At 39.3% G+C, this 72,089-nt stretch overlaps 2 protein-coding genes across 2 annotated transcripts; both read right to left on the bottom strand.

Moving 5' to 3' along the window:
• Positions 1-12,804: 12,804 nt before the first annotated feature.
• Positions 12,805-53,622, bottom strand: COPB1 (COPI coat complex subunit beta 1). The gene is made up of 22 exons (XM_059407946.1): positions 53,512-53,622; positions 52,615-52,764; positions 47,717-47,946; positions 47,143-47,312; positions 44,654-44,768; positions 43,537-43,629; positions 41,139-41,276; positions 38,898-39,017; positions 36,872-36,979; positions 36,641-36,787; positions 35,306-35,451; positions 34,006-34,102; positions 33,133-33,293; positions 31,740-31,860; positions 24,800-25,027; positions 24,463-24,642; positions 21,467-21,611; positions 19,477-19,596; positions 16,062-16,207; positions 15,396-15,485; positions 13,873-14,028; positions 12,805-13,195 (listed from the first exon to the last, which is right to left on the bottom strand). Exons 2-22 carry the CDS (start codon positions 52,703-52,705, stop codon positions 13,136-13,138), a joined length of 2,862 nt encoding a protein of 953 aa, XP_059263929.1. The 5' UTR covers positions 52,706-52,764; positions 53,512-53,622; the 3' UTR covers positions 12,805-13,135.
• Positions 53,623-59,957: 6,335 nt separating this feature from the next.
• PSMA1 (proteasome 20S subunit alpha 1) lies at positions 59,958-71,945 on the bottom strand. Its single transcript, XM_059407926.1, has 10 exons — positions 71,837-71,945; positions 70,299-70,343; positions 69,635-69,736; positions 69,414-69,517; positions 67,923-68,011; positions 67,247-67,317; positions 66,790-66,919; positions 65,318-65,397; positions 61,675-61,785; positions 59,958-60,324 (listed from the first exon to the last, which is right to left on the bottom strand). The coding sequence occupies exons 1-10, from the start codon at positions 71,837-71,839 to the stop codon at positions 60,268-60,270; spliced, it is 792 nt and encodes a 263-aa protein (XP_059263909.1). The 5' UTR covers positions 71,840-71,945; the 3' UTR covers positions 59,958-60,267.
• Between the last annotated feature and the right edge of the window lie 144 nt (positions 71,946-72,089).

The raw sequence follows: 72,089 nt of genomic DNA, 5'->3' as shown, positions 1-72,089 counted from the left end.
TCACAGAGACTCTTTCCTCCACCTCAAAAGCCCTTCCCTTTCCACTCCCACTGCTCTCACTTAGCTAATCTGAACCCTTTCTGTAAGCCTGAAACTAAGAGTCAGTGTCTCAGAGGGGGGACCTTCTCTGACCCAGCAGACGAGCACTTATGTGCAGTTACTGTACTTGGGATTATTCCCTTTGCAGTGCTCTTCCCAAGTGTGAGTCCATGTTCATACACAGTAGACAAGGTCTCTTTCCTCCCTGAAGGCAGGCACTGTGTCCACGGACTGGTTTCATCTGCTGTAATGTATTTAACGTGTAGCACATAGCCTGGCATATAACAGTTCATGAATATTGTCCAGTGAATGGAGGGCTGAATCAGTTTTGTTAGTCAATGAATTCGTATCTCTTGTACAAATTCATTGACTAACAAAACTGATTCAGCCCTCCATTCACTGGACAATATTTATTGTGAAGACATGGCCGAGATTGCAATACCTGTGAGGGTCCAGTCAAGGATGACCACAGAATTGCTCTAAGAGCCAGTCTGAGTGGTTGTGTTCAGCCCCGGTGTAGGGGTGGAGAAGGCAGAGGTTGGACTGATAACAAAGTTTAAACATTTCAGAATGGGTGTGGCAGAAAGAGGACGATGCTGGTTTTCATGCTGCCCTACAGGGCTAGGTTAATAGGGAAGGAAGAAAAATAGTAAGGGGAGTGATGGACTTGGAAGAAAACAGTGAGGCCAAAGGCCTGGTGCTAACCAGGGTGTCCAGGAGCAGGTCCGGCAGAGTTTTAGAGTGAGAGAGCTGCCAGCCAGAGGATGAGGTCAGAGATGCCGTGCACCAGACGTCCAGACCTCTCGAGTGGAGTGGTTCCAGGTCCTGAGAAGGTTCCAGGTATAACAGCGGCTGGGAGGTCGTGGATATTGCTGCTGCTGACATTAAGGAGCAAGGAGACAAGGCTGGTAACTAAGGACTCCTGGGTGATGGCAGGACTTGACGTGGAGAAGACCCTGGGGCCCGAGGCGATCAAACAACCCCTGCAGAGATAGTGTGGAAGGTGGCATATGCCTCAAGGACAGGTGCACTCATCAATCTCTCCCTTCTTGGGTCACTCATTCAAGAGTCAAGGCCCCAGGACAAGGGTCTGATGGGTTGAGCTGGACAGCAATTTACATATGGTAGAAGAGTTGGGGTAGGTTAGCATCCACAGGGCATGGCAGGATGGACAGTGAGGGCCCCAGTGGAATATGTGAGCATAGGCAACTTCTAATGACGAGGCTGGAAGAGAACAGAGAGGAGACGTGACCTTGAGGTACAGCCGAGTTTCCATGAAGTAGGAAGTGAAGGCAGTTATCTGCCATGAACTTAAAGTTTATAATGGAGAGGTTTCTGTTTGCTTGTTTTCTAATGGATCAAGGATGTTCCAGCAGCAGAAGTAGCAACATGGAATACAGAAAGGACATGCTCTGAGTCAGAGGTCAGAGTTTCATTTCTGGCCCTCTCACTCACTTGCTGAGCAACCTTACCCAATGACTTCACCTCTCTGAGCTCAGTTTTCCCATCTGTGAAATGATGAAATGGTAAACTGGCTCTGTGTGAAGGTCAAATAGATAATGGTTGCAGAACTGCATCATAAACCCCAAGGTGTTGTGCACGTGTGAATTCTTATTATCATTACTGCACAGGGAGTGAATGGGAGCATTTGGACAAAAGTCACTAATGCTTGACTCCCTGTTTAGAACCGGTCCTGGGACAAAGGCAGGCCAACGTGATCTTCACTTTACAGGTTCATTTATTCAAGAAACCTTACTGCGTGCTAACCCCACGTCAGTCACTGAGCTGGGCGAGGGGGTGATAGTAAGATGAGTCAGACACAGTCCCTAACTCTGGAGTTCATAGTCTGACGGAGGAGACTGACATGGTCATGTGCTAAGCTGTGCTATGTGGTATCTTAGCGGAATAGAGAGTGTTGTGTGAGCACAGAAAAAGGAACAGTTAGGGAGAGCCCGAGTGAGCTTGTGAGCCGGGCCTTGAAGATGAAAGTCCAAGAAAGGAGAGATATTCTACTCCCAGGGAGTGATTGGTGGAGACCCAACTAGGTAGAACTCAGGGCCACAGACATGGAATTACGTGCCACTTCCCCAGTGCTCTTTGGAAAAAAGAAAAAGAAGGCTCTTTGGTCCCACATAGAAGCTTATTCTCTGTGCTTCTATTAAAGCCTGGCTGCCATGGGAACAACACTTGTTTAGTCTCCTTGCTTGCTGTCAGCAACTTACTGTCAGGGTGCAAAAGCACAGCTCAGATACCCTAGATATGAGGCATCCTGCTTCAGCCTCTGCCTCCTAGCCTTTTCCCAACTGTCTGATGATGTCCGTTATTGGCTGACTGCCCTGCCTTATGTGGGAACCAATGGCAGCTCAGTGGGTCAATGTGTGAGCAGCTTTCCCAGGAAACCAGTAGGGCTTTAAAGGAATCATTACTTGTCACACACCCCATAATTATGTCACATCTAAAAGAAGTTGCTGGAGGGATCCCCTTCCCTTCTCCTTCCCCCCATCACTATTTCCTACTATTTCAATAATAGTAAGGAAAACCTGATCCTAGCTGGTTCCCTTCTTTCTCAGTCCCCTAGGTTCCCAAGCACAGACAGTTCCTTTCTCTCTTTTTTCCACCTCATTGCTGGAAACTTGGCCACCCAGGGCTGGGCTTTACTCCTATTTAATAGCCAACAATAATAAAAATCATAGTATACCCATCTTATAGAAGAACCTCAGAGAAGGTAAGAGATGAGGGGCTTGAGGTGGGGGAGCCACCGTGGAGAGGCAGAAGAATATGAGAGTGGACTGTAGCCTGATGCAAGAGAATAAAGACTATCAACTTTGGCTGTCCAGCACACACATCTCCCTTCCTAATAGCATCCTGATTACTGTACGTGCTACATACAGTCTTGGGTGTGGACATCCAGCTGCTTTTCTCCTCTTGGGATCACTGAAGGCTACACGGTTCTGAGCTGTGAGGTTTGAGGGAATACGAGAAGTTATCTCTGTGTGGAAGCTCACACTAACCATGGCCCACAGTATACGTAGCAAATGTCTTTTCTGCTTCAGCACTGTTACTTATTGTGGTAGGCAAGTCACTTAGCTATTCTTTACCTCAGGAAGGATGTAAAATCACCAGTGTTCTTAACACGCATTAGCTGTTATGGTTGTCATAATTGTTACTTGATTAGTCTTCAAAACAGTGAATGGGTTGAATCAATTGTGGTATATCATAGGCAATGACAAAGTGTTCAAAGTAACAAGGAAGCAGACATTGACTTGTTGATATAGAAGTTTATATCATTGAATAAGAAGGTCATATTATGATATTTTGACCTAAAAGTTTGTATATATAAATGGCATATACCAAAATGATAACCAGTATTTACCTGTATTTATCTTTGGGTGGTTTGTGGATAATTTTTAAATTTTGCCTTATTTCATTTTCTATCTTCATGAGAAGACATTACTGAGTACTAATTAAATTTTCAGTGAAAGAAGGCCGTACTTACGAGAGAACCAAGGACTCTGACTTTTTCAGTCAGGGGCAAGCATGAGGGGTAGGGCAATGCAGCCAGGCTCCATGCGATGGGCTCGGAAGAGCAGTCACAGAATGCTTCTGGAAGGCACTTACCAGGGTTCAAGGAAGGTCCGAGGCCTGGCTGTCTGCAGAAGCCAACTCTCCAGGGAAGCTGGAGGTCAAAACTCAGAGAGTAATGTTTATCTGCTCCCTCTCTACCTTTCTTACTGCATCTTCCTACAACTCACCTTATCCCTCTGTCGCAAAAAAGGATAAAGAATCCCAACCATTCTGTTCCTCAAATATGCCAGACTCATTTTCACCTCAGGGCCTTGTTCCTGTCTTACTTCCCTGTCAACCCTGTTACCCTCTATCTACCAGCCACTATCTATCCCATTAGCCTATTTAGTTCCTACACAGCACCTATCCACTCTGAAAATATTTGATTGTTGTCTCAAAAATGTAAGCTCAAGAGCGCAAAGATTTTGTCTGTCTTCTTCACCATAGACATGCTGGGACAAGAATGGTGCTTGCACAGAGTAGAAGCTCAATAAGAAAAAAAAAATCTGAGTAATGCGTAGTCCAAACTCCTCATAAGGGGAAACGTTCAGTAGGGAAACTGAGGCAGAAATCCAGTTGTGCTATCCGGACCCAGAGTGTGGACAGTCAGCAATTGTGACTTCACCTTTTGGGCTACATTCAGAGTCATAAATATAATGAAATAAATACTACTACAGTTTTTTTTTTTTCTTTTGTAAAAAGCAGTTATCACATTAAAAAAAAAAAAAAGGTGGTGACACTACCAGGGGAGTATGACACAGTCTGTATGGATGAGTTTATTGGAAAGGCTAAATGAGTAACTTCCTGAATGATGTGGAAAGTGATGAGGCTTGTGGCATTCCGGAAAAACTTGACACAAATTGTGCACTAAAGCAGTTCCATGGAATCAAGTTTGATAGTTTAAATGGTCACTAGTTTCAAAGGTTTGGGCATGAAGTTATTATGACAGCTGAACATTTCTGACGCACCAAAATCCCCGGTATGCAGCTCTTAACTCGGCTTTTCTGGGCCACAAGTAAGCCGATAACTAGGGTTCTATGCCAAGCCTTCTGTGAACAAGTAGGGAAAATGAGAAGGGGGTGGGGGGAGGCTTGGTAGAGACTAACTTTTATTCATCACTTTGCGCATATCACACACTCATGAGGCATGACTCCTCTTGTTTAGTAACACTGCAAGGCAAGCATTATTTCTATTTTCCAGATGGGAAAAATAAAGTAAGGCTAAAACAGACCAACTCGTCCAAGATCACTGTTCATCAATTGCAGAGAAAAATCGGATTCTGGGTTTGACTCCAAAGCCTGCACACTTGATACTCTTGCCTCCCCAGAATTCCTGGAAATCCCCTTGATGAAATGCATTGCTCATCTTAAAAAAGAGGGGGCGGTGGGGTGGCAATGATATGGCCAAAAAGGAGGCAGGAAATAACAGGGAAAAAGTCACAAACTATTAAGTTGAATCATATGAAATTTCTGATACTTGATTTTTGGGGGAGGGAGACCATAAAAGAGGCAATTTCATATCATCCCACATCATGGTATTTGTTCTGTGCATGAAAATCATTATAACAAACTATTAAATACAGATTATGTTTCATGCCATTTCAGTAACCTTTTAAGACGGGAAGGGTAAGGATAACTGTTTCCATTTTCCGCATGAGGAAAAAGCTGACCCCGCAACCCTGCCCACTTGTCAGAGCACCATCTGGCCTTGGGACACCTCTAATGACGTTTTTGGTTGTGTTTTTTTTTTTAAAGGCTTCTACCTGTCCTACACTTTCTGCCTCCTACCATGTCCCACCCTCCGTATCACCTCTTGTCACAAAGTAACTCTGACTTCTGTAACACCTTCCTGTTTTCCCACACCCTCAATCTATTCTCCCAACTGGTGGCCGTTGGGACATCCGCCACCCCTCTGGTGGTTTCACTCATCTGCTTAAAATCCTTAGTAGTTCCTCACCACTACAAGATAAAGTTCAAATGCCTCAGCCTCATGAAGTGACCCTTGTCTACCATCTCTGGCCTCACCATCTGCCACTGCCCCCAACATGCCCCATGCCGAGTAAACACGTCTGTCTTGTACCATGCCCTCTGTTCTGTGACTGGACCAGCTTTGTCACCCCTTCTCTACCACCTTCATCTGACATTCAGCAGGCAAATTTCTGATTTTTCAAGACTGAGTTCTGATGTCACCTCTTGGTGAAACCATGCCTGACTTTCTTCTGTTATCAGTGTCCTGTACTCTCTCAGCAGCTGGTACATTTTCTTAAGTAAGACTTACTAAAACCAGTGCCCTGAGGAGGTATTTACGTGCTGTCATTAAAACATGCACCAAAGTGTACCTTAACCGTAGTGACTTCAGGACATGCCATGGCACTAGACATATAACAGGTATTCTCAATCAGAACACAAGGGGCCTAGAAAGTCCCCATCCTGTGCCTTAGGTTAGGGAATAAGGGAAAAGTCTGATAGTGCCAAAAACCACAGCACATTCTTCTAGGGCTTTTCCAGAATCTTTACATTGAAGGCATAAGCCAGGGACTACCTGAATGTGGACTTGTACTTCCATTAGCAAGGCTTATTTTCATTAAGGTAAGTGGTTCCTAGGAGAATATGATCCATACGACTCACGTAAGAACACTTGGATTTTTGGGGGCACCTGGATGGCTCAGTGGGTTAAAGCCTCTGCCCTTCGGCTCAGGTCATGATCCCAGGGTTCTGGGATCGAGCCTCACATCGGACTCTCTGCTCAGCAGGGAGCCTGCTTCCTCCTCTCTCTCTGCCTGCTTGTGATCTCTGTCTGTCAAATAAATAAAATCTTAAAAAAAAAAAAAGAACATTTAGATTTTCTTTTTCTTTTTTTTTTTTTTAAAGATTTTATTTATTTATTTGACAGAGAGAAATTACAAGTACACTGAGAGGCAGGCAGAGAGAGAGAGGAAGGGAAGCAGGCTCCCTGCTGAGCAGAGAGCCCGACGCGGGACTCGATCCCAGGACCCTGAGATCATGACCTGAGCCGAAGGCAGCGGCTTAACCCACTGAGCCACCCAGGCGCCCACATTTAGATTTTCTATTTCAAACACACACCAAGGCCAGTAGTGGAGCACCTAGAGATCAAGTTACCCTTTCCTGACCCCATGACAGTAACACATTTAATTCAGTTTGATGAACAAGGAGCAGCTTACTAGCAGAAAATATATGTATACAATATAAAACCACCAGGGGAACAAGTAGCCACAAAGACAAGCTATTAGACCAAGAACATTCAGCTAGCCAAATAATCCCATAATGCTTCTTTATTACTCTTTAAATTAGGCAGCAGGTATTAACGTGTTAAAAACATCCATGGAGAAAAAAAGTAACATTGACAAGATTCTTTCTACCAACTTCTCTTGGACCTAAGAAAAAGACCAACATTATTTGAATATAGCTGTGGGCACACACTGGTCTAGCTTGTGGAATCCTAGTATACTAGCAAAGACAGTTTGAAAACCATGTTCTCAACAGTCATACCTTCAATCAAAGCACGAGTAACAGTCATACTTTACTCAAAGCACAGAGTCACTGAAAAAAAAGGTCTGACCTTAGGCAACTTCGTAGAGAAATTTTTGATTATGATTAATTAGATTTACTTTTTAATGTTGTTGGGCTTTAAGAAATGGTTTACATAGCTTAGCAGAGTTCAGTAATTTTCCAGATAGGCGTTCCCCGCCACGCCAGCCCCCCCCAACCCAGGTCCTGGCTGGTGAAGTCCTGGTACGGTGATTCAGTCCCCCACCCTCTTAGAAGAGAATGCAGTGCTTACTTACAAGGGGATGCCAGCTCCTGGGTGGGCCCAGAAAAAGCTGAGCTTTCAGCCACTTAGAAGCCCAAGAGATCAAGATCAAAGATCTAAAAATCCACAAGAGTTGGACTCAGGGACTCCAGGCAATGAAGTATCTTAGCCACACCCAGTGTCCTGAGGGGTTAGAGAGCATGTATTTTCAAGATGTATTAGTGATAGGACAGATGTGATTTTGGTTTTCTATTCACTTGAGAAACAGGCAATGTATCTATAACATAACCTGATTCATCTGAATGCAGAAAACATTCTTACAGACCAGTATCTTTTTTTCCCAGCTAACATTATTTCACAGACATGTCAATGGTATGATTTAATCCACACCCTGTTATCTTGATAGCTACATGCCTCATTCATTCGGTCACTCAGTAAGAAGTCATTGAGCATCTACTATCTAGTGAGGGTTCTGATATACACTGTATATAATTTACACCATTTGCTCACTAAAACTCATTTTGGGGTGTCCCAGTTGTTTTCATTTTTCATTATTGAAAATACCATTATTAAAATCCTTGGACTTCTTTTTCTCAGGTAGCTCTCTCAAAACACTATTACCAGGGAAGAGTCTGAATAGGTCAAGGAATTGTACCGCTACTGTTGTATATGGTCAAGATTAAAATGGAGGCTTTAATTTTAGAGTTGTATGTAAAAATTTATGCTTAGGCCACTGTAGTAGACCAAAGATGACAAGAATCTAAATTGGGGCAATGGTGGTAGGAGTAGGAAAAAAAGATGAGAAAAGGAATGAGGAAGAAAGAATATGGGACTTGGTGCCTCATGAGATATAGGGGGTAAGGGAAGAGGTTAAGGTGACCACTAGGATTCAAGCATAAGTGACCAGACAGAACACAGCAGAGGAACAAGTTTGAGGGGCAAGAGATGTTCATTTTATGATATTAATTTTAAGTTGACTGTGGGTAATATCTAGGAGATATCCCAGTTGCTTATAAAACTTGTTGATGAGATAGCTGTAAAAACACAAGGCTAATTTTTAGTATGAATTTTTCAGCTGGGAACCCTGAAGATCAGCTAACTGAATTATTTCATTTTACAGTTAAGGAGCTAGGCCACACAGATATGTCTAGTTTCAGAAAATTACATAGAGAATTGAGGTTAGATTTAAAAAGACTCATGCAGGGCTATCTCAGGTCACCATGCTGCATTCCATTGGTAAATCTTGTTGGTTTTACAATTATTCAAAAAGACATACAGAGTTTTCTCAGAATCCCAGAATTAAGCACAGAACCACAGTAAGAGGCACAAATCCCACTTGCATTCTTTTGTCACTGCATAACTGACTTCTTAATCAAAGAGGTCCTGCCATAGCTAGGTGGAGAAAACAAAGAGAAGATAGTCAGACTGCCAGAAATGGCTTGATCAGTGAGGGACTCTAGATACCATGTGGTTACTATAACCTGGCTGCACATAGGTCTGTGCTCAATTTTTAAAAAACTAGTCATTTGTCATTCTGAAAGCAAATAAAACCAGCGTGTTCACCACAGACCATTTATCATATGAGGTATATGGGTGTGACAGTCACATTAGCTGTGATAACAATGGCTGCTAAGCAGAAGTGCCAAGAGCTAATTAAAAAATTGACACGACCAAAAACGTCATGAAGTTGAGAGCCAATGATACTTCAATTAAAGAATTCTTGAGAACTGAAGATTCTTTTTAAGTTATTAGTGTTAAAAAAAAAAAAAGCATTCAAGGAGAGTATAGAATTAGGATCTAAATTCACAGGGAGGTATGGGGAGAGTGAGAGCAGGCTGCCATTCTCTCTGCAGTGTTAGGAAGGAAGGAGAGTGGGGAAAGAAATGAGATTAACCCTTACTGATGAGCAACTGCTCTGTGTGAAATAGTCACAACTGACATTATATAATTTCATCCTCCACCAACTCTGTGACACAGACATTATAAGCACATTCCAAGTATGGAAACTGAGGCACAAAGAGAGCAGCAGTGTATGACTAGCTATAAGGACTTACTGTCTGATACCCTGGCTTTATATCTGGGGTCAAGTCTTCCTATTAGGCCTTTATTCATAGTAAGTAACCTACCCTCTCCTAAGGCTGTAATCACCTATAAATGATGATATTCACTGTATTTCTTCAGAGTCACTGGGAGGATTCTGAAGGTCATGGAGAAAGCACTATTATGCCCAGCACCAACACTCAGCAAACCAGCAATTTATCATTGCCTAAGGCCACCCAGCAAGTAAGAACACAAGATTCCACATTTCTCTGATTTTAAGCTGAACTCAACTCAACTCAACTCAACTGTACTGTACTCACCTGGTTACATCTTAAGGCTCCTGAGATCCTGGTGGTGGAAAGCGGAGCTCAGGGGTGGGAATAGGGAACATTACTGGTGTGCGGAGATTATGAGTGAGGGCAGTTAAGGCACACAGCTGATAGGCCTGCCCTACTTTGAGAACAGTATTTAGAATTGTTAAAAAAAAAAAAAAAAAACAAAGTATAATTTTAAACTACATCTTGATTTAATTAAGGGAAAGGCTATAAATTATTAGCTAATAACATTTACCAATGTGGAAGGAAAAAGTTACCAGTAAAACTACTTACTTTACCCAATATATAGCAGTTATTTCACTTCCAATACTACTTAGTTTCTTTTAAATTATTTTTAAAGATTTGACTTATTTGTCAGAGAGTGAGAGCAAGCAGGGGGAGCGGCAGGCAGAGGGAGAAGCAGGCTCTCCACTGAGCAAGGAGCCTGATGTGGGACTTCAATCCCTGGACCTGGGGATCATGACCCGAGCTGAAGGCAGATGCTTGACTGACTGAGCCACCCAGGCATCCCGATACTATAACAGTTTCTAAAACTGCGTGGCTCTCTTGCCTTTTTAGATATTATGAAATGAGTTTTGTCACCTATTTATAAATCCTGTAGAAAAGTTTCTCACAGGGCACCTGGGTGGCTCAGTGGGTTAGGCCGCTGCCTTCGGCTCAAGTCATGATCCCAGGGTCCTGGGATCGAGTCCCGCATCGGGCTCTCTGCTTGGCGGGGAGCCTGCTTCCTCCTCTCTCTCTCTGCCTGCCTCTGTGCCTCTATGCCTACTTGTGATCTCTGTCAAATAAATAAATAAAATCTTTAAAAAAAAAAAAAAGTTTCTCACAGATAGCAGAATGGCACTAGTATCAATCTCCTGGCTAAAAGAAAAAAACTACCCTATTTCCCTACTTATAAAAACAACTTTAGGGACGTCTGGGTGGCCTAGTCAGTTAAGCGTCTACCCTCAGCTCAGGTCATGATCCTCGGGTCCTGGGACTGAGTCCCAATCGGGCTCCTTGCTCAACAGGGAGCCTACTTCTCCCTCTGCCTGCTGCTTTCACTACTTGTGCTCTCTCTGACAAATTTTTTAAAAAATCTTAAAAAACAAAACAAAACAACCCTTCCAAAACAACTTTAAATTATAATTACTTCTAATCCCAAAATGAAAGTAACGTCCTTCCTAAGAGTGCTAAGGGAGTGCTGAGAGCTCCCTCTAGTGTCGTGATAGCTAAATATAAGTGCCATTTAAGTCTCGAGATTTACAGGTTTATTCATTCAATACCTTCACCGTATAAAGCCCTTACTTGGTGTCAGATACTATGTTTATTCTCTTACCACACACCATGGTCCCAATTATATGATCTTTTAATACGAGCAACCACAACCTTTAAATGTATATTATAACCTAATTAAAAGAGCACAGTATGAATAGCCCCTGTAAGCTATCCAATTCAGTTTACATTTATTAAGGCACAAAGCTAAGAAAATGTTAATGAAGTGAATGGCTTAATGTAGTATAGATATCTGACATCTGTGTTAACTTCTTTCTCTCTGTTCTCCTTATTTATGAATTTAAGAAAATGGCAACGTAAGCCAATCTGATCCCACCAACAACAGCTGAAATATGTTAGGCAATTTCCTGAGAGTATCAAGAGACATATTCTAGATGTAGAAGTTGAGGCATAACTTCTTGAGACTTTAAATACAATACTGTTTGCTTGTGCATATAAAACCACAACCTTTAACATGCTAAGTCACTTTTCCTGTCCTACCATCTATGGGTATTCTATGAAAATGGATTCCCAGGACAAGTAACATGAAGATACAGTGGGTTAAACCCAACAAATCTGCTTCTTGACTGAAGGACCTCTCAGAATTTCTAGTATGCATTTCCGGTGTAGGACAGTATGAAGCTGTTCCAAACTTACTGGACTATGGAATCCTTTATCTCCCAGAATATCTAATGATATCAAGGAAGCTAATGTTCAGGGGAACAGTTTGGGAAATGATCTAATCCAAAGTTTCATCAGTTCCTCTGCTTTCATCATAAATCTCCAGCACTTGATTTAATGCACCAAACTGACCCTTTCCTGCATTCCTAGTATTTTCCCCAGTGGGAGCCACTGACTTGGCTTTGAGATCTCAGTGCTGTGGTATCTCACATGTAATCCTTGTAATCCTCTGGTTCTTTCTGAGTAAAAAAGCCTGTGGCTTCAAAGTCTATGACATCACACAAGGTATCAATCTCCTTTACACTCCAAACAAATCATTTCACTGACTCCAGCGCTGAAATAGGAGATGCTGCTTTCACTCTTTCACAGACCTTATCTGCGGACATATCCTGACTGTAGCCTGAAGCCTCGCTGAAGGACAAAGCATAATAGCTCGGTGTTCAGACTTACCTAAAAGATCAGACCACCTCAATCATCCCCAAGGCAGGCAAGGGCCAAAAGGACAGCACAATCAGACCTTAGGGGACTCAGCACAGAAAGCCACATGGAAGCATACTGAGTGGCAAGGGTGGCCAAGCGGCAGTGTGAAGGAAGGAAAGGGGAGGCTGAGTTAAGGCTCCGAGGAGACACTGGCTCAGCACAGCTTTTTGAAGCCCCTGGAGTGGGATCCTCCCAGTGCAGTCTCAGTAACTGGCTGCAGCCAACATAATTCCACAAACATAAAAAAGACTCTGAGCTAAATGTGAATGATTAAAATATCTACTTCGGATTATTACTTTTCATTATGATTCAGGATAATTAAGAAGAGCATGTTTACTTAAATCAGGTTCACAGTAGTCTTTTAAACTGAAGATGGATCTGTTTTCTCAAGTTATTTGATACTTTCCTCCTAGAGCTCAATTCCCAAAAAAAGCTCTTTGAACACAGTAAGACATTTTTAGAGATACAGATGTTGAAATAATAAATAAGTAAAAGTCAATCAAGTAAATCAAGGTCTGTCTCATTTCAGATCACCAAATTTGTAAATTCTCTTAACAAAGTTTGTATGCAAAACTCAAAGTGATTTAAATTTGTCATAGAAACCTATAACCCAACTAAAAGAAATCCATTGCTACATAACTAAAATTAGGTAATTATATATTTATTTATAAAATAACAAAAGATTTAGGAATAGATCTGTTTATTGTACTGTGAAAACGGTCTTGGTACATGTGAGAAACATTATATACTTTGAGGACAGCATTCAGAACTGTTAAGACAAAAGACAAAACTATAATTTTAAACTCAATCTTGATTTAAGGGAAAGGCTATAAATTATTGGCTGGAATGCATTCAGCATGAACTCAGATTCTATATAACATAAAGCATGAAAGAGTACAAAAGATGTTGGGAGTCCAATAAGCCCATACCTAAATTTTAACTGTAAAGCTGCAAGGACTTTTTGTTTATTCTTATATACTAGTTTTCTTCTGAGACAAGTTGATTTTATCTCCAAGACTTAAGGCCATTCCCTGTAAGGAAGAATGAAAATGTTCAGAATTATTAAATCTATATAAAACCAGTATGTTTTAGTATTTTTTTTTTAAAGATTTTTATTTATTTATTTGACAGACATCACAAGTAGGCAGAGAGGCAGGCAGAAAGAGAGAGGAGGAAGCAGGCTCCCCACTGAGCAGAGAGCCCAATGCGGGGCTCGATCCCAGGATCCTGGGATCATGACCTGAGCCAAAGGCAGAGGCTTTAACCCACTGAGCCACCCAGGCGCCCCTGTTTTGGTATCTTAACCAAGCCCCCATCAGTGATACATCAATAATGAAACCAAGGATATACAAAACAGACTCACCAAAACATTACTTTGTTAAGTACTTTTAGTACTTAACAAGTCACTAGATTTGTAGTTTGGACTTCAAAAAACTCTAAAGAACCCATTTCACAAACACCCTACGGGAATTAATCTTGGTTTAGGCAAATAATCCAGAGTGATAGGTCCAAAAAGTGGGCCATCTTAATGAACCAAAAGTTTATTTCTATTCAGAGAATATTATTATTATATATAATGCATCTAATATATAAAACATTAGTACAACAGAAAATACTACATATAGAAATAATAAAGAAATAAATTCTTCCTTTTTGTTCAGTTCAGAGACAACCTCAAAAAGAAAAAAACAAAACACCCAGTTGTTACCTGACTCTTTGCACGAATTCTTATGTGGCCAGTAACAGGGGCCTCTGGTCCCTGTTGAATTGGCTTTTCAATGCTGACATTTGCAAGTGCATCTTCTCCAAATATGGACCGAGCATACAGGTTGGCTGCCATAAAGCCACAGTAACCAGAAAGAGCCTGGAAGAAATATATGATATATTCAGTACTTCACTAGAGAACGAATGACACATAAGCAAAGACCCGCAGCATATATAAATTATCATTTAAAATAGGATTTATTATGTGGTGGTGGTAACATGACTACATAAATGTGAAAACTCATAGAAACATATATATGAAAAGTGTGAATGTTACTGTGTCTATGTCATACCTCAATAAACGGGACTTTAAAGAAACAGCACTTATACCTGTTTGCATATATACATTCCCCATTTACTTACAGAGTTGTCTGACTACACCAGACCTTAAGCTCCATGAAGGAGACGGAGAGACAATTTTTATTTTGCTCTCTCTCTTTTTTTTTAAGATTTTATTTATTTATTTGACACAGAGAGAGAGAGATCACAAGCAGGAAGAGAGGCAGACAGAAGAGAGAAGGAAAGCAGACTCCCTGCTGAGCAGAGAGCCTGATGTTGGGCTCAATCCCAGGACCCTGAGAATATGACCTGAGCCGAACGCAGAGGCTTAACCCACTGAGCCACCCACCCACCCACCCCTATTTTGTTCATTTCTGTATAAAAGTAGCTCACAGAGTACTGGGCATATGATATTTGTGCACCTGCTAGAGTATTTGTTGAATAAACTAATATATGAATTAAAACCCATTTGTCTGGCAGAACTTTGCTGATAAAATTAGTTTTATAACATTAGCAAGAATTCTACAAAGAAAAAAAATTTCTTAAAGCTTCAACTTCATTTTTATTTCTGTTCTTTTTTCATATATACAGAACTTAGCAGAAAATTCCGTATTTGAAGAGATATATTCTGACCCACAATCAGAGCCAAAAGAAGAGGTCACGGATATTTTTAATCCAGTATCAAAACCTATTTTGGAATGAGCCTTTATGGGTCATGATCTCAGGGTCCTGGGATTGAGCCCCGCATCGGGCTCTCTGCTCAGCAGGGAGCCTGCTTCCTCCCTTCTCTCTCTCTGTCTGCCTCTCTGCCTACTTGTGATCTCTGTCTGTCAAATAAATGAATAAAATCTTTTAAAATAAATAAATAAATAAAGGCCATCACAAGTGTCTTTAAAAAAAAAAAAGGGGGAATGAGCCTTTAGCTGAAAGGGAGAAGACTGAAAAGAAAAATAAGTCTGACTATTCAGTTTGATCACTGCACTAGAAACAAGCAGGTTGGTATATTCCAGCAGAAAGAGATAAGCAGACTGATGCATTCAACGAGATAACTTCTTTCAGCTAGTCCAGAATGTCACTGCTTTTCTCATGTTGAACAATAACAAAAATACACTGAAGGAAATACAAGTAAGCCAGGAATCGGCCATACTACTCTCTATCAGATTTAAGAAGTTCTTGGTCAAATCTTACCTTCTCTGGAGTGAGGCATTTCATGTTAGTTGACTTTAATATATGCTGTAAGTAGTCATTTAAATCAATTATATTTGTGTTAACCGTCACCTGTACAGAGGGGAAAAAAAGGAGATCATAAACCTTACAATGAGAGAGTTGCATATTTCTGATCTTAGGGTTGAGAAAACAGACTCACATATCATATGGAACCCCTTTCATGTATTTAGTGGGGCAGGTGGGCAAAAAAAAAAGGAAAATAACACCTACAAACTCCAACAAACTGCAAGGTGATATCAGAACTTGCATATACAGATAATGTCATAGAAGATCAAAATGCTGCCTATAAAATATTTTTAATAAATATCAAGGCCACTGACTTTGTAAAACTTCTTCTAGATACTAGATTCAACGGTAAATTATTATTCATACATCCAAGGGATGGGGTATTATCTTTAATGTCTTGATCAATTAGACTAATCATACAACTGCTACCCTCATCAGTTTATAACAACTTACCACGCTACTTGCATAGTTTCTGGTTAAGGCTAATTTGCAAGAATAGCTATTGAGAGACTGCTTCTTACGTCTGACACTTTTTTTAGTGGGACTACTCTTATCAGAGAATTCCTCAACACTAGCCAGAAAGGAAGATAAGGAGTTCAAGGAAATCTCCCAAGGACTAACTTTGTTTTCCCATTCGAATTCAGCCCACATCTGACGGAATTCAGCATCAGTGCACGTGGCAGGCTGGATATAGTCCATGATGTCGATGTGAATATCACTGAGGACTACACAATTTCTGTCACTTGCTGCTCCAGAGACATCATAAACTGCAATGTACACACACAAAAAAGCCCTGCGTCACCAGAGGCAAATTTTAATTTAAAAAGCTTTAATATTTCCTAATAATAATTATGATATTAGCCAACTATTTATATAATGCTTAGTCTATCCTGGGCCATATTTTAAATGCTTCACAAAGATTTACCTTTTAAATAGTCCCTTCAATATTATGTTTGGGTATTATCATTGTCCATGTTATGGATGAGGAAACAGAGAAGTCACGTAAGTTGCTCAAGGTCACAGATCTGATTAAGTGGCAGGGCCAGGATTAAAACTCAGTCAGTATGTATGTAGCAGGTAAACAGTAGTATTCCCTCAGAGGTGCCTACCTAATATTTCTGAATGAATATTGAGGAGCCACAGTACTTAATAATACAAGATTATTTACTTCTTTGACTACCTTATATACAGCAGAAAGTTGTCATCTGATTGGAGCCTATGTTTCCTCCTCCAAGCCTCCTCTCTTGACATTCCTCTACTCTATCTACTTTCAGTGAAAACTGAGGTCACTGAAAATAAGTTTAATTTCTAGCCCCACATCTAAAAACAAATTTCTCTCTCTGAATCCACACTCACTTCCCTACTCTTCTTATCAGGGAAGTGCTGTCTCTTCTCTTCTAGATTCGTATTTTCTGCTATCTGTGATCCCTGCTCTGGTTCAGGACATCACTCCAGCAATCATTACCCACCTTACTCTTAAGTTTTTACCTTCATATACTGGCTCTTCCCTTAGTCTATAAACATATTCACCTTAAAGAAAATTCTCCTTCACCCCCCTTCTTCCATCTTCTGCCCTCTCTCATTCTTATCAAAACCACAGTTCTACACTCAGAACAGTCTACACGTACTGTCCTTATTTCTCCAAGTCTTCAACCCACCACCACTGCCTAAGATATACCACAAACAATATTTAATTTCACTGATCATCAAAGCCTAAGGACTCTTCTTTTAGACTTCCTGTTACTTGACCTTTTGCAACTCCGGATACTTCTGGAAGATTTTTCCTTACTTCTCTATCACATTTCAGGTAGCTTTGTAGGATTCTCCTCATTTGACCAAGTTTTCAATATTGCTGTTCTCTTAGATTCAGTTTTCAAATCTCCCCTCTTCTCACTTGATGCCCTTAGTGATTTCTTCCATTTCTATGGTTTTTTTTTTTTTTTAAAGATTTTATTTATTTATTTGACAGAGAGAAATTACAAGTACACTGAGAGGCAGGCAGAGAGAGAGAGAGAAGGAAGCAGGCTCCCTGCTGAGCAGAGAGCCCGATGCGGGACTCGATCCCAGGACCCTGAGATCATGACCTGAGCCGAAGGCAGTGGCTTAACCCACTGAGCCACCCAGGCGCCCCATTTCTATGGTTTTCAAACAAGTACTTATCTCTAGTTTAGACCTCCTATTCAAGTGCCACACTCTTATCAAATTGCCCTTAGACATCTTTAGATATCCAAACTTGAGATATTACTCAAGCTGCTCAAGACTTACCTTAGTTTCGCTCTCAAATTTGTTCCTCTCCTATATTCCATTTTGGTGATTGCCAAAAATATCAACACAATAAACCCAATAAAAAAATTTAAGGATTACTCTAGTCACTCCCTCTTTAATCAGTCCACGTCCTGGGCATTCTCTTTCCTTAATATTGATAATATTCAGCCCTTCTCTCCAACCCAACCACTACTGCACTAGTTTGAGCTCTGTCATCTCTCACCTGTTCTACTATAACAGTTAGTTGTACTAGTTAGTAGTTTCCGCCTCTTCTAACTGGTTGGGGGGGTGCCTGGGTGGGTTGTACTAGTTAGTAGTTTCTGCCTCTTCTAACTGGTTTTCTACAGTGCTATCACAGAAGTGTTTAATAACGGGCATGCCTGGGTGGCTCAGCTGATTAAGCATCCTTGACTCTTGATTTCAGTTCAGGTCATGACCTTAGGATCCTGAGGTTGAGCCCCACATCAGTCTCTGTGCTGAGTGTGAAGCCTGCTTAAGATTTTCTCTCTCCCTCTCGCTCTGCCTGCCCCCTCCCCCTGCCACCCAGCTCATGTGCATGCACTCTCTCTCTTAGAAAGAAAGAAAGAAAGAAAGAAGAAAAGAAAAGAGAAGAGAAGAGAAGGAAGAAAGAAATGTTATCATGTAATTCACTGAGAATTCCCTAATGGTTCTAACCCTTTATATCCAGGACTAAGTCTGAAATCCTTAGCATGACAAGTAAAACTGAGCTCCCACTAACCTTCCTAACTTAATTTTTTTTAAAAAATATTATTCATTTATTTATTTATTTGACAGACAGAGATCACAAGTAGGCAGAGAGGCAGGGAGAGAGAGAGGGGGAAGCAGGCTCCCTGCTGAGCAGAAAGCCTGATGCGGGGCTCAATCCCAGAACCCTGAGACGAGCCAAAGGCAGAGGAGCAAACCCAGGCTCCCCCACCAACCTCATTTTTTAAACCACTACCCTCCAGCCCACTTTGAACTCCAACTGTATCAAACTACTTGCATTTGTTCCGGCTGAATCCTATCTGCAGAACACTTACCTAATCTTTCAGAATGCCACGTGAGCATCAGTTGTTCCACAAAGCCTTTCCTAACCTTCCCTCCCCTCCCCACTCTACCAACACTTTGAGAACAATGACTGAATTCTACACAGGCTCCAACTTTACCTCACACAAGCTTCCCTTGTAGTATTTACCATTATGTATTACGCATATTTATTCTGCTTATCTGTCTTCCCTCACTCCAGCACGTATTACCTGAGGAGAGATCTTTTGTCCTCACCATGGTAACCCCATTCCTACCACAGAACTTATTTTAAAAAATGCTTATTGACTGACTGAATGCCTCCATATAAGTTAGTCCCCACATTCCTATGGAACCTCTGCCTATATAAAATTTTAGACTCAGTTCAAACATTATCCCTTGATAACATATCCTCCTCCTCTATAAAGTCTTCCATATGGTTAGCATTTTTCCTCTGATCCCAAAACATATAGTATATAAACTAGAACCTCTCACATTGTGTTGCACTTAAATATATTTTACTTATCTATTTCCTTCTTTTGCTTGGCAGTTTCTTGAGGACAGGACCTGAATCCATTCATCCACTCTCTCATTTATGGGGGCACCTACTATTCTACTAAGCATTGTATTGTGTTCATGGATGTACAGAAATGAACCATAGAGAGATTGTCCTCAAGAAATGTCATACAACTGCTTATTACAGATATCCTTTAATAAAAAGATCACATGCTACAAAACAATTCCTTACCTATATTACCAAAAATTATTCCATTTTCTGTTGATGCTACTTTAACATTAGCTTTAATATTCGCAAAATCATGAGGAGCAAGAGTCAAAGGAGATGGTTTTTCCACAAGTTTCAGGTCCCCTAAAAAAAATATGGTTGCGATATGGTTAAAATATACATTAAATCACATACATCTCTCTCACATTTATCTCCCCAAAAATAAAATCTTAAAATGTATGCAGCTTAATAGCGTCTAGCAAAGTAAGGAACAAGAGAAAAGTTATGATTCAAATATTTTGAGGAGAAAATAAAGAAATCATTTAACATCTTATTATTCATATCAATTTGCACATTTTCTTTGAAAAAGTAACAGGTTCCTCAGAATTAGTTGGTGCGTGTGTGTGTGTGTACTTTGGGCTTACCATTCTTTTTCAATGATTGAGTATAAAGTTCTCAAAAAGCTTAAGTCTTAAACTATAGACTCCATTACAAAGAATGATAATCCACAGAAGATTTATAAATTTTTAGAAACATAGTTCTTTAAAGAGGCATCAAGCTATGCTGAGGAAGATAGGGTAGAAGTTATCTTTTCCCTTAAAGTCCTTTAACTCTTGCTTAAAAGCCACATGGAATTTCCTAGAGGCACTGCACTTTTTCTTTTTTTTTTTTTTAAAGATTTTATTGGGACACCTGGGTGGCTCAGCTGGTTAAGCATCTGCCTTAGGCTCAGGTCATGATGCCAGGGTCCTGTAATCAAGTTCCACATCAGGCACCATGCTTGGCAGGGAGTCTGCTTCACCCGCTTCATCTGTCCCTCTCCCTGCTTACGTAAGCTCTCTGTCTCTATTAAATAATTTTTTTCGAAGATTTTATTTATTTATTTGACAGAGAAAGAGAGATCACAAGTAGGAAGAGAGGCAGGCAGAGAGAGATGGGGAAGCAGGCTCCCTGATGAGCAGCGAGCCCAATGTGGGGCTCAACACCAGTACCCTGGGATCATGACCTGAAGACGAAGGCCGCTGTTTAACTGACTGAGCCACCCAGACGCCCTGGCACTGCACTGTTTCTATATACAATTTATATTTTCCAACTTCAAAGTCATTGTATAAGTGGTCAGAGAGAGTAAAATTGATGGGTTTTTATTAAGAATAAAAACACACCTTGAGTTGCTAATTGAAATAATAATATATTACTTTGGCTACATGTGGTAGGTATCAGCTATAGACTCAGAAATTGCCTAGTTCTGTTCTAAGGCAATTAAAAATTTAACTAAGTGAGCCATGTGGTAAATCTGTAAGTTAAACAATTCTTATTTTTATCTAGAAAAACTGACATTTGCTAGGTTGAGCTTACTGGATAAACCCATCTGGATGTACCAAGAGGAAAAACCTAAGAAAGTCAAGTACCACAGAGGTTCAGAAAATTGGAGCTGAAGGAGACTAAATATTAAATGTAAAACTAAGCCTTGATTAAAAATTCTTATACTGGGGAGCTTGGGTGGCTCAGTTGGTTATGCGACTGCCTTCAACTCAGGTCATGATCCCAGGGTCCTGGGATCAAGCCCCACATCAGACTCCCTGCTCAGTGGGAAGCCTGCTTCTCCCTCTCCTACTCCCCTGCAAGTCTTCCCTCTCTCGCTGTGTCTCTCTCTGTGTCAAATAAATAAAATCTTTTTAAAAAAAAAGTTCTTGGGGCGCCTGGGTGGCTCAGTTGGTTGGACGACTGCCTTCGGCTCAGGTCATGATCCTGGAGTCCCGGGATCGAGTCCCGCATCGGGCTCCCAGCTCTTTGGGGAGTCTGCTTCTCCCTCTGATCTTCTCCTCGCTCATGTTCTCTCTCACTGTCTCTCTCTCAAATAAATAAATAAAATCTTTAAAAATAAATAAATAAATAAATAAAAAGTTCTTATACTAAAAAGATTTCTTATACAAAACTTGTACATAACTCTTAATAATCTGTCATATAGACTTACTATATAACAAAATCTTTCCTTTATGGTAAATTTCCTTACCCAGAGTAGCTAACTCTAATGTGCAGTTCTGCAAAGTATCACTGGTTTGGTTTACAACAAGTACATCCAGGACAATATCATACTGGTTGACATGAACATAAGCTTCTGCATATACAGGATCTGAGAAACCCGTCAACTGGGTGACCTGTTAAACAAAAATAAAGAGAAAAATCAAGTGACTGAGACAATTTAACCAAACATATCCTGGCCAAATGACTAAGTCTGTTAGGTAAATTAACAGATGTGCTTAGATCAGACAAGTCATTTTGAAACTGATACAATGAAATTGTTGTGTAATATAGAGGTGGTAATTGCAAATGGGACATTAGAACTAACAGGTACTAGAGTTTACAGTTCAGTAGGAAAAAGATGTTAAATATGTTGAGCAGGGGCACCTGGGTGGTTCAGTGGGTTAAGGCCTCTGCCTTCGGCTCGGGTCATGATCCCAGGGTCCTGGGATCAAGCCCCGCATCAGGCTTTCTGCTCGGCAGGGAGTCTGCTTCCCTCTCTCTCTGCCTGCTTGTGATCTCTGCCTGTCAAATAAATAATAAATAAAATCTTTTTTTTTTTTTTAAAGATTTTATTTATTTGTTTGACAGACAGAGATCACAAGTAGGCAGAGAGGCAGGCAGAGAGAGAGGGAGATGCAGGCTCCCTGATGAGCAGAGAACCCAATGCGGGGCTTGATCCCAGGACCCTGAGACCATGACCTGAGCTGAAGGCAGAGGCCCAACCCAATGAGCCACCCAGGCGCCCCAATAAATAAAATCTTTAAAAAAAAAAAAATGTTGAGCAAATACCTTAAACATGATCTCAATTTAAGGACTGAATAGATTTGGATACATTTTCAGATAAATCCCTTAGTATCTCAATTCACTAGTTGCTCTCCAAAACTTGGGAACTAAATAAAATACAAATCATATGGTAGTCCCTGCTACCTAAATTCAAGAACTAAATAGATTATACAGCAAGAAATGTTTGTAATTCCAAGAAGATAAATTTGATATGCTCCCCCCCAACCAAAGTAAAAAAAAAAAACCAAAAAACAAAAAAACCCCCCAACTACAGCACTTTAAACTTAATACTGTAACCCAAACCACGTGCAACAAAAAATAGATTAAAACTGGATTATATCAGGCGCCTGGGTGGCTCAGTTGGTTGAGAGACTGCCTTCAGCTCAGGTCATGATCGCAGAGTCCCAGGATCAAGTCCTGCATTGCACTCCCAGCTCCACGGGGAGTCTGCTTCTCTCTCTGACCTTCTTCCCTTTCCTGCTCTCTCTCACTTTCTATCAAGTAAATAAATAAATAAAATCTAAAAAAAAAACCGAACAAACCTGAATTATATCAAAATGAAAAATGTTTGTGCATCAAAGGACTTTATTAACAGAATGAAAAGACAACCTACAGAATGGAAGAAAATATTTGCCAACCATACATCTGATAAGGGACTTGTGATCCAGCAAATTCACCTCTGGGTATAACTCAAAAGAAATGAAATTAGTGCCTCAAAGAGGTATTTGTGGCCCATGTTCATAACAGCATTATTCACAACAGCCAAAAGGTAGAAGCAACCCAAGTGTCTGTCAACAGATAAATGGATAAACAATATGTAGTATATATTCATAATGGAGTATCATGCAGCCTTAAAAAAGAAATTCTGACACATTCTACAATATGGCTGAACCTTGAAGACATTATGTTAAGTGAAATAAGCCAGTCACGAAAGGGCAAATGATTCTACTAATATAAGGTACCTGGAGCAATCAAATTCAGTGACAGAAAGCAGACTGGTGGTTTCAGCGACTGAGGGGAAGGGAGTGTGGGGAGTTACTGTTCAATGGGCATGAGTCTTAGCTTTACAAGATGAAAAAAGTGCTGCAGATGGATGGGATGATAGTGACGGCTGCACAATGATGTGCACATACTTGGTGCCATTGAACTGAACACTTAAGGATAGTTAAGAGGATAAGTTTAATAATATGCAAATTTTATATAATTTTGCATATTATAAATTTATTACAAAATTTTAAAATGTATAACTGTAATATTATCAACATCAATTCCTAAATTTAATGGAGAGAAAGTGTTTCAGTAGTTCTAATTCTACTACTAACCTTATCTTGGACCAATTAATCTAAGACTGCTTATTCATCTAATAGAAGGGACTAGTCTGACTTGTAAATTTATATATTTTAAGAGTAGGAAAACTTTCTCTATAAAATCCGACATGGAAGTCAATACACTAAGAATATAAAAGTGGAGCTGTCCTGTTTAAAGTAACAGGGGACAGGAGAAACAGGGCAGGATGTCAGAGTAGAGGCCAGAGCCCAGCCCTTTAAGTTTTAGTTAATCTTCAGGGGCTTGGGTGGCTTAGTCAGTTACATGTCCAACTCTTAATATCTGCTCAGGCCTTGATCTCAGGGTTGTGAGTTTAAGCACCACATTGAAATAAACAATTTTTTTAAAAGTTTTAGTTAATCTTTATGGATCTCCCAGTTTACATGTTACTCTACGATTCCACACACAACTGAAACAAGTTGTAAAGCCATCTACTAGATGTATAGTACTAGTGTACAGTAAAATATCAGCATCTGAGTATTATTTATTTATTTATTTTTAAAAATTTTATTTATTCATTTGAGAGAGAGAGACAGCACAATCTGCAGGAGTAGCAGAGGGACAGGAAGAAGCAGGCTCTCCACTGAGCAGGGAGCCTAACACAGGGCTGGATCCCAGGACCCTGCGACCATGACCTAAGCTGAAGGCAGACACTTAACCAAGTGAACCCCCCAGGTGCCCCAGCATCTGAGTTTTAATTCCTGTTTCATGAGCCTATCAATCACAGTGACTTGAAAAAACTGATGCTATATAACAAGTTATTTTTTCTTTTAAAAAACACTGGGACTAGCCACTTCCTAATTACTACTTTCTTAAGTGGCATTTAAATAATTTACTCATTTAAATAATTTACCAACATATTTGACATTTTGTTACCTTGTTAAGTTTAGATGCCAGGGGATCTGCTGCCTCTTTCCTCTGTGTGTTGCCCATTGCTGCCAGCAAGCTCAGCTGAAACTGATCTTCCTTGCAGTTCATTTCATTCTTTGCAGTTAGTTGCATAAAGGAAATGGGGTCATCAGGCTGTACTGTCACATTCCTCTTTTCAGATTCTTTCTATGTTGAGAAAACAATACATCTCTCTTTAATATGGAAAAAAAGACAGTTTTCTGTAGACCTATAATAGGGACTGCCCTCATATAGAACTGAAAAACCAAGAGAATTTTTTAAAAACCCACAAACCACTTTTAGTAAGTACTCATAAATACCTTACCTTCTGGGATAATTTCTCTTCTTCAAGTTTAGCAGACAACATGTGAGAAAGGGACTGCCTGCACTCCTTATTGAAAATGTCATTCATTAAAGGTGAACATTCAGACAAGACCTTGAGGCACAGGGAAATTCGATCTACATCATCATCTGTAATTGGCTTCTTAGGAAGAGACGATTTTCCCAAATGAAGGATAGTGGCCATGAGCAACATAGCCTCAGCAACAAAAGACTAGAAAAGTAAAGAAATGGATTATTTACTGTCATGGTCCTCCAATTCAGTAATGTCACTTTATTGTAACTTCAAAATCCAAAAAATAAACCTAATTTTCACTTCACCCGAATAAGAATTCAAGTGCTTTAGATTTTTATCTCCATATGTTTGATGTCCCCTTTTCCTTCCTTTTTAACTGCCACCTTCCAAAACCTTCATTAACTTTCAACTGAAAAATAGCAACAGCTTTTTAACTGTTTTCCCTTACTCTAATCCCTTCACATGCTAATGCTCTTTTTAAAAATTCTAACTACAGGGGCACCAGTATGGCTCAGTTGGTTAAGCATCTGCCTTTGGCTCAGGTCAGGGTCCTGGGATAGAGCCTGGTATCAGGCTCCCTGCTCTGCGGGAAGCTTGCTTCTCCCTCTGCCTCTCCCTGCAGTTCCGCCTGCTTATGTTCTCTCTCTCCCTCTCTCTGTCAAATAAATAAATAAATTTTTCAAAAAAAAAAAAAAAGATTTTATTTATTTATTTGACAGAGATCACAAGTAGGCAGAGAGGCCAAGAGAAAGGAAGGGAAGCAGGCTCCCTGCTGAGCAGAGATCCCAGGACCCTGGGATCATAACCTGAGCCAAAGGCAGAGGCTTTAACCCACTGAGCCACCCAGGCGCCCATAAATAAATAAAATCTTTAAAAAAAATTTTTTTTTAAATTCCAACTACAGAAAAGTTAAAAGAATAGATACACTTTACCAGTTGCTTACATTATGCCGTATTTGCCTTCTTATTCTACCTATTCATGTACACCTACTTTTTTGGCTAAACATGAAAGAAGGGTTCTTTACCCTCTAAGCACTTTAGCATAAATCTCTTAAGAATCAGGACAGTTTCCTTTTGAACCACAGTATCATTATCTCACCTGAGAAACAAAGCAGTCCCCAAAACTGTCTGCAAATAAATTTTCCTAACGTCACCAAGTGTTTTTATGTTGTTTTTTTTTTTTTTTTAATACAGGATCAGCTTCATGCATTTTATTTGACTGTTATTCTCTTTAGTCCCTTTTAACCTAGACCAGTCCCCCTGATTCTTTGTATTGTTTCCCATCACAATGACTTTTTAAAAAAGGCTGGGCCAGTTTTGTAGAATGTTCCCCACTTTTGGTTAGAATACTAGATAGGTGATGTTTTATATCTCTTACTGTACTGCATTAGGAACACAAAATGTCAGGCTGCCCCATTATTGGTGGCACAAAGTGTGATCCCTTGCTGCTGCTATCTTAATCCTTATTGTGCACCAATCACTTCACTCTACATTCAGGTACCTTCAGTGACTTCCAATAGCCTTCATGTTGAAGTTTGTACTACCTAGCCTGCTATTCAGTTTCCACAAGTGACTCCAACTTGGTTTTTTAGTATTGTGTACAATTATCCAGACACATGCTCTATATCCCTGCCAACCCATCTTTGGCTAAATGATACTCTGCAAACATGCCTGAAAAGACTCCCAGAGGCCTGGGAACAAACGAGCAGAAGAATGAGTGTAATAATCCTGAGTCTGGATACAGTCTCCGGAAGAAGAAGAAAGGGGAAGAAACAGGAAAAAATAGCTACAGAATCATGGCCAAGGGGCACCTGGGTGGCTCAGTCATTAAGCGTCTGCATTCGGTTCAGGTCATGATCCCAGGGTCCTGGATCGAGCCCCACACTGGGCTCCCTGCTCAGCAGGAAGCCTGCTTCTCCCTCTCCCACTCCCCCTGCTTGTGTTCTTGCTCTTGCTCTCTCTGTCAAATAAATAAATAAAATCTTAAAAAAAAAAAATGGCCAAAAAGTACCCATATTTAATGAAAACTATAAACCTACACATCCAAGAAGCCCAATGAACCAGAAACAAAGGAAACATGAAGAAAACCACACCAAGACAAACCCTAATCAAAGTACTGAAACCTATGATAGAAAATCTAAAACCAGCCAGAGGGAACAGGATACATCCACATAGAGGTGTAAGAATGAAAGCAGGCTTCTCATCAGAAAGCCAGAAGATACGTGTGCTACATCTTTTTTTTTTCTTTTAAGATTTTATTTATTTATTTGAGAGAGAATGAGTGAGAGAGAGCATGAGAGAGGAGAAGGTCAGAGGGAGAAGCAAACTCCCCAAGGAGCTGGGAGTCCGATGTGGGACTCGATTCTGGAAGTCCGAGATCATGACCTGAGCCGAAGGCAGTTGCTCAACCAACTAAGCCACCCAGGCGCCCTTTGTGCTACATCTTTATAGTAAACTGCAGCCAGAAGACAATGTAGTAACCTCTTTATAGAACAAAAAGAAAAAATCCATATAGAATTCTATATCCATAAAGGCATCTTTCAAAAATGAAGGAAAAATAAGGCTACTTCAGACAAACAAAAACCAAGACAATTAATTGTCAACAGACATCATATAAGAAAAGTAAAAGCAAAGGGTACCTGGGTAGCTCAGTTGGTTAAGCATCTATCTTCAGCTTAGGTCATGATCCCAGGGTTCTGGGATCGAGTCCCGTATTGGGCTGTCTGCTCAGAAGAGAGCCTGCTTCTCCCTCTGCCTCTGCCCCTTTCCCCACCCCCAACTAGTGCTCTCACTTGCTCTCTTGCTCTTAAATAAATAAATAACTTTTTAAAAAGTCTCTTATTAGGGGTGCCTGAGTTGCTCAGTGGGTTAAAATCTATGCCTTCAGCTCAGGTCATGATCTCAGGGTCCTGGGATCGAGCTCCACATCGGGCTCTCTGCTTAGCAGGGAGCCAGCTTCCCCCTCTCTCTGTGCCTGCCTCTCTGCCTGCTTGTGATCTATCAAATAAATAAATAAAATCTTTTTTTTTAAAGTCTCTTATTAACAAAATACTAAAGCAAAGCCTTTAATATTTGGTATATAAAAGGTATACAACCAGGGAAACTCTAGAAAAGGCGTAAGTGAAGGAGAGTCAGGGAAGTGATAAACAACCCAACTTCTGGCCTTGTACTACATGTGACAAACTTCATGAATCAGTTACTAGTAAACTGGTTCTCTTTAACAAGTATCAACAAATGCACAAATGGTCTCCCAGTTTGCAGAACTGAGCAGCTATTCCATGAAAAGAAATCAAACTGGACCCAGATACAAATCTTTGGAGACTTTTAAAAAAGCAAAATTTAAAGAACAGACAATTACTCTGTGACAAAAACCTAAATAAAGAAACAGCCCACAGAGAGCTGCAAAATAATTATCACCCACAAATCAAAATAAATTGATAAAAAAGAGATAAAGAGGGGCGCCTGGGTGGCTCAGTGGGTTAAGCCGCTGCCTTCGGCTCAGGTCATGATCTCAGGGTCCTGGGATCGAGTCCCGCATTGGGCTCTCTGCTCAGCAGGGAGCCTGCTTCCCCCCCCTCTCTTTCTACCTGCTTCTCTATCTACTTGTGATTCCTCTCTGTCAAATAAATAAATAAAATCTTTAAAAAAAAGAAAAAAAAAGAGATAAAGAAGGGCACCTGGGAGGCTCAGTCGGTTAAGCATCTGCCTTAGGCTTAGGTCGTGATCCCAGGGTTCTGAGATGGCCTGAGCTGGGCTCTCTGCTCAGTAGGGGGCCTGTTTCTCCCTCTCCCTCTCTGTCTAATAAATAAATAAATAATCTTTTTTTTTTTTTTTTAAAGAGAGATAATACACCTCATAATTTACTTGGCTCTCTAAATCTCACGACTCTCTTCATGATGGAATTTTTAAAAAAATCCTTTTGAAAATTCCAATCTAAAATGGGAGCTTAAGTAAATGAAGGAATCTAATGGACTACTATACAGCTATTAAATACAAGGATTAGGAAGGTCGTAGAGGAACATGGGACTGTTTGCTAAAATGTGAAGTGAAGCTGCAGTGCTATAAAACACAGAATGATCAATACTGGGGAAAACATTGTTCCACAGAGAAAAGCTGTATTAAACTCTTTCAGGAGAAGGAAGGATTTTTGTTATCATATTTGGTAATATAATTCTATCTTTTGATGTTTCTATCTCCACTATAATTTTTTTTTTTTTAAGATTTTATTTATTTGTCAGAGAGAGAGGGAGAGAGAATGAGCACAGGCAGACAGAATGGCAGGCAGAGGCAGAGGTTGAAGCAGGCTCCCTGCCCAGCAAGGAGCCCGATGTGGGACTCGATCCCAGGATGCAGGATCATGACCTGAGCCAAAGGCAGCTGCTTAACCAACTGAGCCACCCAGGAGCCCCTCCACTATAATATTAATAAGATTTGTACTTCAGTCCTCTTGCCACGAGTGATTTTTTTTCTTAGTTTTTATATATCACTTCTTATTTTAACAATTTAAAAATGAATAAAAATTAAACACATTCACAGGCACCTGGGTGGCTCAGTGGGTTATGCTGCTGCCTTTGGCTCAGGTCATGATCTCAGGGTCCTGGGATCGAGTCCCGCATTGGGCTCTCTACTCAGCAGGGAGCCTGCTTCCCTCTCTGCCTTTCTGCCTACTTGTGATCTCTGTCAGATAAATAAATGTAATCTTTAAAAAAAAAAAAAACATATTTGCAATTCCTTTTTTCTTTTCTTTTTTTTTTTAAGATTTTTACCATCCATTTGAAAGACAGAGAGACAGTGAGAGCAGGAACACAAGCAGGGGGAGTGGGAGAGGGAGAAGCAGGCTTCCTACTGAGCCCAGAGCCTGATGTGGGGCTTGATCCCATAACCTCAGGACCACAACCCAAAGCCAAGGCAGACGCCCAACCAACTGAGCCACCCAGGTGCCTCCGCATTCACAATTCTACCACAGAAAGGTTTTTTTAAATGAAGGCAAAGTGAAGATTTTTTTCAGACAAATGAAAGCTGACAGAATTCTTTATGAACAGACATGAATTGTAAGAATGATCAAGTTCTTTAGGCAGAAAGAATCATTTGGAAATCTGAATTTACACAAAAGAATGAAAATGAAAAGCCCCATAAATGGCAAATATGTGGGTAAATATAAGACTGTTTTCTCATTAAAAAAAAAAAAAAAAAAAAGAATATTGACTATTGGGGGCACCTGGGTGGCTCAGTGGGTCAAGGCTCTGCCTTCAGCTCAGGTCATTATCTCAGGGTCCTGGGATCAAGCCCCACATTGGGCTCTCTGCTCAGCAGGGAGCCGGCTTCCCCTCTCTCTCTGCCTGTCTCTCTGCCTACTTGTGATTTCTCTGTCAAATTAAAAAATAAAAAAGAATATTGACTATTTACAACAGATAAATACGTAAACAAAAACAGCACATTATACAAGCTTAAAAAGGAAAGAAATTCTGACACACGCTACTATATGGATGACCTTTTTTTTAAAAAAGAGTTTTATTTAGGGGTGCCTGGGTGGCTCAGTGGATTAAGCCACTGCCTTTGGCTCAGGTCATGATCTCGGGGTCCTGGGATCGAGTCCGGGGAGCCTGCTTCCCTCTATCTCCCTCTCTGCCTGCCTCTCCGTCTGCTTGTGATCTCTCTCTGTCAAATAAACAAATAAAATCTTAAAAATAAAAAAAGAGTTTATTTATTTGACATAGAGAGTGAGCGATCACAAGTAGGTAGAGGGGGGAAGCAGGCTCCCAGCTGAGCCGAGAACCCAATGCGGGACTCCATCCCAGGACCCTGAGATCATGACCTGAGCTGAAGACATAGGCTTAACCCACTGAGCCACCCAGGCGCCCCATATATGGATGGACTTTGAAAACATTATGCTAAGCAAAATAAACCAATCATGAAGGACAAATTTTTATGATTCTACTTATATGAGGTATGTAGAATAGGCAAATTCATAGAGGCAGAAGGCAGAATGGTGGTTGCCAGGGACTGGTGGGGAGGACTATGAGAGGATTATTGTTCACTAGGTACAGTTTCAATTTGGGATAATGACGTTCTGAAGATGGATGGTGGTAATAGCCGTGCAACAATATGAACATACTTAATGTCACTGAGTGGCACTTTTAAAAATGGTTAAAATGGTAAACTTTACATTAAGTATATTTTACTGTAAAGAAAAAAAATGCCAAAAAAATGTCACCCAGAAAGGTACTTGAACTTTGTCCTATTCCCACCTCTCGACTTCTTACAACTAATTATGCCCCCCTTCATACCCAAGCCCAGCCATATACTAGATAAATAAGAAATGTAAAAAAATATAAAAATAAAATAAATGATGCATATATATGTATATAAATACACATACACAAATAATTTTTAACTGTTCAAAGCAAAAATAATAGCAATGCATGTTAGGGCTGATAGCATGACACACAGAAATAAAAGGCAGGAAAACAGCACAAAAGGTTGGGGAAAATGGAAATGGGATTACTGTCAATGAGTGTACAGTCAGAATGGGTCAGAAGCTATGATGAAGGCATAAACTGTAGAAATGAAAACACATTTAAGAGACATTTCCGGGACAAAACAGACAATGACTCTTTGGATGAAAATGCTTGAGAGAGAGGTCTTTCCTTCTCTGGGCCTTGACTGGTCCTAGCAAGCAAATGACTGACTTCATAAGCCCTTACATCTCTTCCACTGGACTAATCACAAGGTAACATTATTGTTATTAGTTTGTCAATTTTACAATAACATTTTATTACTATGTCCATTTCCCCATTACATAAGCTCTTTAATAATAAGAACTTCAGCATTCACTTTTAGGTCCTTCACTGTCCAATGCATATGGTAGGCACTCAACATTTGCTGGGTAAATGAAGGATAAATGAACTTACATTTTGCTTTTTCTTCTCTTGAACCAAAGCTACATAGCGCAAGGCAATCTTGGTCAGAGTTGTGGCAAGGGAGGCAGCAACAAAGAAATCTCCATCCAAAAGGAAGCCTCTCAGGGGAGGTCTGCAAAGCAATCAAAGAAAATGAAATCCAATAATTTCTTAAGCAGCATACAGCTTTTGCAAAAAATGATTCAAATAAGCCTACTTAACACTCTCACTGCTACCCTTCAGTGAAGAGGATATCAATTAGCTCCCTCTTTAGCTTTTAGAAGGAAAATGGAAAAAGGAAAATATACATGGTTTTATAACTTATCTTCAAAAGAACTAGAGCCAAGTAAATATGGAAAGAGAAAATGATTTCAAGTCTATGCACTAGAGCCAAAGAGCATTCAAATTCTGGTTTATCTATTTATTGTGTCCCTATGGGTCAGTTACAAACCTTCCTAAGCCTCAGATTCCTCTTCTGTAAAATGGGGATAATAATAAACTGTATCTCAATGAGTTGCTGAAGATTACAAGGGACAAACTACTTAGTACAATGCCTAATATATAGTAAGCAATGATTAAAATTTTAGGCATTATTTTTGTCATGTTCATTATAATACTGGAGAGCAAAATAAGGCAAAAAAATTTAAAATTCTATTCCATCAATTAGGTGGAAAATCTTCAAAATATGTTTCCCAAGCACTAACAAAGGCAACAAAATTCACAGTTACCTCCACTTAGCATTTTCTTTAGATATTCTTTTTAGGATTATATTTATTTGAGAGAGAGAACGCATGCACAAACAGGGAGAGGGACAGAGGGAGAGAGAGAGAGGCAGACTCCCTGCTGACTGGAGAGCCTGATGTGGGGCTTGATCCCAGAACCCTGAGCCAAAAATCAGATGCTTAACTGACTGAGCCCCCCAGGTGCCGCTCCACTTAGCAATTTCTATATGAGCAATATAATTTTAAATAGAATAGTTATTTCAATGAAAACAGTTTTAGGAAGCAGAGGAGTAAAACCATCAATGTAATTCCTGAGAGAAATTAAACCTCCTTTCAAGTATCTTATTTATTTATTTTTTTTTAAAGATTTTATTTATTTATTTGACAGAGAGAGATCACAAGTAGGCAGAGAGGCAGGCAGAGAGAGAGAGGAGGAAGCAGGCCCCCTGCCGAGCAGAGAGCCCGATTCGGGACTCGATCCCAGGACCCTGAGATCATGACCTGAGCCAAAGGCAGCGGCTTAACCCACTGAGCCACCCAGGCACCCTCCTTTCAAGTATCTTAAATGCCAAAGATTTCCAAAAGGCAAGTAAGAGGGAAAAAAAATCATTTGACTGTACTATACTCAGGAGTAATAGTTTAATAAAAAGTATAGATGGTAGGGCACAGGTGCTGCAGATTACCTTTCTTCTTCTTTCTTTGTGGGTCGAGAACTGCTAAGTGCACTCTGAGTTGCATAGGTGCCCATCTCAGTTACCAACTTCTGAACCGGCCCCACAGTTATTTCCTCTTCAGGTTTTAATTCGCCAGCTTCTTTCTTTATTTCTGACTCTACAATTGGGATCTAAAAATCAATTGGAAACATCAGTCTAGTAATATATCAATAGCAAGCAAAATCATATTTATTCAATCATTTCTACGGAGAAAGCAATTCCCCCAATGGGATTTTTGCAACTCTGCATTCAATCTTCTTTCCTTCCCAAGGAAAGAAATTTTTCTTTTTTTCCTAAGTAAAACTCCTTTTTTTCCTTTTCTTCCTAAGTGAAAAACCTCAAGTCCAGTCACGCTAAGAAATTTATATCCAAGGTTTTGGAGTTAATTAATGGTGGAAACAAGACTGTAACCCAGATCTCCTCACAAACACTGTTCTTCCTATTCTACCATATGGTTATTTGCATGAGGAAACACTGCCCGTTTTAGTACATTAATACTCTAATGTTAGCATGGTTCTTGTAATACTTGCATTCTCCTTTCAGAATACACAGGCGAACACAGAGTTTTAAAAGTCTTTGCTTTTTTTACACAAATAATCTTTTCTTCAAATAGAATCTTACCTGAAAGGGTAAAGAAGACAGACAATAGAACAGGTGTTATGGATCCATGCCCCTAATACCCCACAGCCTCTAAGCTTTATCTGGGTAATTAAAACACATTTTTTAGTGTTTTTAACTCCAACACTACTAAATAAAAATACAAAAGCAAACCACCACATAAAAGTCAGATTTACTAAAGTAAAAATAACCATATATAGTAGCATTTACTGAAGTAAAACATACCTCCCCAAGGGACCTGCGGACCTCAGTCATCACACTCTGAATGTCTTCCTTGGTACTACAGTATTCTCCCAGGATCCATAATGCTCCTCGGTAAATCCTAAGGGAAGAACAAGTTCTGAAACACTGACATTGCTAACAAATCTTAAAGGAGAGATCTTTCTCTGTGAATTTAAGCTCAAGCAGAAAACAAGATTCTGCAGTTCCAAGGGACTACACATGAAATTTTAAGAAGGAAGGTAACAAAGACATTAAGTTTGATTCTCTCCAGAAATCACAAGCTTCAAAAGGAAAGTAAGTATTCTCACCATTATTATTAGGAACATCTTAAAATTGGTAAACTCGTTAGTAAAAATAACAAAATATCTCCCAGAAAGGGGTTATCCTCCATTTAGGAAAGAGTTAAGGTAACCTTTATCATTTACTATTATAAAAAATATATAACTTTGATGTAAAAAGTAATTCACTTTTTATCTGTAGTCACTGGAAAGAAAAGGCAAGATGCTCAATAGGATCATGGATAAGGAAGGAGTGCAAAGGATCAGTAATTAAAACACTCCAAAAACATAAAGAAAGCAACAATTCTCTAGTTGAGTGTTAAACTGAATAAAGTCTTCAGTTACCTTTTCTTTAAGATTATCATTAAATTTATTCAAGAGAACATTTTAGAAACTAAAGTTCTGAGAGATGATAACCATTAAAGGCAAAACTTTGGTATGTTTTTTTTTTTTTCCTCACAAAGGAAGCAATCTTTCTCACTTCCATAAATATCAAAACATTATATCGTAAAAACAATTTTACAGTGGACCTTTCTTTTCTATCCAACATGGATATAATACAAGTCTAGTATACTCTATTCATCAGGTCCTTTAAATGAAGTAAATTTGGATGCAACAATCCTTTCTCATTAGCAAAGGCTATTTAAGGGAAATGTATTATGTCAGATTTAGTCTGCATTTTCAATCCCTCACTTTAATAAATACTAATGGGGGATATAAATAATGATATTCCAAAAGTGATAAACTTTAAAAATATGTTCCTTAGTCACTTGATGATTCACCATGCTTTAGAGGAAATAAGGGTAGAGAAACCTAGCTAAATCACACTTACAAAAGCAAATTTTTGTGCACAGATTATGGATTTACTGAGGGTGGGGTGAGGGGATGTCTATTGTGATACTTATATTGACGTGAGTATCTTGATTCATTTCTTCTCCCTTACATTTTCAATCCACTGACCCTTTAAAGATAGAAACTGGTAAATTGCTTACTTGACCTTACATTTAAACAGACTTTAAACCTACTTGACAGATTTAATAGCATGAAAGACTTCAAGCATCTTCTCAACAATAAGCATTCTCAGGTTATCAAAGCGCTGAATGGCTTCACGAACAAACTCCAATACATCAGCAGCTGCTGCTTCATTATTGTCACTAAGAAATTCCATTAACTGAAAGGGAAAAAAAAGAACAAGATAAAGAATTTTTTAAAAAGATTTATTTAGGGGCGCCTGGGTGGCTCAGTGGTTTGGGCTGCAGCCTTCGGCTCGGGTCATGATCTCAGGGTCCTGGGATCGAGCCCTGCATCGGGCTCTCTGCTCCACAGGAAGCCTGCTTCTCTCTCTCTCTCTCTCTCTGCCTGCCTCTCTGCTTACTTGTGATCTCTGTCTGTCAAATAAATAAATAAAATCTTTAAAAATAAATAAATAAATAAAAAGATTTATTTATTTATTTGAGAGAGAGCGAGGGACATGTGCACACAAGTCAGGAGAAGGGCAGAGGAAGAGGGAGAGAAAGAATTTCAAGCAGACCCTACACTGAGCACTGAGTCCTACATAGGACTCAATCTCGGGACCCTGAGATCATGACCTGAGCTGAAATCAAGAGTCAGAGATCTAACTGACTGAGCCATCCAGGCACCCCATAAGTTATACAGTTTTCAGAAAGAAAACTATCAAAGTTTTAAGAACTAAACAACTTTACAAAGAATATAGTAATTTTAAAACATAAAATCTAAGTTGAGAAACACGCACTACTGTGTAAAGGAGGTCAAAATGTCTTTTCTGGGTTTTGTGCAGCCAAGTTTACAACAAAAAAACTCACTACAAAACAAAAGCTGGAAATATGCAACTCAAAATAAATTAATTGGATACTTCTAAGTTGTAACTAAAAGTAAAATCATTTCAGAGAAAATCTGGGGTCCAAAGACAATATTTCAAATTACAATAACCTATCTCATCTATCTGACAGTGGCAGAATCAATGATTCTAAATATATGTATTTTTCTTATAACAAAAATCCTTCAACTTTAAAGAGGTAAAACTATTTTAAAGAAATACTTGTTTGTGCTACTGAATGATATTTATACATAGCATAATTTTACCATAGGTAACTGTAACAAACATCAATTATAATAATATGCTGAGGTATTTTTGTCATTATATTTTTGTGTGTTTACTTTTTTGATGAAGAAGTAAGAGAAAGAAGTCAGATTCTTTATTCTTCTGTACTTAAGGGTGAACAGAAAGATCATTTTGACCACAAGATTTAGTGATTCTACTAGATAGTTTAACTGCTAAATAACTAAAACTTTATACTCCTTTAGAGAATTTCAAAATTAAAGTAATCAGAATTACATACCACAGGAATAACATTTGCAGCCATATCTGGAAATCGGACAGAACAGGAGTGCAATGTTCTCACAAGGAGTTGTCTGTATTTGTCAGTATCTTCATGCTCAGACACATTATTTGTTTTAATCACTTCCTTCTTCAAAACAATAACCAACTAGAGAACAAAGTAAAAATAAGTGGGAATTATACCATGTTTGGCCTGACAGCTTACAACAGTGCTGTCAGAGTTTTGTTTTACCTCTTCAACATTCCTAGAAGAGACGAGATCCAGTGCTAACTGCAGAGTTTTCTTGCGTACTTCTAAGTCTGGTGTGCTCAGTACTCTCAGGATATCCATAACCAAATCCTGAGAAAGAACAAGAAATCCAGAATTAACACCAACATTAAGAGAAAAAAATCTTAACCACAGAATGGAGGGTTCTCACCATCACCACCTTAATTCTTTATCAATAATAAAATCACTGGTAGTGGAAAAACCAGGTATTTTGCGTATCCTGATATAACACGGTATGAAGTATATATCACATATAATGCATTCAAACTGCAAATGTTTACTGTGACTCTATCAAGCTTTAGATCAAACTCATAGTTTATTGTAAATTCAGAAGTTAGAGAAACAAACTAAACGACACCACCAAAAAGTAATCAGATGTATCTTCAAGGAGTGGCCTCTTACAGGACAATTGGTCTGGTCTCTTCAACAAGGCCACGTCATGAAAAAAATTACTGCTCCAATTGAAACATCAAGGACATAGCCAAGTAAGATATATGGTCATGACTGTACAAACCAAACAAAGGGGTATTTCAGGGACACTTGGGGAAATCTGACTTTGGAGTTGGTCCTGGATAATATTAAGAAACTATTAATTTCGGGGTGCCTGGGTCGCTCAGTTGGTTGAGTGATTGCCTTCAGCTCAGGTCATAATCATGGAGTCCCAGGACCGAGTCCCACATCAGGCTCCCTGCTCAACAGGGAGTCTGTGTCTCCCGCTGACTTCTCTCATGCTCTCTCTCTCTCTCAAATAAATAAATAAAATCTTAAAAAAACAAAAAACAAAAAAAGAAACTAGGGGCGTCTGGGTGGCTCAGTGGGTTATATCCTCTGCCTTCGGCTCAGGTCATGATCCCAGGGTCCTGGGATCGAGCCCCACATCGGGCTCTCTGCTCTGTGGGGAGCCTGCTTCCTCCTCTCTCTCTCTCTCTGCCTGCCTCTCTGCCTACTTGTGATCTCTGCCTGTCAAATAAATAAATAAAATCTTTAAAAAAAAAAAAAAGATGGGGTGCCTGGGTGGCTCAGTGGGTTAAAGCCTCTGCCTTTAGCTCAGGTCATGATCTTAGGGCCCTGGGATCAAGCCCCACGTTGGGCTCTCTGCTCAGTGGGAAGTCTGCTTCCTCCTCTCTCTCTACCTGCCTCTCTGTCTACTTGTGGTCTCTGTCAAATAAATAAATAAAAATCTTAAAAAAAATAAAAAACTTAAAAAAATAAACTACTGGGATGCCTGGGTGGCTCAGTTGGTTAAGCAGCTGCCTTCGGCTCAGGTCATGATCCCAGCGTCCTGGGATCGAGTCCCACATCGGGCTCCTTGCTCAGCGGGGAGCCTGCTTCTCCCTCTGCCTCTGCCTGCCATTCTGTCTGCCTGTGCTCGCTCTCTCCCCCGCCCTCTGATAAATAAATAAATCTTTAAAAAAAAAAAACTACTAATTTCATTAAGCGAGATGTTATTTTCACTCTTCAGGAAAATGTAATGTTTTACTGGCACATATTTTAAAAAACACTATGGCAGATAAAGATTTTAAAATACAGCAAAACTAATTTATAAGTGATTTTACTTAAAATTTTATTTAAAAAAAATTTCACTGATAAAAAGTTCTAAAAACTGGGGTGCCTAGGCAGTTCAGTGGGTTAAACCCTCTGCCTTCAGCTTGGGTCATGGTCCCAGGGTCCTGGGATCGAGCCCCACATCGGGCTTTCTGCTTAGCAGGGAGCCTGCTTCCACCTCTCTCTCTCTCTCTACCTGCCTCTCTGCCTACTTATGATCTTTGTCTGTCAAATAAATAAATAAAATCTTAAAAAAAAAAAAAGAAATATTTTTCATGGCAAATTCTCTAAAAGGCTATGCTGATTCAAGTGTACACCTTAGCTGACCAAAATTTAAAATACCCAGTCTCCAAGAATTTAAATTAACCAAGATAGCAAGGCTTGAGTGTTACCTCAATTTGAGAAAGATTTTATCTAGGATTTCTCTCTTTCAGGTAACAGTTACCTGTAGTACTCGTTCATGAGCAGGATGCTCTTTTAATTCTATCAATCGATCCAGAACTATGAGTTTTACATTGTTGTCACTCTCCTTAATAATTAAATCAATGTAACACTGAGCAGCAGCCTATATAAAAAAAAAAGAAACACATTTTAGGAACACATTAATCCATCTTAAACATAGACCCTGAAAATAAGAAGAAAAAAAAAAAAGCTTCCAAAGAAGCCAAAATACATTAACTACTCCTGCACTAAAAGTTTATGCATTTTCCTCAAAGGAATGTGTTCCTTTGTTCCCTAAATTCTAATAAATCTCATTATTTTCAAGTTTAAAAAAGTTAAGAAGAATCACAAGTTGAAAGAACGAAAAGGGATGGCTATAGACAGAAATACTAACAGTCAAAAATTAAGGGTTGAAGCAAAGGAACAAGGCAGAAAAAAGCAGACAGAGTATCCCCCAAAATATAGCTACTGAGTATCTTTGGTTTAGGTGCAAAGTCTAAATTTTCTGCATTATGGTACAGAAAAATCAGGACCACAAAGTCTGACCCTGACTCAGTAAAAGCATTAGACAAAGGAGCAAACCTGAAAGAGCTCCCAACAGCCAAAGCTGGAACAGTATGATAAATGAAACAAGTAACGATAATGATTATAATATGCAGAATAAAACAGCCATACTGATACGAAGAATGAAAGAAGGGCGGGTGGTAAAGGGACAGCTCTTCTTACAGGACTCCAGTTAATAAATGTATAATGACAGAAACAGAAAGTCATTATTAGAATAACACATCAATAACTGCTGTACAGAAATACTACAATTAGTTGGCATAAGTTTGAGGAGAAATAACATATTTGCAGTTTCAAAGTACCTTACTACGTTATTTACTGATTACAAAAAGAAAAATCATAACTCAACAGTGGAGAAATCTGGCAGGCATCACCTTAACCCACTGATCAAGGTTAACATCACTGACAGTATTCCAACATCAGGTACACTCCATGATATATTACATTAAGAAAGGTTAATCACTTCCATAGTATGCTTCCCCAAAATGCATAACCTCAGTCTGTCTGTCAGAAAACATTAGACAAACTCAAATTGAGGGACATTATACAAACAAACTGCCCTAGTATTCTTCCAAAGTGTTATGGTCATGAAAAACAAGAAAAGGCTTGAGAAAGTGGCACAGATTGGAGGAAACTAACACATGACAACTAAACGTAAAATGTGGGAATCCTCGACTGAATCCTGGTACAAAAAAAGGAGATTAGTGATAAAATCGGTGGAATTCAAGTAACATCTATAGTTTAGTTAACAATATTTGTTCCAGTGGTAATTCCTTAATTTTGACAATTACACAATTGCTATGAAGACACAAACATTATGGGAAGCTGGTGAAGGATAATGAGAAGTTTGTCCTATTTTTACCTTTTGCTCTTTTGTTGTTCTGTAAATCTAAAATTATTTCAAAATAAAAAGTTAAGCAATTTTTTTCTAAGTACTGGCAAGTAAAGCAATCAAGTCTCCTATTTATACAAGCTGGCTTTAAATAACTATTCATTCTCTGACTATATTAAGGGTTCCTCATTCAGTCTTGATACAATATATTAAAGAGAAAGCTAACATTCCATTATTGAAAATAGGTACTGTAAACTTTAATATCCATCATGTAGGATCCAAAATTCATTTTCCCAGATCTAGGTTTTAACATACTTATTGCATGGGGAGAGATCTTAAAATACCAGTATCATTCTCCAGAAACTAGAAATATTAGTATTCTCTGTCTCTCTTTCTCTCCACATATATGTATGAAAGCAAGGAAGAAGAAAGATTGGACTATGTAAGGAATCCAATAATTTCACAATATTTATAAACTGTTATTTCTGTGCCAGATAATGCCATGTAATCACAGGGTAAACTGCAATGCCACTAAGTCATCAAGCACTGGGGTTTAATGTATCTTTACTTAAATGTGTCATTTTTATGTGTCTGACTACTGGTTTCCACTCAGGTCGTGATCTTGGGGTCCTGGGATTAAGCCCTGCCTTGAACTGCACACTTCCCGCAGGGTCTGCTTGAGATTCTCTCTCTCTCTGCCTCTCTCCTCCCCTGCATTCTCTCTCCCTCTCTCTCAAGTGAATAAATAAATCTTTAAAAAGAGAACAAAATAATAAAAAAATAAATAAATCTCAAGTGCTAAGACAGCATATCTATCATCTAATGGGCACCAAAAGAAATAAGCAGTACCTTGATTGCGGTGGGTGCACTGGAGAGTGTCACTAATGTTCCGGCAGCTTCGTATTTCACAGCTGGGCTAGATGACTGCAACAAGTTATAGATGCAGCGAATGAAACGAGCCCTTTCTGATGGATTAGCATGACAGACCTGGAGAAGAAAATATTTAGGTTTCAATGGACTCCAGGGACACTTGCTTTCACCACAGATCTTTTTTTTAAATAGATGTCAGCTTAGATGCTAGTTTTCTTAATTTGAAAGCAAAGAACAATAAGTGCATCTGAAGATATCAGCCAATAGGAGATAAGACACTATGACTAGTAATTTCAGGAAGAAATAGGTTTTACTTCAGACAATTGTTACAGCTACTCATTCATTCATTTATTCAATCACAATTAATATTCTCATTCACAAAAAATTTCCAATAGTTTATAATAAAAGATATGCATACTATACACAACTGAAATAGAACAAGAAAATGTAAAGTAATAAAATCAATGACCAAGTACATTAATATGGGTACTAAGATAGTATATTAAATTTGGTCCTAAAATTTTATTCTGGATGTCAGGTCAAAAAGGGAAACATGATAGATATCAACCTCAATACCTGATAAAAGGAAAATACCTGTTCTCAAAGCAAGAAAGATAACCCCTTTCTCAAGTACTACTACTACTTATTTATTTGGAATGATATTCTATACTGTGGAGACAACTAGAATTCCCTATGCGATCCTAAATATATTTTAATATCTTTACCTATGAAGCAAATATTCCTTATTCTTTCTTTTCTGAAGTTGGTTTTTACATCAGATTTTCCTCCAACATATATAAAGTCAAATCTCTTATTCAGGCATGACTCAAAAGTTGTTTCCTCTTGGGGCGCCTGGGTGGCTCAGTGGGTTGAGCCACTGCCTTCAGCTCAGGTCATGGTCTCAGGATCCTGGGATCGAGCCCCATGTCCGGCTCCCTGCTCAGCGGGGAGCCCGCTTCCCCCTCTCTCTGCCTGCCTCTCTGCCTACTTGTGATCTCTGTCTGTCAAATAAATAAATAAAATCTTAAAAAAAAAAAAAGCTATTTCCCCTTACTGTAACGTGGACCCTGCTATACAAAGAAGTTTCTGAATAGCAGAGAATCCCTACTTTGGAGAGCCTCAGCAGCATCTCTAAACCACACGATGAATTAAAAGGAACCATACATTCGCAGATCTGGTTTCATCTTAAATGCCAAATCCAAATGACTGGCTCCTTGTGTTGAAAGGGGCCCTTTTCCTTTCAGAATCAAATACAGCTGTAATCAGCAGTGTCTGCTGTGGGTACTTTGTCAATATTACCCTATTTAGTAAAGTCATTCCTGTTGTATATTTCTGTTGGCTTCCAATGTTATCAATACCAAAACAGGATGTTATTTACCTTTCATCAGAACATTAAGATGCAATCAATTCTTTCAAAGAATGTATCAAATTTAAATGTTGCCAAAAAAACACTTCATTTTAAAATACCAATCTCACCTAGTTTTAGACTTCCTATTGGTCAATGGCTGACAATGTCATACTGACATATTTAAAGTCTCTCTATTTTCTTTTACACACATGGAACACAGAAAGTATTTAAAGCTTTTCTCATTTGTTTATAACATTTCCAAAGTAGTCTGGTGTGTACTCAAGAAAAGATTTTGAATTTTTTTCCAAAGCCTGATTCATAACCTACTCAGTTATTGAACATGCATAATGACTTCTCTGCTGCTGAATTGGGTCAAGCCATGAATTTTTAACAGAAATCTTTAAGGAGGTTTATAAAAATTGGAAGTGCTTAAAAAACACAATAAACCAAAGGAAAGGAAAAAAAAAAAAAACAAAGAAAAAAAGGCTTTCATAGACTGTGTTTTAAAATATTTTTGGGGGCCGCCTGGGTGGCTCGGTGGGTTGGGCCACTGCCTTTGGCTCGGGTTATGATCTCAAGGTCCTGGGATCGAGTCCCACATCAGGCTCTCTGCTCAGCAGGAGGCCTGCTTCCCTTCCTCTCTCTCTGCCTGCTTCTCTGCCTACTTGTGATCTCTGTCTGTCAAATAAATAAATAAAATCTTAAAAAAAAAAAAAAGAGTCTGCATTCAGCTCAGGTCCTGATCCTAGGGCCCTGGGATTGGCCCACATCTGGCGCCCTGTTCATCAGGAAGCCTGCTTCTTCTCCTCCCATTCCCCCTGCTTGTGTTCCCTCTCTCACTGTGTCTCTCTCTGTCAAAAAAATTAATAAAATCTTTTAAAAAATAAATAAATATTTCTGCTATTAAAACATTCTCCTAGAATTAAGCAACATTCCAGAAAAAGACAATTTAACATTGTCTTAAACTCTTAAAGAGAATTTAACATTGTCTTAAACTCTTAAAGAGTATTTTACACATTTTAGTCTTACCTTATAAATGAGTTCAACAATCACCAATTGAAGAATGTCTCCAAATGTTTGAACTTGATCAATGCAAGTACTTAGGTAATCCAAAGCTCGATCCTAACAAAATAAAAATATATTGATCAAATTCCACCTCATTCAATAAAAGGACTCAGACAGAGTACCCCTACAATCAAAACAAACCAGCTGTTTAGGATCATGGTTATTCCTGCTTCTAAGATTTAAAGAAAAATCTCAATGACGCTTATATACTGAATGCTGACATAGAAAACTATGACCTCAACAATATCTCTACAGCAAAAGTATCAGGAAATTTTATTGAACTTTTTCTAATTATGCCCCCCATGTAGATAAAGAGCACAATACCAAATATATAGGTCAATAAAAACAACTGTACAAGAGGACAAAATATCCTGGCCCAAACAAGCAGCTTTCTAATAATCTTGTTCACAAAGATAAAATGACAGCATCTAGATTTCAGAGAAATGGGCAGATTCTATATTTTTCAGTCTTCATGCATATTACTTCCCACATTTTGAGAATATTGGGCAGCAAAACTTCCAAGATTAGATGCTACCAAAGTACGCAGTCACTGCTGATCCATACACTTTAAGCACCAGCAGAGGCAGATGTGGAGTTGACACCAACTTAGGAAATTTGAAGAGCCTAGAAAGGATACTCACATACAACGAAGACAACACTTCTTTCACAGACATGGCTCAGGGTGAACCCTATATAAAGCTACTACTTTTCTCTATTAAACAATTTTAGGTCTATACCAACATAAGGAAAAACTGGTTTAAACCCCAAAACAGAGTGCTACAAAATACGGCCATAATAATTTCATTCTGGAAAAACCACCAAGTGGCTATTATTATATACGTTTAAAATATTAAGTGCATATTAAGTTTAAAATATTAAGTATATACATAAGCAGTTGTCCAGAGAAAGATTAAGAAAATACTATTTTATATAAATTAAGTTCGAAAATCTAAAAAAACCCCAAAATACACAGTTGTTCTATAAACAAAATCACTGACTAAAAACTTGATTAGGTCTATGTAAATACTTTTAATTCTCATTTGAATACAGTCCTAAAAGTACTTTTTAGAAAGTTCATCACCTGATCTGCATGAATTAGCATCATAAATGCATTCCTTTTGCAACTTGCATCCTTCTCATTCACCAGAAAATCATGTATCAGTTCAGGAGCATCAGGAATAAGATGTTCAAAATTCCTTAAAATAAAACAGGTAATATTCATATTTAATAAAAACCTTTTTGTTATTTTAGTAACTCCCTGGACACCTATAAAATTAATCCTTATCAAGCTTACATCTTCATTTACTATCAAATTAAGCATTAAGCATCCCCCTTCAGCTCAGGTCACAATCCCAGGGTCCTGGGATGGAGCCCCACATCATCGCATTGGGCTCCCTGCTCAGGGGGAAGCCTGCTTCTCCCTCTCCCATTCCCTCTGCTTGTATTCCCTCTTTTTTTTTTTTTTTAAAGATTTTATTTATTTATTTGACAGACAGAGATCACAAGTAGGCAGAGAGGCAGGTAGAGAGAGAGAGAGGAGGAAGCAGGCCCCCTGCCGAGCAGAGAGCCCGATGTGGGACTCGATCCCAGGCCCCCGAGATCATGACCCGAGCCGAAGGCAGCGGCTTAACCCACTGAGCCACCCAGGCGCCCCTGTATTCCCTCTTTTAATGTCTCGTTCTCTCTGTCAGATAAATAAATACAATCTTAAAAAAAAAAAAGAATTATCAAGAATAAAAATAGTCCTTTGAATTGTATTAATTATGCATTATATTTACTCACTTACTTGCTAACTTACTTCCTATTCAGGAAATTTTAAAGTATTTGTAACATACAGATTAATGAACCCCAGCTTAAAAACTGTCTCCTGACTTCAACAATTATTAACTCATGGCCAATTCTGTTTCACCTATACCCCTGCCCACTTTTCCCCCCATATTATTATGAAGCAAATCCCAGACTACTTACCACCTCTTCTATAAATATATCAGCATATTATAATTGAGGATTCTTTCTTTTTAAAACAAATCATAATACCATTCTCATGCCTTAAAAAATGTAAAAATTCCTTAATATCATAATATACAGTGTTCAAACTTCCTGCTGCTTAATAAATGTCATAATTTTTGTGTATGCAGTCTAGTTTAAGTTCTGAAATTTGTGTAGTCTGTATGGTACTTTCAAAGAACTCTACATTATTAACCAGAATACCACTTCCCCGACAGATAACAAAATCTAATATAACAATAAGAGAACTGTGAAACAGAACAATCAACTCTTATAGTATAAAGATATTTGTAAAAGTTACATCCTACATCTAAATAGATTGACACCAGTGATTATAAAAGCCAAGAATTCTAGCCTTATCTAACTGGGTTCTCTGAATCATTTTTAAAGTCTAAAATCTTCAGTTTTCCAAGAACAGGAATCAGTTAAGAACTGCAACCTTTCTAATTAAAAAGTTCCCTCCTTGAGCCCTCCTACACTGTTGGTAGGAATGCAAGGTGGTGCAGCCACTCTGGAAAACAGCATGGACGTTCCTCAAAATGTTGAAAATAGAGCTACCCTATGACCCAGCAATTGCACTACTGGGTATTTACCCTAAAGATACAAATGTAGTGATCCAAAGGGGCATGTGCACCCGAATGTTTATAGCAGCAATGTACACAATAGCCAAACTATGGAAAGAACCTAGATGTCAATCAACAGATGAATGGATAAAGAAGATGTGGTATATATATACAATGGAATACTATGCAGCCATCAAAAGAAATGAAATCTTGCCATTTGCAATGACGTGGTTGGAACTAGAGGTATTACACTGAATGAAATAAGTCAATCAGAGAAAGACAATTATCGAATGATCTCTCTGATATGAGGAATTTGAGAGGCAGGGCGGAGGGTTGTTGGGGGTAGGGAAGGAAAAAATGAAACAAGATGGGATCCGGAGGGAGATAAACAATAAGAGACTCTTATTAATCTCACAAAACAAACCGAGGGTTGCTGGGGGTGGGAGGGCAGGGCTGGGTGGTTGGGTTATGGACATTGGGGAGGGTATGTGCTATGGTGAGTGCTGTGCAATGTGTAAGCCTGATGATTCACAGACCTGTACCCGTGGGGCAAATAATACATTGTATGTTAATAAAAATAATAAAAAAAAAAGTTCCCTCAAGTCTTCTAAGGGTTAAAAGATAAGACCCACATTCCACATAAAGAGAATTCAAAAACAGTTTCAAAACTCAAAAGCTACAGGGCTAAGCAAGTTAACTAATTAAGTGGGCTTAAGTACTACAATTGAGAATGACAGGCACCGTAAACTGGAAAGTGTACAACTTATTTAAAGGGAGCTACTGTTAATTTCAGCATACTGTCATGCAGAAACTGGAACCCAGGGTTGCCAGATCTTTTCAATGTTGACAACATAATGATAATAAGAAAAAAAAAATTGTTCAGGCCAAACAAAATATTTTTGCAAGCTACATACAATCTGCAAGGAACTACTGTGGAAGCTCTAGTTTAAAAGAGTACACAATCCTCACAAAACTAAGACAAAGAAGTACCTTTATTTACCTATAGATTGTATAGATGGCCAAAACAGCATTTCTTCTAACATAGCTGTGTCGGTGCTCCAAACAAGCACGGATAGCTGGCATTAAAGGTTCTAACAATTCTGCTTCTTTCAATTTGCAAAGAAAACGAAGAGTGGATCCTCGAATAAATTCATTAGGATGCTGAAGATCCTGATAAGATTTAAATATGAAATGTTGAGTTACAGCATTTTACAAAACACCACACAGTGAAGTGTAAAATTTCTTATGAAAAAAAGAAAGTAGGTTTGTGGAAAAAGATCTACATTATCAGACAATTTCCTTCAGATTCCTGTCAATTTTTACTTATTACATCAATGTTTCATATTCTATGAGATACTGTTTTGTTTTACTAGTAACATAAAAATGCATGGAAAATATGTCCAAAGAAAGTAACAATAAAACTTTTTACAATAGCTTTTCACAACTTCAGTTCCAATTATTGATAACTTAGATCTTATCCAAGATTTCATTTTAAAAATTAAAACAAATCCCATTCCACCAATTTTACAATTAAAATCAAAGCAATATTCAGAAATAACCATGGTTTGGTTTACCTTTCTGTATGCATCACATACAAGGATCATTTCATGTAAAAGTCTCCCATCTGGAGTTGTTTTAGGAACAATTTCCCAAAATACCAAAAGTAATTTTTTGATGGTATGATCCTGAAGAGGTAGCACAAAACGAATGATGGTCATCAAAAGTCCAGGAAGCTTTTCACCATTAAGAATCATAATGATTACTTTCTTTAAAGCTTCAGTCTTTGACTTCACATCTCCTTTTTCTGATTCCAAAAAAAAAAAAAAAAAAAAAAAAAGGCACAATCATTTCAAAGAAAAATTCCTCAGGTTATTTTACAATTCACCAAGTAAAACATTTTCTCATTTTATCAGTAGTAATTGTATTAAAGACAGTGAAGAAAGTGACAAGGGTACTCCACCTAGTTCTACCATAAACAAGCTGAATGACTTTACACAAGTCATTTATCTCTGAACCTTATGATACTTTACACAGAACATGAAGGCACTGGATTAGATCTCTGGTCCCAAACCCATAGAGTTAATGCAGAAGCCATCATTTGGTAAAATGATGCATGTCTCAAATACATACGTAGCTAGTTTTCACAGTGTAAATAGAGGCTGTTAGAATAAGTGCTTCTGAATTCAACATAGCTTTTAGTCAGTGGAAGTTACAACCACTACCATGAGGGGAAAACGGGGAAGATCAGTGGCTTTTTAACATTAGATCTTCAAACTCAAAAAGGCTCAGGGGAGGCCTGGGTGGCTCAGTTGGTTAAGCCTCTGCCTTCAGCTCAGGTCATGATCCCAGGGTCCTGGGATCAAGTCCTGCATCGGGCTCCTTGCTTGGCAGGGAACCTGCTTCCCTCTCTGCCTCTGCCTGACACTCTGCCTACTTATGCTCTCTCTCTCTCTGACAAATAAATAAAATCTTTTAAAAAAATGTTAAAAAAGAAAAAAAGCTGGGAACTAATACAGTAAATCCAAAATCCCATATTTCTACAGGCTATAAAACTGCAATGCTCACTTGGGCAGCTCATAAACTAAAATTGGAACAGACTACAAAACTTCAGAATCTTTCTTAGGAAATAACCTAAAAAACTAGAAGAAAATTAAAATGTACTAGATGAGTAGCCATTATTTAGAATTAAGGATGACATATTTAAAGTACTAGTTTATTATTACTCAGCTTAAAGCAATTTATACTGTAAACTATTTCATGCAACACAATCCATAATTTCATCACTATCACTGGAATCAAAGGCAGGAATGTAAGAGGCACGCACACCACTACAGCTGCTTAGAAATAAACAAGTATCTAGGAGAGGGGAGGACACAGAGGGATGATGAAGTTTTTAATAATCTTAGAGTTATCACGAGGAAAAGAAAAGAACTAGGAATACATTTCCAACAATTAGAGCTAAGTGGCTATCAAATGAAGAGCTCCTTATTGTTGCCAAAGAGACAAGAGACTGTGAATGCCCAACTTATAGAGTTACAGAAAGGATTTATGCTTTGGAATAATTATAGTGGGTAAATCAAAATTCCTTTCTAGCCCCCAAGGCTACATATCTATTACTAGCTTGGTATGATATTTTTACATATTGCAAAATAAGAGAACATTCTCAGGTTCTCAATTTGTGTTCAACTGAGAACACAGTAAGTGTTCTTGCCAAATTTATTCCACAAGGGTCAACATCTTTGTTTAAAACATACCACCTTTGGGGTGCCTGGGTGGCTTAGTCAGTTAAGTGTCTGCCTTCAGCTCAGGTCATGATCCCAGGGTCCTGGGATTGAGTCCTGCATCAGTGACCTGCACAGCGGGGAGCCTGCTTCTCCCTCTACCTCTGCCAGCAGCTCCCCCTGCTTGTGTACACTCACTCTCTCTGCCAAATAAATTCTTTAAAAATCTTTTAAAAATAAAAATAAAAAACAAAACACACCACCTTCTCGAGCATCTCTCCTTGCTTCAGAGTATTATATCTCCTGCTACATATGAAAAAAATTGGTATTGCCATATTAAATCAAGAAACAACTGGGGGTGGGGGCGCCTGGGTGGCTCAGTGGGTTAAAGCCTCTGCCTTCAGCTCAAGTCATGATCCCAGTGTCCTGGGATCGAGCCCCGCATGGGGCTCTCTGCTCAACAGGGAACCCGCTTCTGCCTATCTCTCTGCCTACTAGTGATCCCTGCCCATCAAATAAATAAATAAAATCTTTAAAAAAAAAAACAATTGGGGGTGTTCGGGTGGCTCAGTTGGTTAAATGTCTACCTTTAACTCAAGTCAACATCCCAGAGTCCTGGGATCAATTCCTGCATCTGGCTCCTTGCTCCACTGGGAGCCTGCTTCTAACCCACCCAGACGCCTCCCTCTGGTCCTGTGTGCTCTCTATCTCAAATACATATATAAAATTTTTTTTTAAAACTGTAAAATGATGAACTATTAATCTGTGCAAACAATTACAAAGCATCAGGAAGGTGACAGCAGCCGACAGCAATAACTATTCAGTAAGACAGACTGGCAAAGTTTTAAGTGGCTAAAGTTGTATTTGCTGAGCCTCAACAGGTTTTCTTATCTTTGTCCTGAGCTCCCTTTCTGAATATTAAAAAAAAAAAAAAAGTCTTTTCTTCCTAATCTGTTTGATAGCATAAAGGACACAAATTCCGAAAGGCATAAAATTGTGTCATTATAATGCCAATGTCTTCTTCTGTTCCAGTTTTTACTACTTTTCCCAAATCAGCAAATCCTAGAATTTAGCAGGATAAAGCTCCATTTGTAACTACATATTAAAAAGTTTTAGAAGTTGCACAGAAAACTTGTAAAAAATCTGTACCATTTATAATTCATGCCCTCTTAGCCCTAATTTCTATTCCAACAATTCAAACTGAGTTGAAGGATGCTTTTTTCCTACATCTTCAAAATTTTCAGAACTTCTTTTCTTCCATCAACACTACTAAAAATATGGAAGGGGCACCTGGGTGGCTCACCGGGTTAAAGCCTCTGCCTTGGGCTCAGGTCATGATCCCAGGGATCCCTGGGATCAAGCCCCGCATCACACTGGGAGCCTGCTTCCCCCTCTCTCTCTGCCTGACTCTCTGCCTACTTGTAATCTCTGTCTGTCAAATAAATTAAAAAATCTTTAAAAATAAATAAATAAATAAAAATAAAAATATGGAAAATTTCAAATAATAATTCAATTTGCCAAATTCTACCAAGTAACTACTACTGGGATCAAGCGTACATGCTCCGGGGGTGCCTAGGTGGCTCAGTGGGTTAAAGCCTCTGCCTTTGGCTCAGGTCATGATTTCAGGGTCCTGGGATGGAGCCCCACATTGGGTTCTCTGTTCAGCAGGGAGCCTGCCTCCCCCTCTTTCTCTGCCTGCCTCTCTGCCTACTTGTGATCTCTCTGTCAAATAAATAAATAAATAAAAATCCTAAAAACAACAAACAACAAAAAAAAGTACATGCTCTGCCCACTGAGACAGCCAAGTGTCCTGAAAACTTTTAAATTATAAGAAATAGTAATCAAGTTTATTCATTAATGTGCATTTCATTCTACTGTCATACATAAACACATACACACACACAAAAAGAACTATCTGTGGCTTTGGTATATAGGCCTATAGGTTTAAGTGACATAAAGGAGTGTCTCTTTTTCCTTCTCTAAAAGTGGATCTCAATAGAAACCGAGTTATTAAGAAGCCTAAAACCAGGAGATAATTCTATTATTTCTGATTAAAACGTGGGAACAGGCAAGTAAAATACTGTCTCCTTTCAAATAGCAAACTACCTTCTAAAAGGATACTTTAAAGACCTGAAGCATAATTTTCACTCTTCTTTGTTTTAAACAGTAGTTATCATTTAAGTAAAACTTATTTTTAGCAGTTCAATGAAACAAGAATCATTATTTTGGAATGTGCCTTACTTTGGAAAAAATGTTTTTCACAGAATCACTCACAAAAAGGATACCGAGTATACACTTTTAAAATCCAAAAATATACTTGTTTTCATTTTGTAATAAATGCTTTAAAAAAGCTTAAACCTTTTTAAACCTCAAATGCTCAAAAAGCTTAAAACTTTCCAGAAAACACATGCATAATCCAAGTTCAATAGGTGGCAAACCCAAAGAACAAAGTTATTTTGGTTTTACAAGCTAAGTAATAAGAAGTTAAGTACACAAAGGAACTGAAACATTCAAATACACATTCTCAACCTGTTACCTGCAAAGAACTGTCAGCTACACTTAAGCATAATATATTAAACTATACAAGCCATTATGTTATTGTGAGGAATACCTAACAACTAAACTACTATATTTCTTTAGCTTTACTAAGCTGAGATGTTGTTTTATTTCCAAAAACCAACACTGCGAGTCTAAATGTAACAAGTTTTCTTTTTCTAGATTTTATTTCTTTGAGAGAGATAGCCAGAGAGAGAGAGCAGGAGCAGAGCAGAGGGTCAGAAAGAGCAGGAGACTCCCCACTGAGCAGGGAGTCTGAAGTGGGGCTCAATCCCAGGACCCTGGGATCATGACCTTAGTTAGCAGAAGGAAGACGCTTAACTGACCAACCACCCAGGCGCCCCAGGTTTTAATTTTTATCAAGACCCAAGTTCTGGGGTGCCTGGGTAGCTCAGTCTGTTGGGCATCTGCCTTCAGCTCAGATCATGACCACAATGGGGGATGGATCCTCACAATGGGCTCCCTGCCTAGCCGGGAGCCTGCTTCTCCCTCTCCATCTTCCTGCCTACTTGTGCCCTCTATCAAAGAAATAAATAAAATCTTAAAAAAAAATCAAAGTTCTACTTGAGAGATTCTAGAAAAAAGTATTTAGACAAAAATTAAGTATTTCTAATTACAAAGAAACTTGTAATGGAAATGAGCCTTTTATTTTCATTTTTTCTCCATTTAATTTTCAAAATATCACCAGAGTTTACCTAGATCATTTTTTAAGCTAATTTCAGATGGTGGTTCTGAATCCATGGGCACGTTAATTAACGTATAGCACACGTTCTCGGCAGCCGTCATGGTTTCCGGATATAATCAAACCTCGATACAAGATTCAAGGATGATAGATGCCAGAATATCTAGAAAAATAGAACGATATCATTACAAGTAAACACACACACACACACACACACACACACACACACCAGTAACTATCATGATCTTTACTGTCTAAAGTTCATTCAGTCTGGCTGAGTTTTAAAGTACTAGAAGGGTAGGGTCAATTCATACTGTGTCCCATAAAAACAATGCCTAATATGATAAAAGACACGCCTGTCTGCCTCGGTCTTAGGATATTATCTCCCACCCCACAACCCCACCTAGGGCTTGAGAATGCCGTACTGCACACTAAGGCCCACAATACAGTGACAGTCCCCCAGTCCCGCCCAACCGTGTAACAGAACAATCAGAACAATGACTTTTAAACATAATACACAATCTGAACTGCTCAAATAAGAGACCCTGTGCACGAAAACACAGCTAAAAACCTTACAACATTTTCTTGTTCATGGGTGGACCCGACTGTGTGTGGGTCGGTCAATCAGTGCGCTGCACCCCCATCCCCTCCTGTTCCTCCAGCAAAGCAGCCCCGGCCCGGAATCGTGAACCCCTGGGCCCTAGGAGGGCTCAGACTCCTGGCCAGTACGCAAGACCGGGAAGGGGCGCTCGGCCCAGAGCTTCCCAGCCCCCCGTTCTACTTCGCCAGGCCCGGACGCGAGCGGCCTAGTCGCTCCTCTTCCGCATCCTCCCGCCGGAGAGCTGGTTCCTCCGACCCAGCCCAGCCCAGCCCAGCACGCCTCCGGGATTGGGAGCTTTGGGCCCGCTACCTGGCTCCAAGGGGCGGCAGCTAGGGCAACGGTGGGACCGTCGACTGCAGCTCCAACCCGCAGCAGCAGCCGCTGCTCCGCACCGTCCTCGGCTGACGTGGAAGGGGGTGGGGTGACGAGGCCAAGCCACCTAGCCCCTACGGCAACTCAGAGAGGCCAAGTCTTCTCCGTCCTGCGCCTGCGTTCTGCAATATGCCCAAGTTTCTTCCTTCCAGTCCGCGGCAGTTTTAGGTGGCAGGGGCATCTGGGAAAGCTTAAAAAGCTTACGTTCCTTTTCTAGCTCACCCACTAATAAACAGGGACTGTAACTAATTACTATTTGGGAGAGTCAATTCAGTTCTTCAAATAAGTGAGACTAGATTTTATGAAGATCCATTTCAGTTCTTAACCTCTCCAGGAATCTCGGTTTCTGCCTTTGCAGTTAGGCTGGGGTTGCTGGGACATCGGCGCTTTATTTCAAGATCCTTTCTGAGCATCCAAGAAGTTAACATACATACATACATACATACATTTATTTGCAAAAAGGGAGATTGACCTCACTATTTTAAAAAGATTTTTACCTTTCTCCAAAAACCCAATTGTTGCAGCTACTAATAGCCATAGCACCTTCGGAATTGTTCTTGAGGTTCCATATGCTCCCACGCAGACCTCCCCCTCAAAAACTTTTCTGGCCAATTGTTATTAAAAAAAATTTTTTTTGAAGCCTTGAACAAAACACTGTGAATAAAAGACATCTGACAGAACTCACCCTTAACAAGTACATACTTCATTAGGAACATAAAAAAAAATACTGTCTCACATATCTAGAATCCAGCTAATTGAGATTTCTTCTCTTCAAGCAAAGTATAAATTCTTTGAGCACCCAAAATATATCACAAAGCCCATTAGTTCGCATCATGTTCTAAGAATGTTCTTCAAATCCTATGTACTGATTAAAAAAACCAAAACTTTTTATCTTGAAATAATTACAGATACAGAGATCCCATATACTCTTCCCCTAGTTTCTCCCAACTAGGGAGAAAACTAACATTTTGTGTACAGTTCAATATCAAATGCAAGAAATTGACATTGATATAATTTACTCCTCATTCAGGTTCACCAGTTTTACATACAGTCACTTCTGCATTTAGTTCTAGGTAATTTTACCATGTTTGGATTCATGTGACCATGGGGCACCTGGGTGGCTCAGTGGGTTGAGCCTCTGCCTTCGGCTCAGGTCATGATTTCAGGGTTCTGAGATCGAGCCCCAAATTGGACTCTCTGCTTGGCAGGGCGTCTGCTTTCCCCTCTTTCTCTGCATGCCTCTCTGCCTACTTGTGATCTCTCTCTGTCAAATAAATAAATAAAATCTTAAAAAAAAAAAAAAGCTCTTCAGCTCATGTCATGATCTCAGGCTCCTGGGATCAAACCCCCACAGCGGGCTCTCTGCTCAGCAGGAGCCCGCTTCCCCCTCTCTCTGCCTGTGTCTCTGCCTACTTGTGATCTTTGTCTCTCTGTCAAATAAATAAATAAAATCTTTTAAAAAAAATAGATTTATGCGACCACCACCAGGCATGATACAATTTCAAGGATCCTTCCTGCTATCCTTTTATGGTCACAGCCACTTCCCTTCTCACCCCTCTGGCAACTACTAAGCTGTTTGTTCATATCTCTGTAATTTTGTCAAAGATGTAATGTATATTAACTGTACAATGTAACCACAGAGATTGTATTTTCATGCAACATAATTCCCTTGAGATGAACCTAAGATGTATATACAACTGGTTGTTTCACTTCTGTGTATTCATAAATTTTACAAGAACTGTATCTGGTTTCCAAGCCCACTTATCAAGAAGGAACAATCTGTTGGTGTGAAATGAGACCCCCAAAAGCATAAAAACTGGACTTAGCAATAACAAAGCTCAGCAGTTTAGAGCCACCATAATGCAGGACCAACCACACCCACTTCAATTGCCCTGGAGGCTCATTGTGTTACAGAAGAAAAAAAAAATTTAAGATTTTATTTATTTATTTAACAGAGGGAGGCAGTAAAAGAAGGAACACAAGAAGGGGGAGTGGGAGGGAGAAGCAGGTTTCCCACTGAGCAAGGGGCCCAATGAAGGGCTCGATGGATCCCTACACCCTGGGATCTTGACCTGAGCTGAAGGCAGATGCTTAACGACAGCCACCCACAGGCGCACCTACAGAAGAGAATTTGAATTATCATGACCAAGTCATTAAGGAAACTATTAAGTATGAAAAGAAGACAAGACATAGTACATTTTATAAAACCTCATTTTAGGTCTGCACTTAAAATGTCATTGGCAGTGCATATACATTGTTGTGTACTCTTTTTTTTTTTTTTTTTAAGATTTTATTTATTTGACAGAGAAAGAGAGAGAGCACAAGCAGGAGGAGCGGCAGGCAGAAGGAAAGGAAGAAGCAGGTTCCTCGAGGAGCAGGGAATCTGATGCGGGGTTCGATCCCAGGACCCTGATACCATGACCTAAGCCGAAGGCAGATGCTTAACCCACTGCGCCACCCAGCTGCCCCACATTGTTGTATATTAAATACAGAGCTTATTCCATAGATATCAGGACCTTATATACCTGATTTCCTCCTGACTTATAATATGCACCTTGTTTTGGGTCTTGTTTTTACTCTAGTATATAATTGTATCATTTTGAATGCTTTTTCCTTTTTTTAAGTTTTTGTTTTTGTTGTTGTTTTTGAGAGAGGGAGCACGCAAGAACGGGGGAGGGGTAGAGGGAGAGGATCTGAAGCAGACTCCCCACTGAGCGGAGAAGCCCCAGTTGGGAGTTTGAACTCATGACTGAGATCATTACCTGAGCTGAAATGAAGAGTCTGACTGAGCCACCTAGGCACCCCTCATTTTGAATGCTTTTTTTTTTTTTTTAAGTTTTTATTTATTTGACATAGAGAGAGTGAGTCTAAGAGGGAGAATACAAACAGGCAGAGTGGCAGGCAGAGAAAGAGAGAGAAGCAGGCCCCTGCTGAGCAGAGAGCCAGAAACAGGGCTGAATCCCAGGACCCTGGGGTCATGAGCTGAGCCAAAGGTAGACGCTTAACCGACTAAGACACCAAGGTGGCCCCCCCACCTTTTTTCCCCCAAAGATTTAATGCTTTCTAACTTTAAGTTGAGAGCAAAAGCCTTGTCATATACCTAGAATCATAAAAACGTAGGTGTCTAGGAAATCAAAGCCTAGAGAAAAGGAACTTGTCCTCATATCACAAAATGGTCAAACATTGAAAAAGCTGGAATTAGAACCTGAATCCTGTCACCTACTTTACTGCCTCTTATTATTTTTTTTTAAAGATTTTATTTATTGGGACACCTGGGTGGCTCAGTTGGTTAAGCAGCTGCCTTTGGCTCAGGTCATGATCCCAGGGTTCTGGGATCGAGTCCCACATCGGGCTCCTTGCTCAGCAGGGAGCCTGCTTCTCCCTCTGCCTCTGCCTGCCTCTTTGTGCTCGCTCGCTCTCTCTCCCTCTGTCTCTGACAAATAAATAAATAAAATATTTAAAAAAAAAAAAGATTTTATTTATTTATTTGACAGCGAGAGATCACAAGTAGGCAGAGAGAGAGGAAGGGAAGGAAGCAGGCTCCCTGCCGAGCAGAGAGCCCGATTCGGGACTCGATCCCAGGACCCTGAGATCATGACCTAAGCCGAAGGCAGCGGCTTAACCCACTGAGCCACCCAGGCGCCCCAACTGCCTCTTATTTTTTAACCATGAGTTCTTCAAAGCTGCACCTATAGATGCCTAATAAATTCCAGATGAATTAAATATTTTTATATCAGTGATAGGTTTAATGAGAGATTATTAGGGATTTGTTTATCATTATTTAACACAGATTAAACAGAATAACTAAAGATAACACACTAGACAAAACAACAATGGAAATGCTTCACAAAGAACTCTGTACAGACAGTGGAGTTGATTGAATCTTATTGGGGTGGAAGGGATTTTAAGTTCTAAGGTCAGTGTATAAGACTAACATCATATATTAAAAAGATTACTAAGGGAGCGCTGTGTGGCTCACGGTTAAGCCTCTACCTTTGGCTCAGGTCATGATCTCGCATCCTGGGATTGAGCCTTGCAACCCTGCAATGGGCTCCTTGCTCCGCAGAGAGTCTGCTTCTCCCTCTCCCTGCCACTTCCCCTACTTGTGCTCTATCTCTCTGTCAAAGAAATAAATAAAATCCTTAAAAAAAAAAAAAAGAAAAAAGATTACTAAGGGGCTCCTGGGTGGCTCAGTTGCTTAGGTGTCTGTCTGCCTTTGGCTCAGGTCATGATCTGTGGGTCTTAGGCTCAAACTCTACATCAGGCCCCATGCTCTGTGAGGCTCTGCTTTTTGCTCTCCCTCTATGGTCCTGTGTTCATACCCTCTGTTTCAAATAAATGAAATCTTTACAAAAATAAAAATAAAAAGATTACTAAAACTGGCTCTGAGGGATGACTTTTTTCCCCCCAGCTGAGTGCCAGTCAAGTAATTTGTTTGCATTTAGGGAACAGATACAAAATGTTACACATTATCTTTAAACAACAGAATCACCCAACAAGACAAGAGGCTCATACAATGCTAGGCACACAGGAAGAGAGACTTGCCTGAGGCTTTAAAGAGATTATGAAATTTCCCACTTATGTTCCCTCCTCTAGACAATAAGAGCCATTGAGTGTGAAGGCGGGTGGGATCCCTCCCTTCCATTCACTTTGTGTGTATTAGTTGCACATGCTCAAGCCAACTGCTGTGGTAGGTAAAATGGCCACATGGTCTTTATGGCCTCATCCCAAGCTCCAATGCCCGTACCTGGGTCTACTTCCAGAATAAAGACCCAACACCTCACACATTCCTGTGTTTAGTTAGGTCTTTCTCTCAACAAGATTGCCAGAGTTTGTCTTAGCACTTTACCTTCAAGAAGTGAGAGAGATTTAAATCTACTAACACTTTTAAACTTTTGGGCAATCTGTAGGGCACTTGGCTGGCTCCATCAGTGGAGCATGTGACTCTTGGTCTTGGGCTTATAGGTTCAAGCCCTACATTGGGTGTAGAGATTACTTAAAATATTATTTTTTAAATATTTTATTTGAGAGAGAGAGAGAGAGCACAAGCAGGGGGTGTGGCAGGCAGACAGGGAGAAGAAGAAGCAGGCTCTAGCTCAACAGGAAGCATCATGTGGGGCTTGATCCCAGGATGTTGGGACCACAACCTGAGCCAAAGGCAGACACTTAACCAACAGAGCCACGCAGGTGCCCCCAAAATAAAATCTTTAAATAAAAATAAATTTGGGGCAATTTAGAAAAAAAATAAACTAACATTTTATGAATTTTAGAGTGTATAAGGTATTTTCACATAAAGTTTCCCATTTTACCTTTAAAATAATTCTCCAAACAGCAACTAATTAGTAGAATTAGATCTAAAATCCAAGTTCCCGGGCACCTGGGTGGCTCAGTGGGTTAAGCCTCTGCCTTCGGCTCAGGTCATGATCTCAGGGTTCTGGGATCGAGTCCCACATCGGGCTCTCTGCTCAATGGAGAGCCTGCTTCCTCCTCTCTCCCTCTCTGCCTACTTGTGATCTCTCTCTGTCGAATGTATAAATAAAATCTTTAAAAAAAATAAATAAATAAATAAAATAAAATCCAAGTTCCCTAACTACAAATGAACTGTTCTTCTCTAGAACGATAGGAATCTCAGGAAATAAAAAACTCCGCAAGGTTCCTAAGCAGCAAAATTTTGGAGTGTTTGGAGTAAATCAGATTTCCTCGAATTTCATTTTACATGGCCTAAGATAAAAATTGTATTGCAGTATATGGATACACCACTCGCAAAAATAATGGAAGGCAGTCTAAAGATTACGCCAGAGTGGGGCTGGACATGATAAGAGGAAATGATGGTTTGGAATTAAAACCCCTTTTGTTATTTTTGCAAAAGTTCCCTACACTGAGACCAGTGCTATCACTACTGCCATCTGCTGGTTGTAATGAAAAACCATTCATGGTTTCTCAGGTTTTAGTAAGAATCTCCAGAGTTGGGGTGTCTGGGTGGCTCAGTGGGTTAAAGCCTGTCTTCAGCTGGGGTCTTGATCTCGGGGTCCTGGGATCGAGCCCCACATCTTGCTTCCTGCTCAGCGGGGAGCCTCCTTCCTCCTCTCTCTCTCTGCTTGCCTCTCTGCCTACTTGTGATCTGTCAAATTAATAAATAAAATCTTAAAAAAAAAAATCTCCAGGGTTGAACCCTGCAATTTGTATTCTGAACCAAATCTCCATGGATTCTCATGTAGCCAGTCCATACCTAGGGGATTGGTATAAGGCTGTGATAGATAAGAGGTACTATTTTTCCCCATCACTAAACCTAAGGCAAATTAATTTGGCAAACATGGCAGACGACCAGTTGTAATCTCATTACTATTTATAGTTGAAGCTACTTAAAAAACAAAAACCCAATACACAGGCAGGTGAAACAATTTTATTTCACAGTTGTCTTTAAAAACACAAAGACACTATGTTCTTCATATAAAAACATTAGTACAGATAACTATACTTACTAGAAAATGATTATATAGACCCTCTCAAAGAAAAATCATACCATTATATGGTTTCAGACAAGTTGCTTAGGAAAAACACATCTGGACTGATTCCTAAAACATACCATAAGACCACCCTGCATCTTTTGGTTCAAAGTATAGATTACTGTCATCAGTACATGTTCCTGAATTCTTACAGATTTGATAATACACACATAGACTGGCTTGTAACTTAATGTTCCATTGGTTCATCAGCCTTTTCTGCAGGTTCATCAGCAGGTTGAGCAGGCTGTAGGGGAAGAAAAAAGAAAACAGGTTAAAAAGAAAAAAATCACTTGACCAATATATACTTCTTATCACAAATATTATAAAAAATATGCAAGAAAAAGGGGTTAGGAGATATTCTGGATACTCAATTTTAGTTAACTAAAATATTTTAGTTAACTGCCCTGTTAAAGTTTCTGAACAAACGTTTTTTGTTTTTAAGCAGGCATCATTTTATAGGTCTGAAAACCAAAACATCATTGAACAATTCCAGCATTTTATCATACTTTGTCTTGTTCAGGAACAAAGGCCTCCTTTTTATTATCACTTCTAGCCTTAGAATATAATCAGTACATTTTTGACATTCTCATCTTCTTCAGCACTAATAACACAGAGAAAACATGATCAAACAAATCAGCTGTGTGTAACTCACAGCATTCTTCCCAACAGCACTGGTTCTTACCAGCAACAGTTTAAATAATGCAAATCCTACTCCTCCAAATAGTACCAACAATATCCTCTCCAAGTTGAAAAAAAAAATTGACAATGCAGAAAATATTTCTCTCTAGGACACTTTATTTTCAATTACACAGCCATCAGATAAGTATCTATAAATAGCAACTCTGTATTCTAAATACCCAACAAAAAAGACCAGTATTTAATCTAAGATTTCCCAACACTTGCTGATCCTTTTCTCAGTATTTGTGAAGGGCCAATTCAGTTTCCAAAGGGACCCCAATAAACTTTCTCTCAGTCCCCACTCCTATAGACTCGTGGCTGGCTTTAGGATTTCCTTTAACCAACAGAATAAGCAAAACTGATGCTGTGCCCCTCCCAGGCCTAGCCTTTAAGAATGTCTACCACCTTCCGTTTTTGAGCTTTTGAACTTTTGCAAGCCCTGAGCTGTTACCCTGCTAAAGAGACCCTGGTGAAGAGAGGCTCTGAGACTACATGGACAGTGGTCCAGTCATCTTAGCAGAGGTCCCAACCTTCTAGCTGTCCCTATAGGATATACCTAGAGAGTATGAATAATGAAGACTGTGAATAAAGCCACCTTGGATGTTCCAGTCCCACTGCTTCAACTGACTATAAGAGACCCTAAATGAGACCAGCAAAAGAATGACTTAGCCACAGTCCACAAAGAGATTTGCGAAAAACACCAACAGAGAGCCAAATCATCAACCCTCGTTGCTTATGGAGATTACCGCCCCCTCAGTACTTTACATTATTCAGTTCCAAGTTTTCCTACTGCCATTTGAACTGCGAGCCTATCTCAATAATTAAAGCCAAAAATGGTGTCTTTCCTCCACAACTGTGGTAGGAACAGCAGTTTATGACAGAACTAAACCTTCTGGTATTATGATTAGTTATATACCTGTGCCTTTCTCTGCGGTCTTTCTTCAAGACCTTCCAGGAATGGAGATACATCATCATCATCATAAATCGTGAACTCCAAGTCTTTACCAACAATTCCAATGGAGACATTCTGGGGGCAGGAGGAGGGAAAGATAAAAATTGAAAATCAGGAGAATTCATATTGAAAAATGCTTTTGATTAAATGTTGAGTGAAAAAAACAAAATAAAAGTTTATATAGCACTTAATAAAACTAAAAAGTACTTAAGTGTAGAGAAAAAAGGAAGATGAAAACTAGTAGATCCCTGTTTAACTTGCAAATTTAATATTCACTTTTGATAATCATGAGGAACGCCAAAGGTCTGGCCTCCTAGGAATTTGTAACGAGGCTCATAATGGAAATGTGCTGCAGACCAGTGTTACCAGACCAAGCAACTTGTCTGGGAAGTAAGCCTAACTTCAAAGAAATAATCAGGTTTGTTTCCTATGTGAGTTAAGACATGGTAATTCTTTTTTTTTTTTTTTTTTTAAAGATTTTATTTATTTATTTGACAGAGAGAGATCACAAGTAGGTAGAAAGGCAGGCAGAGAGAGAGAGGAGGAGGAAACAGGCTCCCTGCCGAGCAGAGAGCCCGATGTGGGACTCGATCCCAGGACCCTGAGATCATGACCTGAGCCGAAGGCAGCGGCTTAACCCACTGAGCCACCCAGGCGCCCAACATGGTAATTCTTAATAAGGAAAGAGAATAAGTTTTAGGTTCTAAAATGTTGACTTTGGTGGGGTCTTGAACTCTTTTCTACATGTTAAAATTCAAGAGCAATTCTTAAAATGCTCAATGAATGCCAACCAGTGTAAAAAGGCCTTCTATAAGATTAAAATTTTAGTGAAAAATTGAGGCATGATATATAGGCCTTCTCTCAATGATTTCACTATCATTCTCCATGAGTCAGTAAACATATGAAATGAGAAAGCCAGATACCTGAGCAAAGTTTTCCAAATTGCAAACGTCAACAAGTAACTGTAAACCCCGATTTTAAAAGATAGTTGTCTTGGAGTGATGGCATTATGGGTACTTTACTCATTTTTGGGGGGAGTGGGGTGGGCAGGGAGAGAGAATCTTAAGCAGGTTCCACACTCAGCATGGAGCCTGATGCAGGTTTGATCTTATCATGACCTGAATCAAAATCAAGAGTCAGATCCTTAACCAACTGAGCTACCCAGGTGCCCCTATGGTAAACAAATAAAAATAATTTAATGTACATTCCTGATTTTTAAAAAATTACTTTTAGGATAGGAAAAATTATTTTTAAAAGATTACACAGGCTATAAATTTTTCACATACATATACAATAATAACTATCCAATCACGATAATAAGATAGATTTACAAAATGCTGACTGATCTCCCTTTCATGATCATTAACCACAAGGAGGCCTATAGTGGTTCCTGCATTGTACTATACAGGTCCCTAGATCATCCAATCTCCTCTCTCCTGGACATCTTTCTAAGATTTTCCATTCTCCTTGCTCCTCATTTCACTGAGAAAACAGAAGCATAGTAACTACTGTTTCCTGTATCTACGTCCCTAGATTCTCTCCCTTCCTGTTAGTGTGAATGAATCAATATCCTAAGGTCTACCTTTCCACCTGTATACTGTTTAAGGACATTGGTCCACCAGTTTTTCTCCTATTTCTCCAACATAACTGTTTCTCTTTACACTGGATTATTCTTATAATCATGCACCAGACATGCTGTAATTTCTCCCATTTTAAAAAACCAAAACAACGAAAAACTCTCACTACATTCTCTTCCAACCACCACCCCATTTCTCTGAACCTGCAAGAGAATGAAAGCCACTTCCAATTCCTCTTCTCCCATTCTGTCCCGATTCCATTCCTTTCAGTTTTGGGCTCACTGTTTCAATAAAATTGTCTAGTCAAGTCCCCTTCATTATTAATCTAATGGTTACTTCTCATTCCCTATCTTCCTTGATGTATTAGCAATTTTTCATTCCCTCTTCCTCGAAATAGTTTCTTCATTTGTTTTCAAGAATGCTTTCCTCCAACCTTCTTTGTCATCTTTCTCAGTCTCTTTTTGTTGATACTCACGTTCCAATCTCTAAAGGTGCGATAGGCACTCTAGAGGGCTCTTTGTCCAGGCCTCAAACCTCTTGAGAAACTATTTGATTCCTTCAGTGGTTTCATCCAATTCAATCTCTAAATGTCATTTCTACATAAAGACTCCAAACTTTCTAAGTCTAGCTAGATCATTTTCCACCAAACTCCAGGGCATACACATCTGATAGCTGCTTAGTATTATCATCTTTTTTTTTAAAGTAAGCTTTATGCCCAACATGGGGCTTGAACTCATAACCCCAAGATCAAGAGCTGTATAGTCTACTGACTGAGCCAGCCTGGTGCCCCAATATCTGCTTATTCTCTATCAGCAATGGACAGTAGGCATTAACAAGTTTTAAGTCCTAAGCTAACTGCCTGATCTTTCTCCGCAACTCCTACCCCAAGACTTGTTCTTTCCACTGTCTTATAATCAGCTCAGTAAATCATAAATCTCTCCTTCCTCTAATCAATCCCAAAATCTTGAAAACAACTTTTTTTGTTGTTTTTACACCCTCACAACCAATTCACTAGCAAATGTTTTTAGCTCTAATTTTAAAACATACCCAAAACTGAACCCCTTATCTGATCTCCAACTTCAAGGCTCTTTTACACCACAATTCCTCTGTATTCTATATCACCGTAACAGTTTCAAAACTATTTTCACCCATGTTGCCCACTACAATCTATTTTCAGAATGGCATCCAGAATAACTCTTTTGAAACCTAAATCAAATCATGGTATTCTTCTGTTCAAACTTAATAATCTATTCAGTAAAATCCAAAGTACCTACAATGGTTTATACACAATCTGGGCTCCATTATTGCACTTTAGTCATTCTCTTCCTCTTGATCTCCAACACTCCTGGCCTTCTTGCCTCAAAGACTAGAAATATTCTGGACTCAAAGCCCTTATACTTGTATTCCCTGGAATGATCTTGCTCTAGACATCTGAATAACTCACTAACTCACCTCCTTTAGACATCTTCCTCAAATTTCACGTTCTCAGTGAAGCCATCTTTAACCAACCTATTTTAAATGTCCCTCACCACACCTTCTTCCCATATCCAGATGGTCCTTCTTTTTCCTCTTAACCTATTTTTTCTGTAGTATTTATCATTTTCTAATGTATTATATAATTTACTTATACATATATTGTCTACCTCCTCGACCTGAATGTATGCTCCAAGAAAGCCAAGATGTTTGCTGTGTTTATTATATTCTCAATGTCTACTGCCTACACATGATAGGTGCTCAATATATATATTTGTTAACTGAGTTAATAATACAAAGATATTCCCACCTGCTGAAGAAACTGAAGGACATTTCACCTAAGACTTATTGATTTTATTGCTTTATTCCAAAAAGAAATGTTTGAAAATCATTTCAAAATCAGATCATTTAGTGAATAGCTTAAAGAAAAAGAATGAACCAACCAAGGAAACCAACTCCCAAATTAAAGAACTGTTAAGCATATACTCCATTATATTTACGAAATCAATGACTGACCTATAATGTTGAAATCTTGAATTGAAGAACATGTTATCTACCTTTGTAGTTAGGTCCTGTTCTGCCGGAAGCGTCTCTCGTAAGGCACGCAGACCATGTTTCACCAGTTCATTTAAATTGCCTATATAATAAATTAACAATTATTTCTTAATTTCACCTTCCTGCTAGGCTACTTTTATTTGTCAGGTCTATTATGGTTTCAGTCACATACTAAATATATCACAATAATAACAGCCAAAATTGTAATGTTTAGCCATATAATCTTCTTCTTTTTTTTTTTTTTTAAAGATTTTTTATTTATTTATTTGACAGAGAGAGATCACAGTAGACATAGAGGCAGGCAGAGAGAGAGAGAGAGGGAAGCAGGCTCCCTGCTGAGCAGAGAGCCCGATGCGGGACTCGATCCCCGGATCCTGAGATCATGACCTGAGCCGAAGGCAGCGGCTTAACCCACTGAGCCACCCAGGCACCCTAGCCATATAATCTTCTAATAATAATAAATAACATCACCATTATTTTATGTATTAAGAAAATACATGATTTTTATTCCTAAATTTGGCCTTTTTTATGCTAAATCAAATGGGAATCCTGATTCACAAATGCTACAGCACAAAGTTTTGTAGAATGTATTCTATGGAAGGTGTTTGCTCTTTATAAACAAAGTCTCCAACTCTTTCTATGCGGCCAGTATTAACCTGATACCAAACTAGAAAAAAATACCACAAGAAACTAAAACTACAGATCAATAATCCTTACGGATACAGACACACAAAAAAAACCTCAACAAAATATCCGCAAAATGAATCCAGCAACATTTATGTTTATATAAACATTTATATATATATAGTTTATATTATAAATCATGAGCAAGAAGGATTTATCCTGGGAATACAAAGCTGGTTTAACATTCAAAAGTCAAATAATGCAATATACCATGATAGAATGAAGGGGAAACAATCACATGGTCACCTCAAGAGATGTCCAAAAAGGATGTGTTAAGGTCTAAGACCCTTGCATAAGCAAAGCACTTGAAAAGCTTGTCCTATGACCACATCTTACATCAACATTTTACTTTTTTTTCCCATAGTTACATTAATTTTTTACTTGTTTATGGACTATTTAATACAGAAATATCTGTGTGGCTAAAAATAAGAGAATCACAGAAAACTAAAAGCTGATAAAAGAACTTATAACTGGTAAACAGTACACTGGTCCTCAACTCTGGTTGGGACACACTTCAGACCAACAGAACCAAGACTCTTCAAAGTTGAGGACATTTGTATTTTCCTATTTGTATTCTGACAAAGTTCTATTGTGATGGAAACTACTGTGATGGCTACATGGGGTAATAACCAGTATGTATGAGAAAAATAATGAACACTCCATGGGCTTATTTGAAAACAAAGTAAAACAAAAACTCCTTCTGTAAGGCTGATAGTTTTCTTCATTTAGGATACTATTTATTCACTATATAAAGACTAGAGGGGACCCCCCCCCAAAAAAAATCACTCACACTCCATAAATCCAGACATATGTCTCTCCAAGTAAGTACGAGCTGATTGAGAACGGGCTCCAATGGACATAGCTCTACAGTCAAAATAGTTGGCAGACGGACAGGTTTGGAAAATGTGAGGGCCCATATCCTACAAATAGAAAAGAAATACATATACATACACACACTGTATAATTTCTAGTCAGTTTTCTTTTGTTTTTGTTTTTGCCTTTTTTAAAGATTTTTTTTTATTTATTTGACAGAGAGAGAGAGACAACACAAGTAGGCAGAGGAGCAGGCAGAGCGATGGGGAAGTAGGCTCCCAGCTGACCAGAGAGCCTGATGTGAGCTTTGATCCTAGGACCCCACGATCATGACCCAAGCCAAAGGCAGAGGCTTAACCCAATAAGCCACACAGGAACCCTCTAGTCAGTTTTTTTTAAAAAATCATAAAAATATAATAATTCTATTAACTTACATCATAACCAGCAATCAGCAGTCCAACACCATATGGTCTCCGGCCATATCGCTGGGTTGGTATCTGGGTCTCTTAAACTAGTTAAAGAAACTGTTCTAACAAGTAATAAAGTATTAAATTTATTCTCAAATTAAACACTATTAACAAAGAGCTCTGTTTTTGTTGCTCTTCTTTTAAAGTTGCTGCACAATCCACCACAGCAAGAAGAAATACAAGAGAAATATTTCTTTGGCCTAGTATTACAAAAATGTTAGAACTATCCACCCAACCCAAGAATGAGTGCTAGCAAAATGGTCTCTTCACATAGAGTACTTCATCTGTTTTGGATATAAGGGATCATGAATTTTGAAGGACATCTAGAACCACCAATAAAAAACTTTAAATCTTCTCTAAAAATGAGACTTGACTGATTTTCCTCAAATTGAGCTTATCTAGGGCTAGAAAAGGGCTGACAAATAAGCAGCCCAAATCCTTATTTAGAATACATTTTTCCATGACAAAATGCCCCACAATTCCTTCAAAATTTTAAACATTTTGTTGTTGAAAAGTAACTAACCTTAAAGTTTTCAAAATTTTACCTATGCTATGTATTATATTCCCAATAATTAACATAACACTTAAGTATCAAAACTCTATTTAAAGTTCACATTCATAAATGCTAACAAAAAAAGGATACTGCTTCCAATTAGAGATACAAGACGAGACACAGGAAGAGGTCTGTCAAATACAAATCTGGAATCCAAACACTCCTGGCGCATAAAATTACTAAAAAGGAAACAAGGAAAATTAGTTATTTCACATCAGAGTTATTTCAGTCTAAATAAAGTAGTTTGATTTTTTTGTTTTGTTGTTTTCTTCACATGGATTACATCCATGTAAGGGAATGAGAAAGGCCACAAGGATGTGTATTTATACCAAACTCTTGGGACACATGAGGTTTAAAAAAAAAAAAGGATTAAAATACTCCTTAGTCTAGATAAACTTGGTCTCTGAGCACTTTAGAGAACAGAGAAGGCTGAGCAAGAGAAAAAGAGCAATAAATTACCCAAAAGGTACTGCGTTACATGCTTTACATGTTGGGCTCTTAAACAAAAACCTTGAAAAAGTAAATACTAAAAGAACTGATGATTTAAGTAACTAGCCTCATCTCAAATACTAAGGGGTAAAAGAAAGAATAAAACTCAATCTGTGTGCCTTCAAAGCCCCAGCTCTTCATTTTTAGAATGCCTCTCAACTAGATATAATCTGTTTCCTCTGGACTCACAGAAATCTACCTGTTACTCTCCACTTTCTACCTTGTATTATGGATATACTACTAGATTTTAAGTTCCTAGAAAAGATGCTTATATGACTCATCCTTGTGTACCCTGCAGTATCCAGTATTGAGCTTTGCAAGAAATATATGTCTAATAAATACTGGCATATTAAAGAATGCAAGAGTAGTTCCCCCAAACCTCAGAAATCAGACCAAAGTGTCAAGGTCTTCTTCGTCATAACATTGTCTCAAACAATATATCCTGAGTTAACAAGTATCACATTATTTGGTGACTTCTCAAAAGCTTTAATCTTTTTTTTTTTTTCAGATTTTTTTAATTTATCTTTTTGACAGAGATCACAAGTAGGCAGAGAGTGAGAGAGAAGCAGGCTCCCTGCCAAGCAGAGAGCCTGATATAGGGCTCGATCCCAGGATCCCGAGATCATGATCTGAGCCGAAGGCAGAGGCTTAACCCACTGAGCCACCCAGGCGCCCTACAAAAGCTTTAATCTTAACATGGTTGGGGCGCCTGGGTGGCTCAGTGGGTTAACCCGCTGCCTTCGGCTCAGGTCATGATCTCAGGGTCCTGTGATCGAGTTCCACATCGGGCTCTTTGCTCAGCAGGGAGCCTGCTTTCCTCTCTCTCTCTCTCTCTGCCTGCCTCTCTACCTACTTGTGATCTCTCTCTGTCAAATAAATAAATAAAATCTTTAAAAAAAAAAAAAATCTTAACATGGTTAAATCTAGTAGTTTCTACTAGAGGGATCAAGAAACAGAGCATTCAGCAACTGAGCCCAAATCCACTAAGGTATCACAATCTGAATTTAGAATCTCTACCAGACAACTTCCTAAAATGTCTTAACTGGACGAATCAAAAGGGGTATTTCTTTTGTTTTACATAATCATACTCACCATAACAGTCTAGCATCAGCAGTAAGTCCCGCAATTGAGATACCAATATGGTTGTCAACATGGAGAATTTTTTTCTGATGAGCTGCAAGCTCTGACTGTGCTCTCTAAACAGGGACATTATAAAACACAAAAACATTTATGCTTTATTATTTACACAGTGAAACTTACATTTGTTAGTTCCATTTCCTACATGAGGAAGATTTATTTACTGCCTCACTCACCTTTAGTGCAACCAACACTGCATGGGTTTTTGATTTCAGACCAACCGTGGCTGAACCTTGCTTGACAGCTTCCATTGCATACTCAATTTGATGAATCCTGCCCTAAAGAGAAAACAACAACACATCTTAGAGTCATCTTAAAAGACCCTTCATATATTCAAAATTGATCTAGTGTTCTTAAATCTCAGGTGAATATAGTTAAATCTCATATGATTTTTCTTTTCTATTATTTTATAAAGATTTTATTTATTTATTTGAGAGAGAGAAAGAGCATGACAGAGGAGAAGGTCAGAGGGAGAAGCAGATTCCCCATGGAGCTCGATCCCTGGATTCTGGGACCACAACTTGAGCCTAAGGCAGTCCCTTAATCAACTGAGCGACCCAGGCGCCCCTGATTTTTCCTTTAAATTAGGAAAGTTACTTTAATGATAAATCTAGGTTGCAAGAATGTCTGAAATGATTATATTCCCACAGCCTACAAATTTCATGAGTTGTGATTATTTTCTCACAGCCTACAAATTTCATGAGTTTTTCTTTCTTTTTAAAGTAGGCTCCACACCCAATGTGTGTCTCAAATTCACCACCCCAAGATCAAGAGCTGCTAGTGAGCTAGCTAGTTGACCCTCTAAAGCCACTTCACAGATAAAGTACAAAACATTTTTACCTGAGGGCTCCAAACCGTGACATCATTGTCATACTGGTTGCGAAACTAAAAGTAAAAGAAAAAACACCTATTGATTTAAGAACATTACAAATTCAAATTTTTAATAAGCTCTATCATTAAAAAATGTTCTCCCATCTGTTTCCATTCAACATTAACACATGCTGTTATACAACCTCATCGGAAGATTATTCAGTTGCAAAACAAATTCTAAAACTTACCAGGAGCTAAAAGGGACCTAGATGGGACCAACTTTCTATCTGTCGTACTCCCTTTGGGTTCAATTACTAAAGTTCAATAGTGTTCAACGTTCGTTCCCTGTTTATGCTCTTTCCTTATCCTGGTCCCTAATTAAAAGAGTTAAAAGCACTCTTCCTCTTTAAACTCGCTCAAATGTCTACCTCTTTAAGTCTTCATCTTTGTCTTTTCTCCCAAAATTCCAACATACACTCCCATCAATTCTTTATCTGCACGTCCCTTTCTGCTTAATGATTAGGAAGAGAGCAGATTTATCTTTGAACCCTTGCTGCACTCAAAACCGTGCCTTGAACGTATAAACATTCATACTGAATGAATAAACACAAGAATGTTCTCAGGAAGTCTGACGTTGACACAAACAGTTACAGCCATCAGAACCACGACTGCTTTAATAGACACTGAAACGAGCCTACTAGCCAAATACTGGGAGAATAATCGGGACCGGGGGAGAGTGAGAAAGTTGAGTGCTGGAATGGCAGATTATGGCTGGAAGTCCTGAAGCCAGGTGGTAGCCGTGACACCACCACTTCTCCCAGCTTCGGTTTATTCATCCGTAAAACTAGGTGACTGGACAAAATGAAAAGAACCCTTTCTTTTTAAAAAAGATTTATTGAGAGAGAGAGAAAGAGAGAGAGAGAGTGCGCGCACAACAGCGCGAGGGACGGGGAGGGAGGGAGAGGGAGAGAAGCAGACTCTCTGAGAAGCAGGGAACCCGACATGGGGCTTGACCCCAGGACCCTGGGATCATGACCCGAGACAAAGGCAGACGCTTAACTAACTGAACCACCCAGGTGCCCCAAAAGAACCCTTTCTGATCAAGCGGTAGGGGAGAAAGAAATCAGACGGACCCACAAGTAAAATGGACGCTGTCCTGGAACCCAAACCCAGGGATCAAGTCTGCTCTGGCAATACAGTGAAGCGTCGAAGTCTAGTCCCTGTGTCCCCTTCTCTCCCACACAAGGCACGAGGGGCCACTCTGAGCTGCTTGGAATTACACCACTGAAATAACTGGAGGAGCGAACTCAGCTGGCTGGCCGAGGAAACAGTGTCCCAGGCTTGGAAGAAAGCGAAACGAACCCCGGAGAACCGCGGCACCGACTACCCACCGCCCCTCTCCCGGCCAGGCCGGAGATGCTGAATCACTGCCGGAATCCTCCCGTTGGCGGGGGTTCCCATAGCCCCTAGCCCCGGGCCGCTCTGAGAATGACAGGACGGGGGGCTCGCCATTCCCCCCGCCCGCGGACCTCAGCCCCAAAACTGCCCGCGCTCGGAATCCAACGCACCATGGTTCCGGCGCGGATCTGGCTGCGGCCTCCTGCAGAGGTGCGGAATCCGAAAGGTTGCCGAAACTACCGCTCGACAATCTACAGAAAAGCCTTCGGGATTTTGACGAAGGCGGCGCAGGGCAGGGCAGTCTATCCCAGAGATATCGATAGAACCCGGCGCTCCCCCGCCCTCAAGGCTCGCCGCCTCTCCAAAGTGGGCGGGGCTCAGGAAGAAGGAGGAGTTGAGATTGGCGGGAAATCTTGGGTAAGG

This window comes from Mustela nigripes, chromosome 1, assembly GCF_022355385.1.
Source record: "Mustela nigripes isolate SB6536 chromosome 1, MUSNIG.SB6536, whole genome shotgun sequence".
Taxonomy (NCBI): domain Eukaryota; kingdom Metazoa; phylum Chordata; class Mammalia; order Carnivora; family Mustelidae; genus Mustela; species Mustela nigripes.
This window is presented reverse-complemented; position numbering and strand designations above follow the sequence as displayed.

Excerpts from the sequence above, each read along its gene's own strand:
- PSMA1 (XM_059407926.1), bottom strand. Across the intron at positions 69,518-69,634 it reads CAGTGTTGGTTGCACTAAAG|AGAGCACAGTCAGAGCTTGC; the intron begins GTGAGTGAGGCA and ends GTCCCTGTTTAG. Across the intron at positions 65,398-66,789 it reads TATGTCTGGATTTATGGAGT|GCAATTTAAATGAACTGGTG; the intron begins GTGAGTGATTTT and ends TTTATTATATAG.
- COPB1 (XM_059407946.1), bottom strand. The coding sequence starts at position 52,705 with ATGACGGCTGCCGAGAACGTGTGCTATACGTTAATTAACGTGCCCATG. Across the intron at positions 41,277-43,536 it reads TTGTTGAACTCATTTATAAG|GTCTGTCATGCTAATCCATC; the intron begins GTAAGACTAAAA and ends TTTCTTCTCCAG. Across the intron at positions 36,980-38,897 it reads CTCATGAACGAGTACTACAG|GATTTGGTTATGGATATCCT; the intron begins GTAACTGTTACC and ends GTTCTTTCTCAG.